At 40.7% G+C, this 60,948-nt stretch overlaps 1 protein-coding gene across 1 annotated transcript; it reads left to right on the top strand.

Moving 5' to 3' along the window:
- The first annotated feature begins 15,919 nt into the window (after positions 1-15,919).
- Positions 15,920-60,710, top strand: LOC132774345 (P-selectin-like). The gene is made up of 19 exons (XM_067467659.1): positions 15,920-16,057; positions 25,016-25,094; positions 27,321-27,710; positions 28,227-28,334; positions 31,599-31,787; positions 34,477-34,662; positions 36,531-36,716; positions 40,536-40,721; positions 43,175-43,360; positions 43,962-44,147; positions 47,515-47,700; positions 49,731-49,916; positions 50,279-50,464; positions 51,706-51,891; positions 53,063-53,248; positions 55,343-55,465; positions 57,918-57,948; positions 59,583-59,638; positions 60,464-60,710. Exons 1-18 carry the CDS (start codon positions 15,920-15,922, stop codon positions 59,635-59,637), a joined length of 2,973 nt encoding a protein of 990 aa, XP_067323760.1. The 3' UTR covers position 59,638; positions 60,464-60,710.
- The last annotated feature ends 238 nt before the right edge of the window (positions 60,711-60,948 follow it).

A 60,948-nucleotide genomic window follows, 5' to 3' on the forward strand; every position in this document is an offset into this window, starting at 1 on the left:
CTTATTCACCAGTAGAGAATATAAATTAGTTGCTTGTTGAAATGGCTTAGTTGTTATCTCTACATTGGAATGTGGACTGTTATTTCTGTTTAGGTTAAAAGCCTTTATAGTTCTGGGTATTTCATCTTTATCTTAGCTTTGGGATTGTTGAGAAGTGTTGTATAATTATTAAAACAAGTTTTAAAACTCCTCCAAAGCAAGACAATAAATAAAGAGCGGTCTATTTTTGGTAAATCAGAGGAGGTTGCTGATCGCTAAAAAGCTTATTCATAAATGTTATAGTTAAATTTATACATTTAGTTTGAGTAGTAAAATAAAACTGCCTTAAACCGAGGAGCTTCCCAATCTTCACTCTTCTTCACTTCCTTTGGGGAGATATGGCGGGTTAAAAATAAATATTATTATTATGACTAGCCGTCCCCTGCCATGCGTTGCTGTGGCCCAGTCTGTGCATATGTGTTTTGTGTATGTATGTATGTGTATATGTGTACATATGTGGGTTTGTGCATGCGTTGTAATGTATTATTTATTTGTCGAAGGCTTTCATGGCTGGAATCACTAGGTTCTTGTGGGTTTTTTAGGGCTATAGGGGCATCTTCTAGAGGCATTTCTCCTGATGTTTCGCCTGCATCTATGGCAAGCATCCTCATAGGTAGTGAGGTCTGTTGGAATTAGGACAATGGGTTTATATATCTGTGGAATGACCAGGGTGAGACAAAGGACTCTTCTCTGCTGGAGCTAGGTGTGAATGTTTCAACTTATTTGAGAACACAGAAATGCTGGACCACACCAACAACCACCATGTCAGACTACACAGAGAAGCCATTGAAATCCACAAGCATGTGGACAATTTCAACAGAAAGGAAGAGACCATGAAAATGAACAAAATCTGGCTACCAGTATTAAAAAAAGTCTAAAATTACAACAGCAAAACAGCAGAGAGGAAACAACCAGGCACATCTTAACACCTCTCAACAAAAGATTTTCCCAGGCTCAGCCAGGCCTTCAAATGCTAATGAAGGTGGTCAGTTGAAACATTCACACCTAGCTCCAGCAGAGAAGAGCTCTTTGCCCCACCCCAGCCATTCCACAGATATATAAACCCATTGTCCTAATTCCAACAGACCTCACTACCTCTGAGGATGCTTGCCATAGATGCAGGCGGAACGTCAGTAGAAATGCCTCTAGAACATGGCCCTATAGCCCGAAAAAACCCACAAGAACCTATTGTTTATTTATTTATTTAGGCTTTTAAAGTCTCTTCCACTGTGTCTTTCAGTGTTTTTATGAGTGATGGTCCCTTGTTGGCCTGATAGGTGTATTGTGTCCAAATATTGTGTCAATTGGTTCAGTGGTTTTTGAGTTACGTTAATCCCACAAATAACATTGCATTTTTATTTATATAGATTGGGGGGGAAAGATGTAGAAACTCGATTATATCTGTGAAATAATACTAATACTGTTGCTGCTGCTGCTGCTGCTGCTAATAATAATAATAATAATAATAATAATAATAATAATGCTTTATTTATATCCTGTCCCCTCTCCCCAAGAGGAGAAAGAAAATTCAGGAGCAATTCTTAGCTTTTCCCACAAGCCGTTTTCAAAGCATGTAAACACCCATAATCCATTATACATAGCTATATACGAGCAGTATTTTTTAAGTAAGGTCCGTTTTAGGTTCTTGTAGGTTTTTTCGGGCTATAGGGCCATGTTCTAGAGGCATTTCTCCTGACGTTTCGCCTGCATCTATGGCAAGCATCCTCAGAGGTAGTGAGGTCTGTTGGAAATAGGAAAATGGGTTTATATATCTGTGGAATGACTGGGGTGGGGCAAAGAGCTCTTCTCTGGTGAAGCTAGGTGTGAATGTTTCAGCTGACCACCTTCATTAGCATTTGAAGGCCTGGCTGAGCCTGGGAAAATGTTCTGTTGAGAAGTGTTAAGATGTGCCTGGTTGTCTTTGCCCCACAACCAGGCACATCTTAACACCTCTCAAAAGAACATTTTCCCAGGCTCAGCCAGGCCTTCAAATGCTAATGAAGGTGGTCAGCTGAAACATTCACACCTAGCTTCACCAGAGAGCTCTTTGCCCCACCTCAGTCATTCCACAGATATATAAACCCATTTTCCTATTTCCAACAGACCTCACTTCCTCTGAGGATGCTTGCCATAGATGCAGGCGAAACGTCAGGAGAAATGCCTCTAGAACATGGCTCTATAGCCCGAAAAAACCTACAAGAACCTACTGATTCCAGCCATGAAAGCCTTCGACAATACAAGGTCCGTTTTGTTGTAGACACTAGTAATTCGCACGCATACTGCAACGGGCACGTGCGTCATGTACCGGCATGCCTCGGGAACAACTGTGCTCAGTTTCTGCTCTGTAGCTAACCTGTACGGTTCTGTTCTGTGCTTTAAAAATGTTTAAGACTATCAACTCACCCTCCGCATGTGAGGTTCGCTCAGTGATACGGTTTTTGTCAGCAAGGAACCTGCCTGCTGCAGAAATTCATCAACAGATTTGTGAAGTGTACGGTGATACTGTTATGAGTGAAAACAAAGTGCGTAAGTGAGTACGACAATTCAAAGATGGCCGTGACAACATCCATGATGAGGACCGCTCCGGTCGCCCTTCTTTGATTACAGTGAACTCTTGGTTATCGGAGCAGGCGGCAAGTTTTTATGAAGAGGGTATTTTAAAATTGGTTCAGAGGTATGGTATGTGTTTGAACAAACTTGACGTTTCGCCTGCATCTATGGCAAGCATCCTCAGAGGGAGTGAGGTCTGTTGGAAGTAGGAAAAACGCAGCACACAGACACGCATCAAGGAACATGAAAGGCACTGCAAACTACTCCAACCAGAGAAATCAGCCATAGCAGAGCACCTAATGAACCAACCTGGACACAGCATATTATTTGAGAACACAGAAGTGCTGGACCACTCTCACAACCACCATGTCAGACTACACAGAGAAGCCATTGAAATCCACAAGCATGTGGACAATTTCAACAGAAAGGAGGAAACCATGAAGATGAACAAAATCTGGCTACCAGTATTAAAAAAACTCAAAAATTACAACAGCAAAACAACAGAGAGTAAACAATCAGGCACATCAATTCACTCTCAACAAGAGATTCCCCCCAGGCGCTTCCAGGCCATTGAATGCAAATCAAGGTGATCAGCTGAAACATTACCCTGGTCATTCCACAGATATATAAACCCATTTTTCCTACTTCCAACAGACCTCACTCCCTCTGAGGATGCTTGCCATAGATGCAGGCGAAACATCAGGAGAAAAATTGCCTCCAGAACATGGCCATATAGCCCAGAAAAACCTACAACAACCCATTTCCTCCTGGTTCCCTGTTATTCCCCCCACCCATGTTGTTTTCCTCTCACCTCTGCAGGAGTCCACCTTATACCATGCAGCTGTGGACAAGTCTACATAGGGACCACCAAAGGCAGCATTGCCCAAACACGAATCAAGGAACATGAGAGGCACTGCAGACTATTTCAACCAGAGAAATCAGCCATAGCAGAGCACCTGATGAACCAACCTGGACACAGCATATTATTTGAGAACACAGAAATGCTGGACCACTCTCACAGCCACCATGTCAGACTACACAGAGAAGCCACTGAAATCCACTAGCATGTGGACAATTTCAACAGACCTCACAACCTCTGAGGATGTTTGCCACAGATGCAGGCGAAATGTCAGGAGAGAATGCTTCTAGAACATGGCCATACAACCCGAAAAACTTACAACAACCCAATGATTCTGGCCATAAAGCCCTTCGACAATACTCCAGATCAATCCCAGGATTTATTTTTTTTTGTCGTGTCAGGAGCAACCTGCAAGTCGCTTCTGGTGTGAGAGAATTGGCCGTCTGCAAGGTCATTGCCCAGGGGACGCCCGGATGATTTGATGTTTTATCATCCTTGTGGGAGGCTTCTCTCATGTCCCCACATGAGGAGCTGGAGCTGATAGAGGGAGCTCATCCGCCTCTCCCCGGATTCAAACCTGCAACCTGTCGGTCTTCAGTCCTGCCAGCACAGGGGTTTAACCCACTGCGCCACTGGGGGCTCCAGTCCCAGGACAGCAGGTCAGCGAAGATCTACTCTTATTCCCTTGTTGTGACATTCAATAATCTATTAATAACTGGAGGAGTGATTTCAAGGAATACTTTCTTTCTTACTCATCTAGCCATTTGCTTCCACATAATCAGAGTTTATCAATTTATGACTTACGGAGAAGTGTGGTAAATTTGTTCCACTGACTAAAATAGAAAGAAATAATATGAGTCTAGGATGCAAGTCTATGTTGCAGGAAATATTATGGGTCTAGCTTACAGGAATACACTCAAGTTGATCATCTCTTGTCCCTGAATTGCAAACCTTGCATAATCACTGCCAGGATGACTTGCTTCCTTTGTGGGCTGTAATACCTTGGCACACCCTGTCCTGTTGTACAACGCAAAGAATGTTTCATATCCTCATTCTTCCAAAATGCCCCCATTGCCATCAATTTTTCTTTGATCACTGAAAAAAATCCAATCTGACAAGGTTTGCATTCAGTATTAAGAAGAAAAACTAAGCTCTTCGCTTCTGAAAAGTCTCTTCGACCAAAACAAATCTCTAATGTATCTATTTGCTTTATTATTGTTCTGTCATAAATGTATAGTTGTAAATGGATTTGGGGGAGCTGAATTTGCTTTTTAAAAAAACTATATATTTTATTGGTTTTCTTAAAGGTAAAGGTAAAGGTAGTCCCCTGACATTAAGTCCAGTCATGTCTGACTCTGGGGTGTGGTGCTCATCTCCATTTCTAAGCCGAAGAGCCAGCGTTGTCTATAGACACCTCCAAGATCATGTGGCTGGCATGACTGCATGGAGCGCCGTTACCTTCCCGCCGGAGCGGTACCTATTGATCTACTCACATTTGCATGTTTTCGAACTGCTAGGTTGGCAGAAGCTAGGGCTGACAGCAGAAGCTCACGCCGCTCCCCGGAATCGAACCTGCGACCTTTCGATCAACAAGCTCAGCAGTTCAGTGCTTTAACCCACTGCGCCACCGGGGGCTCCGAACACATCAATACATCAATATCTTCAATACTCTTATCTTCTGTACTCAATTCATTACATCAACTATAAGTGTATATATATCTTGTATACTTTTTTTTCACCTCTGTACCCCAAGCCCTTCCGAGCCACTTCAATTCACATTCTCTTTCCAAAATACCATTTCTTCTTGTGGAGGTAATTTCCCATCTACTTCTTTTAAGCTGTTCTCAATAAATTTACCCCAAACTTCATCAAAGTCGTTTTCCTTCCATACCCCTTTTGTTCTGTCGCATGCTGGGCCTGTAAAGAATTTCCTTTAGAACAGGACGTGCAACCGTTACCCAGCGGGAAGCCAGGAGGGCCCAAGGATAAGTTCTCAGAGGTTTTCCACCACAAATGACCTTTAGATGGCTTGTGAAGTATAACAAAGCCTTTTATTAATGAAGAATCAAACAGAAATTTCTCTTGGCTTCAGTAAAGCTAAACAAATGCTTCCAAGCTTTATGCAACTGGTGACTTTCTAATCTTGTCCACGAAGGACAGGCAACTGTCTTCAATAACTTCTTCTTTACTTTAAATAGAAAATCCCCTTTTTAACTTCTCCCAGACTGACTGTAAACTAACCCTTACTGATGTGGGCTCCGCTACCGGGTCTAACTGCTTCTTGAGCACAGAGTGGACCTACCAGTAAAGGCTTAGATATTCTCCAGCTGGAGATCTTTGGTCTTTAGGGCTGTTTTCCTGGAAATCTTTGGAGACTCTTAAGACTGTTTCCCCCCGGAAAGTCTTAAGCAGGGATCCTCAAACTATGGCCTGAGGGCCGAATGCGGCCCTCCAAGGTCATTTAACCGGCCCTCGCTCAGGGTCAACCTAAGTCTGAAAAGGCTTGAAAGCACACAACAAACTACACCATTATGGATCTCGGCGATGGAGGCCCATCAAAGGAGACTTTTAGGATGGAGAGTATGGCCAAGATATAAGGATATTTTGCTCAAAGGAAAAATGGAAATTAAATCTTTTGAACAACTTAAGAGTACTTTTGGAAATATAACATGGCTATACTATATACAAATTAAAGAATACTTTAAACAAGATAAGAAAATTGGTTCTGACTGGGAGGAAAACACATGGGATAATGTTTTAAAAAGGGAGAAGAAAATAGTAACAATACTTTATAACAAATTGTTACAATGGCTAACGGAAACAGAACAGGTGAAAACATGTATGATTAAGTGGGCAGAAAATTTAAGAAGGCCCATTCAATTCAGGGAATGGGAACAAATATGGAATAAAAAGTTGAGGTATACATATGCCATGGACTTAAAGGAAAATTGGTATAAAATGTTCTATATATGGTATCTGACCCCTAATAAATTAAGTCATATGTACAAAAATGTCTCAGACAAATGTTGGAAGTGCAGTGAACAAATCGGTACATTCTACCATATGTGGTGGACATGCAAAGAAACGTCTAAGTATTGGTCATTAATACACGAGGAGATACAAAAAATATTGAAAAGGAAGTTTAAAAAGAAGCTGGAGTATTATTTATTAGGTTTTACAGACTCAGACTTAAAATTGGAAGAGAACGAAGATATACTATTGACATATTTTACTACTGCAGCGAGGATTATTTTTGCCAAACATTGGAAAAATGAACAGATTCCTATTATTGACGAATGGATGGATAAGGTTAAAGAAATAAGGGATATGGATGAATTAACTTTTTTGATGAGAAAAAAATACCGGAAAATCGTTAAAGAGAACAGATTGGACCCTTTTTTATGACTATGAAAAGAAAAACACAGAAAAGCATTAAAGGATAAGAATATACAAGCTAGTTCGAGAAGTATCGAGAGAAGATCCTGAGGTTGGAGTGGAAGTCATTTTAGAATGGTGTGTGTTTTTGCTTTTTTGGACTTCTTTCTTTTTTTTCTTTTCTTTTTTTCATTAATTTTTTCCCTTCATTTTTGCTCTTTTTTTCGATTTTTTTTGGCCTTTTTTCTGGCCTCTCTTTGGGGGGCAAGTGGGTTTCCTACTTTTCTATTTTCTTTATCATTGTTCTCCCTCTTTCCTTGTGTTGTGTAAAATGTTTAATAAAAATTATTTTTTTAAAAAAAGCACACAACAACAACAAAAACAATCCTATCTCATCAGCCAAAAGCAGTCCCACACTTCCCATTGAAATACTAATAAGTTTATATTTCTTTAAATTGTTCTTCATTTTAATTATTGTATTATTTTTAAGTGGGTTTTTTTTGCACTACAAATAAGATATGTGCAGTGTGCATAGGAATTCATTCATGCTTTTTTCAAATTATAATCCGGCCCTCCAACAGTTTGAGGGACTGTGACCTGGCCCTCTTTTTAAAAAGTTTGAGGACCCCTGGTCTTAAGGCTGTAATACCTTGTACAGGGGAAGCTTGCACACATCCTGTACATTAGCTTTCCTTGCTGAGACTAACTAAAAATGGCTCCCTTCCCTTCCCAATTGCCCTGAGCAAGGGGCGGAACCAAAACTTAACAATGATAGACAGGTGACTTGCCCTATGAATGCAACCAAAGGAAGCCACCTATCTGCAGAGTCCTGATTGCAAGCAAATACTCAATACAAAGCAAATAAAATTGTAGCTCCTGGTACAGCCGTACCAGCACAGGCCCTGATTCATTTTCTTCAGCTGCTTTTAAAACTTTCATCCAAGTAATTAATAAAGATGTTGAATAGTATTGGGCCCAGGACAGATCCCTGCACTACTCCACTAGTCACTTCTTGCTGGACTAACCAATTGGAAATCCACCTAACAGTATTGTCTAGCCCAAATTTTACTAGTTTGCAAGAAGATCGTATGGGATTTTGTCAAAGGTCTTACTGAAATTTTTGCATTTCAGCTTAAACTTTTACCTCTTGAGTAAGACAAAATGTCCCATTCCTGTCCACTCGACATCTTGCAATATTTGTACATATTGATATGTTCTGAGTCTTGTTTTATACTGTCTAGTTTCCCCTGATTCATGCCTCTCATATTTCATGTTCCTACCTTATGTGTTGTGCAGCTTTTGACTTTCCTTTCACCTTTGAGCAAATCAACAGCCAGGGGCGGCTCATCCATTACTCAAAGTAAGCGGTCGCAGTACACTTTTTTTTGCCAGGGGCGCAGAGGCGCCTCTGTAAATGCCCCTCGACTGCCACTTGAGGAGCACCCCCTCGGCTCACAACAGCCCTAGCAGTCCAGGGGAAGCCTCGGGAACCCATTATGCAAAGTAAGCATTTGCAGTATAGTTGATTTTGCCCAGGGGCACTCTTGAGGTGCTCTTGGGGGGAAATAGACCTTGACATATGCGAGTTGTAGTTACTGGGATGTATAGTTCACCTACAATCAAAGAGCATTCTGAACTCCACCAATGATGGAATTGAACCAAATATGGCTCACAGAACTCCCAAAACGAAGAGAAAATATATATCAATGATTGGTTGGGGGTGGGGGGCAAAATACTGTTTGCTTACCGTTGAAAATTACCTAGGGCCGCCTCTGTCAACAGCTGGGCATGTTTTTGGCTTGAGACCATTTATGACATTAGGCACAGTGCTACTTGTCGTTGTCCAATAGTTCATTGGATGCCTTCCAACCCAAGAGTGTGAACTTCTAGCACTATTTTGGATTGTTTCATCATATGGTTTTCATGGTAAAAGATTTACCATGCCTTTTTCTGCAGAGTGCTTGACCCTACTAGGAGAACTACTACCATGAACGTAGCAGTGTCTTGCCTTGCATAAACATGCAACTCACCATTGCGGAAAGGTATGCCTTAGTGTCTTATGCAATCAAGTTTTTGCAATTTTCTTCAGCTAAAAGGGGTTTGAACTCTTACACTTCCTGACTGCCCATTACTGTGAGATGATTTCATTTTCCTGGTATTACTTCTTAAAAATAGCTATAAACACTTTTGTATGGGGGTCTAAAGTCTCTTGACATTTCTTTGTGAATTTCCAGTGAGATGGATGGTGTCTGGCCCTGATATTGGCCCATGTGACTGCACAACTTCACTTGAATCATTTCAGTGAAACATATTGTGACATTCCTACTAAAAGGGTGTTTATACAGGACTACATGAAGAAGGATCATTTATCACATCCTGAACATGGGCTAACGTTATCATTTCAGAGGATATGCCACCAAGTCAGGACAGCTAAATTTCGTAAACTTTGGGAAATTCCAAATTATATCATACAGAAGGCCCAGATTCACTTGCACATTGACACTTAACTTGACTGGCTCACTCAAATTCAAATGGTATGTCAACATTTATGTAAGTTCTACTGGTTTAATGACCCTACTCTATTTGGGACCAGAAACTGGATTGAGCCCATATCTTGATCAGAAGCCCATATAATTGAGGCTCATAAATTTAGAAAATGACTTTGACAGAGCAATAATATCTTAAATAATGATTGTAAATTTATGGTGACTTTGGGATTGCATAGCTGAATACTATTAATGTAATATTAAGTGAATACTAAAACTATTATACATTATGCTGAATACTATTGATCACATAGTAACCCCTAGTGGCACAGTGGGTTAAATTCTTCAATGAATGGATTCCAACCCTCAGCACTCACAGCATTCCCAGTATGCTCCCCATGAACTTTTATGAACTTTCCCCAACCTTTATGAACTTTTTGAAACTTTTTATCAAATTTTACCAACTTGACTGATTGGACAACCATTGGTCATTTTAATCTCATCATCTTCCCTCTACATTCATTGTTTCCCGCCTGACCTGCCTCCTCTCTTCTCATTGGCTGAGAAGCCAAAGCGGCGCTGGCTCTCTGATTGGGCAAGACGCAACTAATCCAGCAGCGCCTCCCAGCCAGCTGATGACTCCAACCAATCAGTGTGAATCCGGCTTGGGGGGGAGGGGAGTGGGAAATTTGAATTTGACAGCTCTGTATTTCCTATAAAAACTGTGTTGTTTTGGCTTGTGAGTTATGTCAGCTTTGGGCAAATGATTGCAGTTTGACATCTGCTCAAGCTGGAACGAAATAAACAACTCGGTGGCTTCTTCTTCAACTTGGTGAGATTTATTTGGGGGAAAATAGGGAAAAATTCTTTTTGGGTGCTCTTGTCTTGCCAGGTGTTCAGATCCTCTTTGGTGGGTCTGGCTGGTCTCTGCTCAGGCAGGACCCTCTTAAATTCTTGTTCGACATCAGTATAATGTTTTAATGTTTCCCTATGTGAATGGGTAAATGGGGTTCAGGAGGAGGGAAATAATTGTCAGTGAGAGCTTTGTGCAGGAAGGGGTGATGTTAGTTTTCCCCAATACATAAAATGTGGAACAATTACAGTTATGGGCAAATGTTGAAAATTGGCCATAGATGGCACTTTGTGTACATTTATGGTGTAGCAGAACACCACATGCTGATAACAGTACAGGACTCCACATTTCTGTTATAAATGCATTCTGCAATACCAGTCATGAAAGCCTCCTTGCCAACTTTCTGTACTGGTGTGTATGTTTGACAGGGAGGTAGAGGTCATGCGTTTCCTCATGTCCCTCCTTCAGCAGATCTGGTCTAGAAAAAAGAGCACCTCCTCTTTATGCCACAAGATCCCTCTTCTCAACATGGTTGGCATGCTAAAATACTCTTTTATGCCTGTACTACAATAAGGGTGCAAGTGCACAATAGTGAATCCTTGTTACTGCACAGTTATAAAACAACAGAAACCCAAAATGGAGACTTCTCACAGGACAGCCAAGTCCCATAATTGTGCAGCCATGGGGATTTTTTTAAAGTGGGGTAATGATAAAGAGAGGTAATTCATGGGTTGGGAGGAGAATGTTAAGACAGATGGTTATTACTATCTTAGAAACAGTTGTATGTAACGAACATGTGATGGAGAGAGTGACTATCCAGAACTCATTAAAAATGAGTTTACAACTGTAGAACCTACTTTTGACCCTATTATGACCATTTCCTTTGTCTCAGACTTTTACCCCACTGCTTCTTAAACTATGGGTCCCGTCCCCAAATGAGGTCGCCTTAGCTCAATGTTGGGGTCCAGAAAAAAATTGCAAACAGTAAAAGTTTTCTGAACATTATCTTGTGACTGTTTTAGACATTTACATGAACTGTTGTGTAGTATTTACATTGGACTCTGCAGAAGATGCTTCAGCTGTACTTCATAAAAAGGAAAATTAGCCTGTTTAACAAGGTTGCATATGCTGATTTACTATTGGCCAATGTTTATCTTATCAGCAAATGTTTTATTTTATATACCTATAGCTCAGGCCCGTAGCCAGGATTTCGTTTTGGGGGGTGGGGGGGTGGGGGGGGGCTGAGTTTCGGGGGGGGGGCTGAGTCTGAGTGAAAGAGGGTCTAGCCTAGCAAACCTTTTGTATCATTACCCCAATACCCCCATGCATATGGGATATATTGAGTATGGTAATCAGATCATGATATGAATAAACATAACAGTTTAAATAATGCACCAGTAAGGCCTTTTCGCGAACCACCATGAGAATTTGGGGGGGGGGGGCTGAAGCCCCCCGAGCCCCCTCCCTGGCTACATGCCGGCTATAGCTGAAAGGGGTTGTTGAGTGAAAAAGTTTAAGACATATACACATATATACACACATATACACAAATATATGCATACATATATACACACATATACAGCGCATGTGCAAAACCACATATAAACACACAAAACATATATACACAGACTGGGCCAAAGCAACGCATGGCAGGGGACAGCTAGGCAACAAAAAACATCATTCCATTCCTATGTCAGCTATACGAATATGAGTGTGGCTTTCCTCTGTAGCATCTTGTTTGGCTCTTTAAAACTGTTCCAAAATTCTTTGAAGTGTGTGTGTGTGTCTTTTTGCCTTGAATAGAAATGTGAAATGTCTTGTAATTGCACCACAAAGACAGTTGTGGACAGTGTTCTGTTTTACACACTCGTTCACTTGTCTGAACTCAAACTGGCAAACACTCTAGAGACACTTCTAGACTTCCAGACTAAAAAGCAGCTTCCTCCTTTTGTCAGCTATCAGATTTCTGAAGAACAGGATGTCTGAAATGCGGGCTTTTATCTGGAAATGGACAATATAAATTGGGGAAATTTTTGATGATGGAAAGATAATTTCCCACTCAGGAAAAACAATTCACGGGGGGGGGGGGGGGGGGAATGATTCAGGAAAGATTGGAAGTAGTTTTTATTGAGATTATATTATTATCATGTCAAAGCACAGAAAGCAAAGGAATGACTGTTCTCTGCAGAGAAAACTGATTGGATGCATTCTTAGGCTTTGATGAGTGTGAGTAAATTCAAACTTAACTTTGGAAAGGGGAACTTCTAGCCATCTCACTAGGAAGTTGCATGAATCTCTCTCTCTCTCTCTCCCAAATTTTTCCTCTTAGAAAGGAAACACCCAGCCAGTTTTAATCATGACTTTCAAACTCGTGTCCTGTGTTTTAATCCCTGTTCTGTGTATTGTAATATGTATCTATATCAATAAAAATGTAATGTTCGTTTGTGGGATTAACATAGCTCAAAAACCACTAGACGAATTGACACCAAATTTGGACAGAATACGCCTAACAACCCAAGGAGTGACTATCAATAAAAAAATTTAGTTTTGTCATTTGGGAGTTGTAGTTCACCTACAATCAAAGAGCATTCTGAACTTCAACCATGGAATTGAACCAAACTTGGCACCCAGGACTTCTAAGACCAACAGAAAACAGTAAAAGGGTTTGGTGGACATTGACCTTGAGTTTTGGAGTTATAGTTCACCTACATCCAGAGAGCACTGTGGACTCAAACAATGATGGATCTGGACCAAACTTGGCACAAAAACTCAATATGCCCAAATAGACCTTGACATTTGGGAGTTGTAGTTGCTGGGATTTATAGTTCACCTACTGTCTGTTTTGCCATCAAAGCATTCTGAACCCCACCAACAATAGAATTGAACCAAGCTTTCCACACAGAACCCCATGATGAACAGAAAATACTGTGTTTTCTGATGGTCTTTGGCGACCTCTCCAACACCCCTTTATGACCTGCACAGGGGTCCTGACCCCCAGGTTGGGAAATGGTGCCTTAAGGCCATCCAGTCTAATTCCCTTCACCATTGCAAGAGAACATAACCATAGCCAAAGCCCTCCTGACAAAGAGCCATCCAGCCATAGATATAGATAAATATGATTCACACACAGAGATATATAGTATCATAGATTTGAAAGGGACCCCTAAAGAAGGACTATGATATGTTGCATCTTCCAGAGTAGGCAAAAGAGACAGTCTCTACATCAACACTGACAACGAAACAGCAAGAAATACTGTTTACCCACAAGCATACATATATCAGAAACCAACACTTTCTCATAACTTTATTTTCCAGATCACCAGACTGGGCCACAGCAATGTGTGGCAGGGGATGGCTAGTTTTCGATAAATATGTTTTAATATGTATATTTTTAGAAATACATTTAATATGTTTATTTATAGAATTTTTACAATGTTTATGTAATGTGTCCGACAGCTGTAATGGACTGAATGAGGGCTAATAACTTGAAGCTTAATCCTGACAAGACAGAGGTCCTCCTGGTCAGTTGTGAAGCTAGTTGGAGTATATGGTGGCAACCTGTGCTCAGTGGGGTCACACTCCCCCTGAGGACACAGGTCCGCAGCCTGGGAGTCCTCCTGGACTCAATGCTGGCGCTTGAAGGTGTCGGGGTGGCCGGGAGGGCCTTCGCACAGTTAAAACTTGTGTGTCAGCTACAACTGTACCTTGAAAAGCCTGACTTGGCCACAGTGGTCCACACCTTACTTACATCTAGAATGGATTACTGCAATGCACTCTACATGGGGCTGCCTTTCAAGAAATTGCAATTGGTTCAAAGATCAGCAGCCAGGTTACTAACTGAGGCTAGCTAAAGCGAGCAAACCATGCCCTTATTGAAGCAGCTCCACTGGCTGCCGATCAGTTTCCGGTCCCAGTTCAAAATGCAGTTTATTATTTACAAAGCCCTACACGGTTCGGGTCCAGCCTATCTTCATGACCACATCTCCCCCTATGAACCAGCGTGCTCTGAGATCTGCCATGGAGGCCCTTCTCTTGGTCCCGCCTCCATCTCAAATGTGATTCATGGGGTACCTAAAGAAGTACAGGTATATATATTCACGCACACTAGTATTTCAACATATACCATATATACTCGAGTATAAGTTGACCCAAATATGAGCCAAGGCACCTGATTTTACCACAAAAAACTGGGAAAACGTATTGACTCGAATATAAGCCGAGGATGGGAAATGCAGCAGTTATGGGACAGTTTCAAAATAAAAATAGATCCCAATAAAATTACATTAATTGAAGCATCAATAGGTTGAATGTTTATTAATATTTACATAAAACTGTAAGATAAGACTGTCCAACTGACTAACCTTTTTCAATGTATATGTGTTTATGTATCTTTCCAATAATAATAGAGTAAAATAATAAATGTAATAATAATAATAATAATAATAATAATAATAAAGTTAACCTATAAAGTTAACCTATAAAGATCACTCTGACCAAAAGGTCATGAGTTCGAAGCCAGCCCGGGCTGGAGTGGGTGTCCAGCCATTGTGTGATGATTGGAACGGAATATGGAAAACGAGATTGGATTGTGATTCTATGATGAGACGTCGCGAATGATTTAGTGTAATTGTATTATTAATAGTGATGTTGCTATTGTTGTTTGTGTAATTGCCTTATTGTAAATTGTTTTTTATATGTTGTACACCGCCGTGAGTCGCCCTAGGGCTGAGAACGGCGGTCTACAAGTGCAGTAAATAATAAATAAATAAATAAATAAATAGCCCGTTGTCGACCTTTGCAACCCGAAAGACAGTTGCATCTGTCAAGTAGGAAAATAAGGTACCACCTTGTGTGGGAGGCTAAATTTAACTAATTTATGAGGCCATAAAGAAAGAAGACTCCGGGGAATGTGGAATGCGGAAGAACTTCATCGGTGTCGTTGATGGACGATGAAAAGCAGCAGCTCCCCTGGCGGCCAGAAAAAAAAAAGTTAAATAGCTTTTGTCTGTTAAATGTTGTTTGTCAAACTGGCATTGAATGTTTGCCATATATGTGTTTACTGTAATCCGCCCTGAGTCCCCTGCGGGATGAGAAGGGCGGAATATAAGAACTGTAAATAAATAATAATAAATAAATGTAATAAATGTAATAATAGTAGTAGTAGTAGTAAGAAGAAGAAGAAGAAGAAGAAGAAGAAGAAGAAGAGGAGGAGGAGGAGGAGGAGGAGGAGGAGGAAAATAATAAATAACCCTGACTCGAGTATAAGCCGCGGGGAGCTTTTTCAGCCTTAAAAAAGGGCTGAAAACTAGGCCTATACTGAAGTATATACAGTAATTTCACCCAAACTTTGGCTTTGACTGAATTTGGCTACAACTTTACTGTCAAGTACATATTGCTTATCAACAAACATTTTAGTGCCCTTCCAGACAGGCCCTATATCCCAGGATCTGATCCCAGGTTTTCTGCTTTAACCTGGATCATATGAGTCCCCACTACCAGATAATCTGGGATAAACAGAAAACCTGGGATCAGAGCCTGGGATATAGTGCCTATCTGGAACAACCCTTAATTGACAACATGCCACAGGACATGGATGTTCCCTTACTATTCCTGTTTCATGAGCATATGACACTAGAGCTGAGTTTATTCTAACATTAAAAAAGACACAGTTGCATGCATAAACTGTACCAATTGCCAAGGAGTTAATGGCATGAAGTTTTGAGAGGGCGGTACGATGAGGAAGGCAATAGGAAAAGGATGCAATCAGCTTTTCTACACTCCAGAGGAAGTGTTGGTACCACAAGTCTACACAGAGGAAGGAGGTGTAGTGTTTATGCCAACCCACACAAGGAGAAGCGTGCAAAAGAGCCATCAGAGGGATTTGCAATAAAAATGGTAAGTACAGTTTTATTTCTCTATATACAGAATTCCAAAGGATACAGATTTAGGAATGAAATAGCGTTGAATTTGCTATTTGCTGTAGCCTGGAACAGGTATAGCAAGGAAGCACATTAAAATTCAAAAGGACCAGAGGTAACCCCATGGCCTAAGAGGAATGGCTAGATGAGCATCTGCAGAAACGACTATAAACATGAAAGTCAGGGGAGGACTCAAAATACAATTTGGTCATAATAAAAATGATTGACATCGATTTTAAAACCTTCATTTTTACTAGATTGTGGCCTGGAGTATTGGATAGGTAAGAACAAATACAAAAATATATGACATACTAGCGGTCCCCTGCCACGCGTTGCTGTGGCCCAGTCTCGTTATCTGGAAAATAAAGTAATGAGAAAGTGTTGGTTTCTAATATATGTAATTTCTTTATGCTTGTGGGTAAACAGTATTTCTTGCTGTTTGTTAGTGTTGATATGGAGATTGTCTGGTTTGCCTTCTTTGGAACATGCAACATATTATTGTCCTTCTTTAGGAATCCCTTTCAAATCTGTGATACTGTATTTGTGTGTGTGTGAATCATATATATATCTATCTATATTTATGGCTGGATGGCTCTTTGTCAGGAGGGCCTTGATTACGTTTTCTTGCCCCGATGGAGGGAGTTGGACTGGATGGCCTTAAGAATGGGGGTTTTGTGTGGGAAGTTTGCCCCAATTTTGTCGTTGGTGGAGTTCAGCATGCTCTTTGTTTGTAGGTGAACTATAAATCTCAGTAACTACAACTCCCAAATGTCAAGGTCTATTTCCTACTCCATCTGTGTTCATATTTGGGCATATGGAATATTTGTGCCAAGTTTGGTCCAGAGTGCTGTTTAGATGTAGGTGAACTGCAACTCCCAAACTCAAGGTCAATGCTCACCAAGCCCTTTTAGTATTTTCTGTTGGTCATGGGAGTCCTGTGTACCACATTTGGTTCAATTCCATCATTTGTGGAGTTCAGAATGTTCTTTGATTGTAGGTGTACTATAAATCAAAGCAACTACAACTCCCAAATGATAAAATCATTTTTTTAGTGATGGTCACTCCTTGGATTAGTAGGTATTTTGTGGCAAAATTTGGTGGCAATTCGTCCAGTGGTTTTTGAGTTATGTTAACCCCACAAACGAACAGTACATTTTTATTAATATACAGTTACATATATAAAAGGATGGGAAGGCTCCAACCAAATTGGGAAGTATAATTCCGGATTCAACCCTGATTTAAGTTGAACTTTATGCCATGCCGGCTTTTAAAAATATTCAGATTGAGTTATCCAAATGCATAAGACCAGAAGTGTTTTTATTTTGGATCCCCCCCCCCCCTCCCCCAGATTTTAGAATACCTGTAATTACATATATGTTCATAATGGGAGATAGGATTAAAATCTAACATGAAATTATTTATGTTTTGGTTACACTTTATTCACATAGCCTGAAGGTAATTCTATTCCCAATATTTTTAATATTTTGGATACAAAATACCAAACTCTCAATAATGTCAATATCTCAGTCACTCATGTGGACAATTTCGAAGAGTTTAGGATTTCGGAATTATGGATAAAAAATATGCTCAGCTTGTATGTTGCTGCAGCTCTAGACAGTATTTTAAAATTAGTATCAACAACAATTTGGAGAGATACACAAATGGGAAGGGCTCCTCCACTACCGTTAGTAAATGTCTTTAGATTGTGGCCCTTGCGTGCCCATCAACCTGTCCATGTTACACTTGATATTAAAGCAAAACAATGCTTGGTCTTGCAAAAAAGGTAACTGAAATAAATATTATCAATGATCTGGAGAACAAGCCCTATGAGGAGCGGCTTAGGGAACTGGGCATGTTTAGCCTGAAGAAGAGAAGGCTGAGAGGAGATATGATAGCCATGTATAAATATGTGAGAGGAAGCCACAGGGAGGAGGGAACAAGCTTGTTTTCTGCTTCCCTGGAGACTAGGACGCGGAACAATGGCTTCAAACTACAAGAGAGGAGATTCCATCTGAACATTAGGAAGAACTTCCTGACTGTGAGAGCCGTTCAGCAGTGGAACTCTCTGCCCCGGAGTGTGGTGGAGGCTCCTTCTTTGGAAGCTTTTAAGCAGAGGCTGGATGGCCATTTGTCAGGGGTGATTTGAATGCAGTATTCCTGCTTCTTGGCAGGGGGTTGGACTGGATGGCCCAGGAGGTCTCTTCCAACTCTATGATTCTATGATTCTATCTGTGCATTTAAGGGTGTGGGTTGTAAGGAAATTTTACCGTACTAGAATTAAAGATATATTTTCACATTGTTTGAAATTCTGTTTGAGACAGATATTGCTTTGGGTTGCTGTAGGTTTTTCGGGCTATATGGCCATGTTCTAGGATTTTTGTAGGTTGTTGTAGATTTTTAAAGCTATATGGCCATGTTATAGCTCGAAAAACCTACAATAACCCAGTGATTCCAGCCATGAAAGCCTTCGACAATAGATATTGCTTTGTTGTATGTCACCTTGATTCCTCTTCTGGGAAATAAATAAAATATGTTGTGACACTAATTCAACACAACCCCCTTATTTAATTTGGCTTCAACTTGTTATCCCCTTTCTCGTTTCCCTTTGCATCTGGAGAAAAGAAGGGAGGCAATCAATTTCTGTCATCAGTCCATTCTTCTGAGAGGCAAGGCCACACAATGGTCACTAGTAAAAACTGTCTTTCACATCACAACCCTCTTTATATGCCTCTAAGTGAGCACGAATACTAGTGCGGATGTTTGCATTACAAACATGTAACTGCAATAATGTCCCACACAATTCTAGGAACTGTCACAGAACTATAATCCTTAGCAAAGGTAAACAGTATTTCTTGCTGTTTCTTTGTTAGTGTTGAAGTGGAGAGTGTCTGGTTTGCCCACTCTGGAACATGCAAGATATTATTGTCCTTTTTTAAGGGTCCCTTTGAATTCTATGATACTGTGTGTGTATGGATTATATCTATCTATCTATATCTATGGCTGGATGGCTCTTTGTCAAGAGGCCTTTGATTACGTTTTCTTGCCCTGATGAAGGGAGTTGAATTAGATGGCCTTAAGTATTTTCTGTTGGTCATGGGGGTTCAGTGTGGGAAGTGTGCCCCGATTTATCATTCGTGGGGTTTAGAACGCTCTTTGATTGTAGGTGAACTGTGAATCCCAGTGACTGCAACTCCCAAATGTCAAGGTCTATTTTCCCCAAACTCCATCTGTGTTCATATTTGGGCGTATTGAGTGCGTGTGCCAAATTTCGTCCAGATCCATCATTGTTTGAGTCCACAGAGCTCTCTGGATGTAGGTGAACTACAACTCCCAAACTCGAGGTCAATGCCCACCAAACCCTTCCAGTATTTTCTGTTAGTCATGGGAGTTCTGTGTGTCAAGTTTGGTTCAGTTCCATCATTGGTGGAGTTCAGAATGCTCTTTGATTGTAGGTGAACTATAAACCCCAAATTTCAAAATCAATCCCCCCCCCAACCCCACCAGTAGCAACAAAAATTATTTTATGGTGTGGGGGGGGGGTCACTACAGCATGAGGAACTGAATTAAGGGGTCACAGCATTAGGAAGGTTGAGAACCACTGATCTACATTGTAGAATTAAACAACGTATCACAGACAGAGAGCGACAACTAGATCTGGCCTCGGTTCCAACCTTCCTTATCAATGAAGATAGCAGATATCTTGCCTCCCCTATGGCATATTTAACAAACTTAGAGGTTCCTCTTCATCGAAGGGCTTTCACCCTGGCTCGATGCCACGCTCTCCCATCCGCTGTACTCGAAGGCCGCTACTGGAAGATCCCTTTCCCAGAGAGACTCAGCCCCTGTGACTTGGGTCATGTAGAAACAATAGAACATGTGCTCCTTCCGTGCCCGTTCTACAGGGATATCCGTGCCAGGCTTATCTTACTTCTCATATACAAGCACCCAGGCCATTCAGGACAATTTTATGCCTCCATGCTACTTGCAGATATTAATTCAGCTACAACCTACAATGTTGCAAAGTTCTGTGCAGCAGCATACAAAATCCGTCAGGGAATGACTGGTCCCAAAAGTTAACTGTGTGTCCAGTAATCTTCTTCTCTGAATCTACAATTTGGTGATGGATCTGGGCATTGTATGTTTTTACCCTGTTTCCCCTTCCCTTCCGCTCCCTCACCCATATTGTGCTTCAGTCGTTATATTTATATTTTTAATGTACCAAACAATCCAAGTTTGTATGAAAATGTGACTATTTTCTGTGCTGGTCAATGACCGAAATAAATGATTTGATTTGATTTGAACTCCCAAACTCAAGGTCAATGCCCACCAAACCTTTCCAGCATTTTCTGTTGGTCATGGGAGTTCTCTATGCCAAGTTAGGTTCAATTCCATCATTGATGGAGTTCAGAATGCTCTTTGATTGTAGGTGAACTATAAATCCCAGCAACTACAACTCCCAAATGACAAAATCATATTTTTTGAGTGATAATCACTCCTTGTGTTGTGAGACGTTTTGTTGCCAAATTTGGTGTGATTTCGTCCATTGGTTCTTTTGTTTTTAAGGTACTCATTATGCCCAGAGCATTTTTATAGATATAGATATAGATATAGATGGGTTTACGCATGCGTTGTAATGTAATTTTTGTTTTTTGGCTTTTTAAGTCCCTTCTGTTGTGTTTTTCAGTGTTTTTATGAGTGATGTTCACTCGTTGGCCTGATTGGTGTATTGTGTCTAAATTTGGTGTCAATTCATCCAGTGGTTTTTGAGTTATGTTAATCCCACAAATGAACATTACATTTTTATTTGTATAGATATACCTGGAGTCAAATAACAATTTCTCAAGCCAAAAGGGGTCCCAGAAAAGTTTAAGAAGCCTTGTTTTAGAGTACATTCTTTCAATGTAGCTGGGAATATACTTGTTGAACACAATGGTGTTTATTGCCAGGAAGATACACAAAGGATGGTACTGTTAGCATCCTTCTCATTGTTTCTAAGGGAAGTGTTAAAACTCTTGAATAAGGAACATTCCACAGATATATAAATCCCAATTGCCTAGTTTCAACAGACTTCACAACCTCTGAGGATGCCTGCCATAGATGCAGGCAAAACGCCAGGAAAGAATGCTTCTGGAACATGGCCATACAGCCCGGAAAACACACCAATCTAGTGATTCCGGCTATGAAAGCCTTCAACAACATGTTGAATAAGTCTCTTCTCTTGCCCTTAGGCATTGAACTTTGAATCTTCCTCTTATTTTAATATTTAATTGTGTGCTAATTTATTGTTATGATAGTTTTCCCTATTCCTGGCAGCACAAGGACGCTACTTCCTGTCTCATTGTATAACGCTTAAGGCATTAAGGTGAAAAATAATAGGAACATCAATCATATAGAATCAAAAATGTGATCTTTATGACCATAATGATCGCATTTGTATCACATGCTTCCTCTAAGTACCTTAAGTAAGCATGCATGTTGAGCATATAACAATATATGTTGTTTATCCTCAACTAAAGCCTCTAAGTGAAATATGAAATGAGAAATAGTAAAATGATGTTGATAGATTACATGACATGCCCATATAATGCTAGATTTTTCTCATCTGATAGAATAAATATGTACAATGTTACAATTTTGAATATTTAATTAAATAATAAAATGTATAATAATTATAGGAAATTGTTAACTGCTTGAGGCAAAATTGAACCTAGTTTCAGGCCACTGAAACCACACACTAAATATTTTCAATTGAAATCTATTGCTTTTAAAAGAAGTGCGTAGTGTTGGCTGGATGATGATAATCCAGATGTTGAAGTTCCTTGGAGTGAGGACGTTTTTCCATTTATCCATGCTAAACATTACAAAAATTATTTCAGATTTTAGAAACGAACAGGTTGAATATAATTATGGAGAAATGGGAAAACATAGAAACAAAACTCAAAATAAATGAACAACGTAAAATTCAAGTAAATTGCATGATCTATATTTCAATTCAATATCAGCAGGCCTAAACATATTGTTTGTATGTCCATTATCCATGAGTGAATACTGAAAATGAATTCGTCAAATGTTCCCTTGGTTCAAATGATGTGGTTTCAGATTTTGCATATATAAATAAATGGATGCCAAACTGAAGCAATCTTCAATCTTGAGGTTGAGTATAGACTATGGACCATGTATTATGATCATCCAGCCAACACTACGCACTTTTAAAACCAAAAGATTTCAATTGAAAATTTCTGATAGCTATTCAGGCATCCCACCCACTCCCCTGGTTGTCCAGAAAATAAGCTGATTTTGGATTGTGGCCAAAAAGGTTTAGCCTATTTTAATTTGGTCCAAGTTGTATAGGACTCCTTTAAAGCATCATCTACTGTTAAAGGGTAACAATGTGCAAGAAATTTTACTATCCCTTTGCTTTTTAATGAGGTTCCAGCACAAAGCTGTACTGGAAAATGCATACATTTCAAGGCTACGACAATGATTGCTCTGACGTCTTTCAACACTGTATATCATTTCCTATCTTTAGTTACCCATTAGTTTCAACTTTGAAACAGTTGAACTCCAACTTACTAATGCCTTGAAAGAGCTCTCCAGCTACTGAAAAGATAACCACCTGAAGCCTAACCCTGCCAAAACACAAATATGTGCTTTCCATCTTCACAGCCATGAAGCCAACAGGAAATTGAAAGTCACCTGGAAAGGTCAAGAGTTTGAACATTGTTTCCATCCTAAATATCTCAGTGTCATCTTAGATCGAACACTATCATATAGGAAACACTACTTGAACACCAAGCACAAAGTAACTGCATGCAATAACATCCTGTAGAAACTTACTGGCAGCACACGGGGTGCAGACCCAAAATTAGTAAGAACATCAGCCCTGGCCTTGTCTTACTCAACTGCCGAGTATGCCTGCCCTGTTTGGCAGGCATACACCATGCAAAGCAGGTGAACATAGCATTGAATGAAACATGCAGAATAATCACAGGATATCTTAAACCTACACCTGTTGATAAACTCTACAAGCTAGCTGGCATTGCGCCCCCCCCCCCCCCCGATGTGTAACGGGAAGTTGCTGCTAAATGTGAGAGAAAGAAGGTTGAACACTGTGAAAACCTCCCACTACATGGCTACCAGCCTCCTCCCAGTAGACTCAAATCAAGGAAAAACTTTATGAGAACTACCACTCTTCTTGGCGTCCCTCCAGCAACAGCAAGGGTATCCCTCTGGGCAGCTAAACCAGGAAATCCCAACTGGATGCCCCCCCCCCCCCTGTGAGGGTCTTCCTCCAGGGGCAAACCAAGAATGGGCAACCTGGAAGTCCCTGAACAGACTCAGAAGCGGAGTGGGCAGATCAAAAGACAACCTGGCAAAATGGCACTACCTAAAAGAATCCCATACCTTGTGTGACTGTGGAGCAGAACAGACATCTCTGCATCTGTATGCTTGTCCATTGTGCCCTGCCTCATGTACAGAGGAGGAATTGTTAGAGGCTACAGACAATGCCATTGCTGTTGCCCGTTTTTGGTCAAAAGATATTTAGCTGCCTGCACACCTTCTATTTTTATCAGTTTTATACTAATTTATACAATGCTTTGGATACGAAATAAATAAGTTACCCATTTATATTATAGGAAACAAACTGAAGAGAACACATCACAAATTCGTTGCTGATATTCTTCATTAAAAAACTGTTAATTTAAAGCTACTTCATCACAATAAGCTCAGTCTTACAAAACAATCGAAAGTAAAACTTTAACATTAGAACACATAGTTTCATTAAAGGTAGGGAAACATTTCCCCAATGCCTGATCCTAAATAACTAGCATCCGAATTAGGGAGTAAAGTGAAACAACTAATTATTTTGTATCCAACACTTTCCACCTTTGATGGCATTAGAGAAGTAAATAAAGCAGTCCAGCAAAAGTAGATTAGTGGAATACGTCTAGCAGCAATACCAGGACATTTTGATGATTGTATTACACACCATGACATTATCAGCCGGCCCACTCACCTTTCTATGATCTCTTTGCTCTTCGCTACAGAAATCACAGTGACTAGAGAGAAAATACAATTATTCAACTATTCTTCTTATATTGCAAGATAATGTAGAGTGGTTAGAGTTTATGAAAGACCCACTGTTGGTAAGGAAGAAAGCTGGTAGGACAAATTTCTTGTTAGATATTAAAGCAGTTGTGTTCATATTTTTTATTCTTTTGAGGATATGGCTATAAAGACTATTATGATGAAGACTGGAACTTCAGCATTTGCCATTATGTTAGTGGTCTTTTCATTACAGTAATAAGGCACTAAAGATGTGTTTAAATAATTAATTAGACTCAGCCCCCTTCTACAATGCTATATAATCCAGATTATCTGCTTTGAACTGAATTATGTGAGTCTACACTGCCATATAATCCAGTTCAAATCAGATAATCTGGATTTTATATGGCGGTGTATGTAGAAGAGGCCTTATTGAGACTAAGGTCTAAGCCAGGGGTCCTCAAACTTTTTAAACAGAGGGCCAGGTCACAGTTTCTCAAACTGTTGGAGGGCCGGATTATAATTTGAAAAAAGCATGAATGAATTCCTATGCACACTGCACATATCTTATTTGTAGTGCAGAAAACACTTTAAAACAATAAAATAATTAAAATGAAGAACAGTTTTAACAAATATAAATTTATTAGTATTTCAATGAGGAGTGTGGGCCTGGTTTTGGCTGATGAGATAGGATTGTTGTTGTTGTTGTTGTTGTTGTTGTTGTTGTTGTGTGCTTTCAAGTCGTTTCAGACTTAGGTTGACCCTGAGTGAGGGCCGGGCAAATGACCTTGGAGGGCCGCATCCGGCCCTTGGGCCTTAGTTTGAGGACCCCTGATCTAAGCAGACAATTCAGGGACATGATTCTTCAATTGCAATTTTTATTTTCCAGCCAACAGGAGAGGCCAGTGGAAGATTCCAGGATAAACAGGCAGATGAACACATAGTGCTGTTAGCTGTCATCGCGTGGGGTAAGCATTTGTTACATTTAACCAGAACAATTGTCATACTGATTTCAAATTCATCTTGACATTGAATAATATGACACAACATTGGAAAGGTAAAAGAAAAAAATATAGCCAGAAACATCTTTGGGACTCCTTTGATTCTGCTACTGACATCAGATAGAGATGTTGTTTTGCTGTTGTAATTTTAGAGTAAATAAAGAACAACACTCAAAAACAGGGGAATTCCCGACAAGAAAAAATTAGGGACAGCTAATCACCTCTCAAAAGATTACCCCAGGCACTAACAAAAAAACTACCAGCCCATCAAATGCTAATCAAGGTGGTTAGTTGAAACATTCACATCTCGCTCCACCCTGGTCATTCCACCCAATTTTCCTCGTTCCAATAGACCTCACTATCTCTGAGGATGCTTGCCATGGATGCAGGCAAAACGTCAGCAGAGAATGCCTCTAAAACATGGCCATAAAGCCCGAAAAAACCAATTAGGAAATGGCATTTATAACCCAGAAACAAAAATTGTTAACAACTTAACAATTTTTGTTTCTGGGTTATAAATTCCATTTCCTAATTGGTTCTATCATAAAACATGAGAAAAGTTTATTAAACTGCAAAAATTTTGTTTTGGTGGGACATCCTGCAGCACATTTTGCTATAGTTTTTCAAATAATATCTTGTAGAATCCCAACCAGTTCAACATAGGGTTGTTGTAGATTTTTCGGGGTGTATGGCCATATTCTAGTAGCATTCTCTCCTGATGTTTTGCCTGCGTCTATGGCAGGCATCCTCAGAGGCAAAATGTCAGGAGAGAATGCTTCTAGAACACGGCCATACATTCCGAAAAATCTACAACAACCCAATGATTCTAGCCATGAAAGCCTTTGACAATATACAGTTGAACATAGTTTGTGGCAGCCACAAAAACAACGTTTCTGGAGTATAACAACTATTTTCAAAGTAAATACTGCACAATGAAAAAGGAAATAACATGTTCAAACCAGGAACAGATTTTTTTTTCAGATTTTGCTACATAGTGTAATTTCTTGCCACTCGGGGAAGCACAAGGCACAAAATAAGCCCTCTGCAAGTCAAGTTTCAATGCAGTAGGATGGAAGGCACAGCAAGGCATGTGCTTTTGACAACTGCTGTAAAATAAAATGACTCAATGAAAAGATGTGTCAACTCAAAAAGCTTAATAAGCAATGTGTCCTGCAAAAGATCTGGAGAAAACAAGCATGACAAGACAGAGATACACATTGTGAATACCTTAGCTGGAATTCCCAAATTCCAAAAAAAAAAACTCCCAAATCCAAAATTGTCCATAAAGGTGGCTAAAAAGTGACACCTTTGCTTTATGGTGGTTCAGTGTGCACAAACTTTATTTCATCCCCAAATTATCAAAAAATTGTATTGCATGAAACAGCTTTCAGGCTATGTGTATGAGTTGCATATGAGACATACATGAATGTCATATTTGGACTTTGGTCACATCTCCAATGCAGGCATCCCAAAATCTGGAAAGAAAAAACCCAAATCCGAAACTTGTCTGGTTCTAAAGCGTTTTGCAAAAGGGATATTCTATCTGTATTAGGCAACCTCTGAGATGGTGATATTGCTTTAAAGCAGTGGTTCCCAACCTGTGGGTCCCCAGGTGTTTTGGTCTACAACTCTCAGAAATCCCAGCCAGCTTACCAGCTGTTAGGGAGTTGAAGGACAAAACATCTGGGGACCCACAGGTTGAGAACCATTACTTTAAAGGGATCTGCTATTTAAAGATGGACAAACTGATAGTAGCTCCTGTCCGTTTGGTGGAAGCTCCTTCCTTGGAGGCTTTTAAACAGAAGCTAGATGGCCAACTATTGGGGGTGTTTTGATTGTGCTTTTCCTGCATGGCAGAGGGTTGGAGTAAATGGCCCATGTCGTCTCTTCCAACTATTATTCTATGATTCAATGATTCTGTGAATGTCTTAATGTACAAAAAGGGACTCTGTGCTTTTCAGTAGAAACACTGGTGGAAAAGCTTCTCCGAATTACTTAATTCCTGCCTGTCACGAATCTTTTAGAATCAGAAAGCTTTAACTGTTATTAAAGCGAGGTTACAATATTCTGTTGCACACGATTGAGGGGTAAATTGTAATTAAATGATGGCTGAAATAACAGCGATACAGTTGTATCAATATCTGTTGGTAAGTTGAGATAATATTGGTCTTATTTTGCTTGTTGTTCTGGCAGGGCTCTTGTTTCCCGTGGGTGTGGATGCCTGGACTTACCATTACGGGGATAAATCAGATCTGACTTGGAGAGAGGCAAGGGTTTTTTGCCAGACCTGGTTTACTGACTTGGTAGCAATCCAAAACCAAGAAGAAATTGCCTATCTAAATGCTGTCGTCCCTTTCTACAAAAAATACTACTGGATTGGGATCCGGAAGATTAACAACACTTGGACCTGGGTGGGAACTAACAAGAAGCTGACAAAAGAGGCAGAAAACTGGGCTTATCGAGAGCCTAACAACAGAAGAGACAACCAGGATTGTGTTGAGATTTACATCAAGAGAGACCGGGAGGCTGGAAAGTGGAATGATGAACCTTGTACTAAGAAAAAGCGAGCATTATGCTATCAAGGTAATTAAATTTTCCATATTTTGGCGGGTTTTTTGTCTTAGAGCTGCCTGAAATTTACATTCAGAAGAAAATCTAGGTGAATTTAATTGACCTAACTCCTTTGAAACATGTGTACAGTGGTCCCCCGCTACTTTGCGGTTCACTTATTGCAGCCTTGCTGCTTCACGGTTGTTGTTTTTTTAAAGAATGTAAGTAGCAAGTGAACACTGAGTGTGTGTGAGAGAGAGGGGGGCACCTTGTTGCTGCCTGGGCCTCTTGCCAAAGCTTTTTCTTCCCTCCGTGGAGGGGATCTTCTTCCCCGCTCGCCCTCTTTACCTTCCTATTCCTCCTCCTCGTTGCCGCTTGGGCCCCACGATTGAGGAGGCAACAGATGTTTCTTCCAACTCTGTGATTCTGTGAAAAACTCACTAATGTGACTTGCCAGGGGTTGATCGGGATCAAAAATAATTTTAAGCAGATTCAGGAGAGGGTCAGAAGTTTTTGTAATGGACGGTTCTGTCTTTTTTCCCCTTATAGCCTCTTGTCACCCTTCTTCCTGCAATGAACGGAGTGAGTGTGTGGAGACCATTGGAAACCATACCTGTAAATGTTATCCTGGCTACTTTGGGCCTGAGTGCAAATATGGTGAGTTTGGAACACATCAGAATTTTGCTCTCGTTGGGAATTATAGGAATGCTGTAAGGAGCCCAGTGAAGGAAAGGAAATAAAGTTCTCTTCCCTCCAAGTCGCATCATTAGTCTAAGGCAGTGGTTCTCAACCTGGGGTTCCCAGATGTTTTTGGCCTACAACTCCCAGAAATCCCAGCCAGTTTGCCAGCTGTTAGGATTTCTGGGAGTTGAAGGCCAAAAACATTTGGGGAGCCCAGGTTGAGAACCACTGGTCTAAGGGCTTCTCATTTGGGTTGCTTCTTTTCATTAAAAAGTAACATGGTATACAAGGGCGAATTATGCACCAAACATTACATATAGTTTGTGTCTCAGTTTCTCAAGTAGTAGGTAGGCAAGCTATGCATCTATTTCTGGTTAAACAACTGCTCCATTATTTTTGCCATGAATAATTTTCTACAAAGTAACATAAGTTGTTTTCCATCTCTTCGTGGCTTATGAGTACTCAGCCTAGACTTCAGCTCTTATTAGTGCATGAGAATCAGCATTAGCTCATGTCATAAGGTTAATTAACAACTTCATCATCTGGAATAACATGAAAAGCAAAACGTACAATAAGTTGCAGCTATATTTACAATGGCTTACTTGAAACAACTTGCTACTCTGTTATCAATATAAATAAATGATAATACTTACTTACGTGATCCTACTCGTTGTCCGAGTAAGGATGGTCCTCCAGGGTCAGTGTGCGGAGGATCCGTAGGTGACTGTGGAGCCCTATTCTTGATCTGCGTCTTCTCCCGCAGTGAGGGCATTGGTTTCCAGGTGGAAGGCGGTCCTGGTCAGGGTTGGCTTGACACGCTTTCCTCTTGGCATGTTTATCTCTTTTGTCCTCCATTCGTGCTTCTTCAAATTCTACAACACTGCTGGTCACAGCTGACCTCCAGCTGGAGCCCTCCAGGGCTTTGGGAGACGGTGGCTGGTCCAGCGGAGTTGATGGCGGAGAACCATCACTTCAATGCTGGTAGTCTTTGCTTCTTCCAGCACGCTGACATTTGTCCGCTTGTCTTTCGAAGAGATTTGCAGGATTTTCCTGAGGCAGCGCTGATGGAATTGTTCCAGGAGTTGCATGTGACGTCTGTAGACAATCCACGTTTTGCAGGCGTATAGCAGGGTTGGAAGGATAACAGCTTTATAAAATAAGTGATAATAGGATAAATGTGATAATAAAATATTGTGTCTAATGAAAGGTACTAGAGTCCATGAAAACGTATGCCCTAAATTTCTTTTTCTTAGGCCCCATTCAGGCAATATAACTGATTTTGAAGTGGATTAAGATTGAGAGTGTTCCAATAATGCCCCCCCCCCCCAACTCACATCTCCCTGAAACTGAGATTTTAAAAAACTCACCAAACTCCCTGATTTCAGCAGGAAGATCCGCTGCATTTGAACAAGACACAGGAAGTAGCAAAGGAAAAGCATAGGAAGGATAAGTCTGCTGCACAGCCCAGGAGAGGAAGGATTCAGCATTGACATGGGAATGCTGAAGATCTTGCCCGGTTTTCAAGGGCTTCTTAAACAATCCTTGGTGCTGGTTGCCAGGAGGCAAAGGAAAAAACAAAATAAACTCCTGTGTTTTGAGGGAGGCAGAATGTAGTTTCAGTCATATGGTGGGTGTTTGGACTGTCTTTCATCTTTCACTTGTTTTGTGTGGTGCTTGTGTAGGCAATCCAGAGTGAACCAAGCCTTCTATTCTGGATGAAGTGGCTGTGTGGAAGGGTCCATTAGGATTTCATCAGAAGGTCAGGGGGAAAGCAGAATAAAGTGGATAGAGACATATTACCCTGTTCCCTCCTGTCTTTCCCCACCTTCTGGGATGGCCATCCATCCCACATCCTTTCAGCTTCTTCCGCCATCTTTCCTCCACTTTACCCCATCTTTCCCTATCAGGTCTCAATTCCCAAAGACCATGGGATGAAGTCCTTAGTCTCAAAGGTTTTGTAATAAACATCGAAAATTTAACTTTTGTGGTTTTTCTCAAAGAGAGAATATAGTCTAGCTTTTGCCTCAAACTTTGCTGTCCATTTCTTTTCCATGCACCCTTCTCCAAGGCAGTTTTTTCCTCATTAGACTGTATGGAAAGGCAGACTAGAAAAGGAGAGTAGTGAGGAGGAATAGCGGGAAGCGTACAACTGCATTCAAACAATGGTTCCTCTTCCCTGCTTCCCTTTGTTAACAGCCTGGGGCAAATTGGTGCATGCTAAATCATGTATAATTTCAATGTAATGTACAAGGGCCATGGTGGTGCAACGGGTTAAACCGCTAACTTGTAGAATTTGCTGACTAGAAGGTCAGCAGTTTGAATCTGCGGGACGGGGTGAGCTCCCATTGTTAGCCTCAACTTCTGCCAACCTAGCAGTTTGAAAACATGCAAATAGGAGTAGATCAATAGGTACCACTCTGGTGGAAAGGTAATGACTCTCCATGCAGTCATGCCAGCCACATGACTTAGGAGGCGTCTACGGACAATGCCGGCTCCTCAGCTTAGAAGTGGAGATGAGTACCACTCCCAGAGTCAGACGTGACTAGACTGAATGTCACAGGGAAATCTTTACCTTTAATGTACAGAGTAATTAAACTCAATCATCTTGTAAGGAAATTCTGCTGAATTTAATGGGATTTATTTATTTATTCAGATGTTTACTAAATGTAATGGTCTACTTTTCTTCCAGTATGGGTGCTAAAGCAGCTTGTACCATAGGGTAGAATACAATAGCTAAAACTATCTGCTGCACACGTGAAAAAAAAATAAACCGTGAATATGTTGTTTTAAAAGTTTCAGATACATATTATGGGATTGTACTTTAAATGGGTCTTCGAAGTAAACATGCGCAAGTTAGAATGTGATCATGGCCTGTATAGAGGTCATTTTTTTTGCAGTTTATCGCAATACAAACTGCAGTGTGGGTAATTCTAAATGGCACATTTAATAAAGTAATCTTTGCCGTCATTTTGACTGGGCTGTTGCGGTTTTGAGTAGATTAGGTCATATTTTGAAAAACATGAAATATAAAGTGCTTATCATGATGCTTCCAAACAAACGCAGGACCAGAAATGGTTGGCATTTTAAGTCCACAAGAATTCAGATCACAAGCACTTGAATTCCACCAAAATCCTGTGAAGAAAATAACTTGAGCATCTTTTTGGAGAGGGGTGGGTGAGGCTCGAAAAAAGGGTGGTTTTTTTTGCAAAATGATGGCATAACTTTTATATTTCCATTTAGTTGTTAAATGCAGGGACCTTAGTGCTATTCACAAGCCACTGCGCATGAACTGCAACCATCCTCTGGGCGATTTCAGTTATAGATCCAGCTGTGCTTTCAGTTGTGAAGAAGGACTTGAATTGAGTGGACCGGCCACCTTGCAATGCTTGCCCTCTGGCAACTGGACTGCTGAGATACCACAATGCATAGGTATGTGCTCTCATGACAGGTGTTGGCAGAGCAGGGCATTATCCAATGCCCAGGAACTAGGAAACGACACTCTGAGCCAAGGGCTATCACTTTCCTCTGGAATCCGGGCTCTGTTTTGAATTGAGGAGTCCCTCTATTCCAGGTAAACAGGATTTAGCATTTGAGGAGACATGGTTTCAATAGATATAGATTAAAGGGGGTGAAATTTGTTCCATTTTCACACCAATGTGTAAACAGTTTCTCTAATCTGAAAATGTTTCCAAAATGCATGTACATGGGGATAAAATACACATAGTGAAAAATGTATATAAAATACACATGTGCACACAACAGTGCATATAATTTGTCTATGGATCTTAAACTAGAATTTGCCAAACATGGCAAAAAAAGGACAAAACTTAGCATTGGAAAAAAGAAATCCACATTGAAACCACATTTTAAGGGGGAATGTTTATTTCTTGTTTATCAATAGCACTATGTAAAAAAAAATCGGAAAAAAATGTTTCTGGTTTGAAAGTATTATTTCCTGTTTAATTATGCATTTTATGCAGTACTTTGAAAGTAGCTTTTATACTCCAGAAACTTCAGCTTTGTGGCTGCCACAAACGGCATTGAATTAGTTGAGACTCTATAACAGGCGTCCTCAAACTAAGGCCTGGGGGCCCGATACGGCCCTCCAAGGTCATTTACCCGGTCCTCACTCAGGGTCAACTAAATCTGAAATGAAAGCACACAACAACAGCAACAACAATCCTATCTCATCAGGCAAAAGCAGGTCCACACTTTCAATTGAAATACTGATAAGTTTATATTTGTTAAAATTGTTCTTCATTTTAAAGTGTTTTTGTACTACAAATAAGATATGTGCAGTGTGTATAGGAATTCATTCATGCTTTTTTCAAATTATAATCCAGTCCTCCAACAGTTTGAGCAGGGGTCCTCAAACTAAGGCCCGGGGGCCGGATGCGGCCCTCCAAGGTCATTTACCCGGCCCTTGCTCAGGGTCAACCTAAGTCTGTAACGACTTGAAAGCACACAACAACAACAACAACAACAATCATATCTCATCAGCCAAAAGCAGGTTGATGAGATACTAATACATTTATATTTGTTAAAATTGTTCTTCATTTTTATTATTGTATTGTTTTAAAGTGGTTTTTGCACTACAAATAAGATATGTGCATTGTGCATAGGAATTCATTCATGTTTTTTTCAAATTATAATCCGGCCCTCCAACAGTTTGAGGGACTGTGACCTGGCCCTCTGTTTAAAACGTTTGAGGACCCCTGAGTTTGAGGGTCTATGACCTGGCCCTCTGTTTAAAAAATTTAAAGACCTCTGCTCTATGAGAAACTATAGCAATATGTACTGCAGAATGTTCCACAAATACAAAGTTTTTGAAGTTTAATACACTTTTCCATGTTTTTAATGATAGACTCAATTAGGAAATGACATATATAACCCAGGATCAATACATTCATTTAAGGATACATTAACGTGTTAGTAAAACAAAACCAAGCCGGGAGAATCCAATGTCCCAAAAATTCCAAAATTCCTTTCCCTATTGCTGCTATCCTCTAGTCCAGTGGTTCTCAACCTGGGGTCCCGAGATGTTTTTGGCCTACAACTCCCAGAAATCCCAGCCAGTTTACCAGCTGTTAGGATTTCTGGGAACTGAAGGCCAAAAACATCTGGGAACCCCAGGTTGAGAATCACTGCTCTAGTTGAACGCCTGGCCCCAGAGTGAGGTCTTCAGTTGTCTTCTGAAGGACAGGAGGGAGGTGGCCAACCTGATGTCCTTAGGGAGAGAGTCCCACAGACGGGGGGGGGGGGGGGGGACTGCCGAGAAGGCCCTGTCTCTCGTCCCCACCAACCACGTTTGCGAGAGTGGTGGGATCAAGAGCAGGGCCTCTCCTGACGATCTTAAGCTTCGTGATGGTTCATAGCAGGAGATACGCTCAGACAGGTAATCTGGGCCAGAACTGTTTAGGGCAGGGGTCCTCAAACTTTTTAAACAGAGGGCCAGGTCACACTCCCTCAAACTGTTAGAGGGCCGGATTAGAATTTGAAAAAATCAACAACATGAATTCCTATGCACACTGCACATATTGTATTTGTAGTGCAAAAAAACACTTAAAAAACAATAGAATAATTAAAATGAAGAACAATTTTAACAAATATAAATGTATTAGTATTTCAGTGGGAAGTGTGGGCCTGCTTTTGGCTGTTGAGATAGGATTGTTGTTATTGTGTGTTTTCAAGTTGTTTCAGATTTAGGTTGACGCTGAGCGAGGGCCAGGTAAATGACCTTGGAAGGCCGTATCCGACCCCCTGGTCTTAGTTTGAGGACCTCTTTAAAGGTTAAAACCAGCACTTCCGGGTCAAAGCAGATAATCTGCAATGATAATCTGGATTATATGGCATTTAAATTTAATTAATGCAGTTTGAAGCCATCTTCTAATTGCGGTGGCCAGACAGCACCCACAAAAGTGTGTGAAAGAAAGTCCTTGATGTGCATCAGCACTCTGTGATTTGGTGTCATCACCATCCGGATCTCAAACTCGTATCAGGATTTCCTGTGCAATCAGCTGTACAGCATAACCACTTTCTTCAGAACTAGCTTTGAAGTGCATTAAGTGGTCATTGTAGGTGGCCTGCGAAATCCACAACTTCCTTTTCTCTTTCTCAGCTGTTCAATGCAAGCCGCTAAAAATTCCTGATCATGGCAACTTCAACTGCTCCCATGTGTATGGGGAGTTTCAGTATCAGTCTACCTGCAACTTTAAATGTGCTGAGGGATTTGCAATCAGCGGAGCAGAGAGCATTATGTGTGAAAAATCTGGAGAATGGAGTTCCCCCGCGCCAACGTGCCAAGGTTCAAAGTTTCCTTCTTCCTAAATTCCATTTCAACATTCACCTCTCAGGCATCAGTAGCATTTAGGAGGTCTAGTGAAAAAGGCAGAGGTTTCCGCCCATTGTTTGCAGACAAAGGTTAATAACAGAAGTATTTAAAAATTGCTGTTAACCTATGCACTTAAATGCATGTGATTGAAGTTAACATTGTTTCTTGCTGGATGTAATTCTTGTCTTGGAAAATCTCAAAACACTGGGTTGTTGTAGGTTTTTCGGGCAATATGGCCATGTTCCAGAAGCATTCTCTTCTGACGTTTCCCCTGCATCTATAGCAGGCATCCTCAGATGCAGGCGAAATGTCAGGAGAGAATGCTTCTAGAACATGGTCATATAGCCCAAAAAAAACCTACAACAACTCAGTGATTCCTGCCATAAAGCCTTCGACAATACATCTCAAAGAACCCCTTTAAAGCATATTGAATTGGTTATTTTGATTAGATGCCTTGTTCCATTCCCTTCACTAGAAATGAAGATTTTTTTAAAGTGATAAAGTGAGGCAGAAACTTTTAGGCCCCATCTATACTGACATATAAAATCCAGATTTTCTGTTTTGAACTAAATTATATGGCAGTGTAGACTCATATAATCTAGTTCAAAGCAGATAATCTGGATTTTATATAGCAGTGTACACCCTCATCTTTATCTGAAAACCTTATCCTAGGGTACCTTACCTTCTTCATATCCAGCATTTTAAATTTTAATTATTACATTTGGCCCAGCCATAGGTGTATGTTATTATTGTTATTGTTTATTGCTTATTGTGTATTTTTTTGTTTTTGAGTTTTATTTATTTTATTTTAACTGTTTGTATTGATTATTTGTTATTGCCTTTGTTTATTGATGTGCTGTGGGCTTGGCCTCATGTAAGCTGCACCGAGTCCATTGGGGAGATGGTAGCGGGGTACAAATAAAGTATTATTATTACTATTATTATTATTATTATTATTATTAGATGGGACCTCAGTTGTTTTAATTGCTGTGTATTAGGAACTGGAGAGTGAAAGGATATCAACAATTGGAAGTTAAGGTATACAGTATATGTTTCAGAGAGAAAGTGAATATTGGTGCCCATTTAATAATAATAATAATAATAATAATAATAATAATAATACTTTATTTATATACCGCTCCATCTCCCCGAGGGGACTCAGAGTGGTTCTCAGGTAACATCACAAAACATACAAAGTAAAAAACAACATAACCATAAGATTAACAAAGCAAAATTTAAGCATAAAAATTGTCGCCATAACACACATATATTAAAAGTAATCCTGCCTGTTCAAGGTAATTTAAAAATTTAAATTTAACTGTGCAATTCTCTTTGTGCATTTAGAAGGAAGACCTCATAAGTTCAGAGAGCAATATTCCCATTTAAGTCTGCATTGAATTCCAGCATAAATATAATCATTTAATCTGGAAGATATCCCTTTGTAACTACTGAAACAATTTCCTAAATTTGCTAAGTTGGCATTGGGAAGTGACTAGCTGTTGGGGAGAATCATGGAATCATAAAGTTGGAAGAAACCACAAGGGACATCTAGTCAAACCCTCTGCCATACAGGAAAAACACTCCTGATAGATGGCCATCCAGCCTTTACTCAAAAACCTTAAGAGAAGGTGACTCCTCCATACTCTGAGACAGTATATTCCACAGAAACAGCCCTTACTGTCAGGAGGTTTTTTTCTAATTTATGGGGGGAAATAGAAATTGTGGGAGAGTAATCCTTGAAGTTAGGTATAAAATAACCAACTTCTGCTCTGTGGAAATTTTGGGGGGTTTGCTCACATCCTTTCTAACTTTTACACTACTCTTTCTTATTATACTTTCAGTTAAGCAATGTCAGGAAATTGAGTCACCCAGAAGAGGAACCATGGATTGTGTAAACCCAATTGGTGACTTTGCTTACAACTCAACGTGTGATTTTTCTTGTGAAGATGGCTTTCAGCTCGATGGCTCTAAGACTTTGCATTGCAATGCAGCTGGCCAGTGGAGCTCCCATGTACCCTTCTGTCAAGGTACAATATAAACATGGAATTGTGTGTGCCTTATGGGAAATTGGACACCTGAATTGGCTGTTTGATGCATTCATTTATATATTACTCTTTCACAAATACGTTTTGTCAGCACTAGATTTATGCCAGATTTGAAATGAATCTACTTCCTTTTTAAAAAAAAATCATTTAGAATATCAGATATAATGGTAGCATGCAATAAAATAAAATGACGTAAAACAACTTGAATATCATATTAAGTATAAACAATAAGCATTTTTATATTATTACTAGCTGTCCCCTGCCACGCGTTGCTGTGGCCCAGTCTGGTGATCTGGAAAACTTTCTCATTACTTTAAAGTGTTGGTTTCTTATATATGTAATTCCTTGATGCTTGTGGGTAAACAATATTTCTTGCTGTTTCTTTGTCAGTGTTGATGTGGAGAGTATCTGGTTTGCCCACCCTGGAACATGCAACATATCATTGCCCTTCTTTAAAGGTCCCTTTCAAATCTATGATACTATATCTCTCTCTGTGTGTGAATCATATCTATCTATCTATCTATCTATCTATCTATCTCTATATCTATGGCTGGATGGCTCTTTGTCAGGAGGGCTTTGATTACGTTTTCTTGCCCTGATGAAGGGAGTTGGATTGGATGGCCTTAAGTATTTTCTGTTGGTCATGGGGGTTCTGTGTGGGAAGTTTGCCCCAATTCTGTCATTGGTGGGGTTCAGAATGCCCTTTGATTGTAGGTGAACTGTGAATCCCAGTGACTACAACTCCAAAATGTCAAGGTCTATTTACCCCAAACTCCATCTGTGTTCACATTTGGGCACATGGAATATTTGTGCCAAGTTTGGTCCAGATCCATCATTGTTTGAGTCCACAGTGCTCTCTGGATGTAGGTGAATTACAACTCCCAAACTCAAGGTCAATGCCCACCAAGGCCTTCCAGTATTTTCTGTTGGTCATGGGAGTTCTGTGTACCAAGTTTGGTTCAATTCCATCGTTGATGGAGTTCAGAATGCTCTTTGATTGTAGGTGAACTATAAATCCCAGCAACTACAACTCCCAAATGACAAAATCAATTTTTGTTGAGTGAAGGGTTGTTAGGTGTCTTGTGTCCAAATTTGGTGTTAATTTGTCCAGTGGTTTTTGAGTTCTGTCAATACCACAAACGAACATTACATTTTTATTTATATAGATATTAGCAATTTGAGAACATGGAAATGTGAATAGATCAATAGGCTCCGCTTTGGTGGGAAGGTAGCAGTGCTCCATGCAGTCTTGCTGGCCACATGACCTTGGAGGTGCCTACGGACAACGCCGGCTCTTCGGCTTAGAAATGGAGATGAGCACCAACCCCCAGAATCGGACACGACTGTTCTTAATGTCGAGGAGAAACCTTTACTTTTACTTATAACGAAAATATACTATAGCAAGTTATGATAGTTTTTTTAACGCCTAAGTTAGTAAATCCAATAGTCCCCAAATGTTTAATAAAAAGCCATATTGAATATGAAATCAAAATGAAGGCAACAACAGCAGATCTCTGTGGGGCAGGCATTCGATAAACAATAGAAGTCCTACTCCCCCAACCTCATACCCAGTGGTGGGATTCAAAGAAGGATATCTGAAGCATTTTTCAGTCCTGTAACTAGTACCAAAAATGCCAGCAAAACATGGTCTCTTGTTCACCAAACTCCAAGGACTGCGTCTGCAGCTATATAGAGAGCTAGTGGCTGCTGATCAGCAATTAAGTTGCGTCCAGGCCCGTAGCTTGGGGGGGGGGGGGGTTGAGGGGCATGAGCCCCCCCCCCAAATTCTCAGGGTGGTCCGCAAGAAAGCCTTACTGGTACATTATTTACTGTAATGTTTAATCATATCATGATCTGATCACCATGCTCAATATATCCCATATGCATGGGAGTATTGGGATAATGATACAAAAGGTTTGCTAGGGTAGATCCTCAGCCCCCTAACTCGAATCTAACTCAGCCCCCTCTCCCCCGAATCAAAATCCTGGCTACGGGCATGGTTGAGTCAATTTGTACTAGGTACAATTTTGGATTCATTTTAGAACATCTCAGGAGAAAGGCAGAATAGAAATCAATCAGTTCAAACAATAAATCAATGTCTGATCAGGAAGTTCCAAGTGCATGAACTACTGGGGTAAATGATAGTTGTCCACAAAAAGCTGATCTCTGGTCATACTATGTAACAAAATTTGAAAAAAAAGTTCTGTTCCTGGTTTGAAAGTGTTATTTCCTGCTTAATTGCACAATACTTATTTTGAAAGTAACTTTGTTTTTGTGATTGCCACAAACTCAATTGAAGTGGTTGGGATTCTACAAGATATTCTTTGAAAAACTAGAGCAAAATGTGTTGCGGGATGTCCCACAAAAACAAAGTTTTTGCAGTTTAATACACTTTCCATGTTTAATACACTTTTCTATGTTTAACAAACATTTCTCCCTGTTTTTATGATAGAGCTACAGTAGAGTTTTGCTTATCCAATATAAATGGGCCGGCAGACCATTGGATAAGCGAAAATGTTGGATAATAAGGAGGGATTAAGGAAAAGCCTATTATTTATTCTATTTATTTATTCCATATATTTACATCCTGCCCTTCTCCCCACAAGGGGGACTCAGCACGGCCTCACATGAGCATCAGAGGATGCTAACAGCATAAATACCATAAAAATTACAATTCACAATAAAATCATTTTAAAACATTGTACATCATCAGTAAAATTTAAGAATAAATTAATAGATTAATGTGTCAGTAAAAATCAAGCTGAGCCGGGAGAATCCATGTTGCAAAATCCAAATTTCCTTTTCCTATTGCCGCTGGCCTCTAATCGAATGCCTGGCCCCAGAGCCAGGTCTTCAGTTGTCTTCTAAAGGACAAGAGGGAGGTGGCCAACCTGATGTCCTTAGGGAGAGAGTTCCACAGATGGGGGGCCACTGCTGAGAAGGCCCTGTCTCTCATCCCCACCAACCGTGTTTGCGAGAGTGGTGGGATCGAGAGCAGGGCCTCTCCTGATGATCTTAAGCTTCGCAATGGTTCATAGCAGGAGATACGTTCGGACAGGTAATCTGGGCCAGAACCGTTCAGGACTTTAAAGGTTAAAACCAGCACCTTGAATTGTGCCCGGAAGCTAATCGGCAGCCAGTGGAGCTGGCGCAACAGAGGAGTGGTACGCAGCTCCAGTTAACAACCTGGCCGCCGACCGCTGGACTAATTGGAGCTTCCGAGAAGTCTTCAAAGGCAGCCCCACGTAGACAGCATTGTAGTAATCTATTTGGCATGTAACCAGAGCGTGGGCCACCGTGGCCCAGTCAGAATTCCCAATGTCAAAAAATTCCCAATGTTAAATGTCAAAAAGCCTATTAAATGTCAAATTACATTATGATTTCATAAATTAAGTACCAATTAAGTATGTTTTACAACAAATGAACAGAAAAAGCAGTTCAATACACGGTAACGTCATGTAGTAATTACAATATTTACGAATTTAGCATCGAAAAATTGCAAAGTATTGAAACAGTATTGGATCCAGGCAGGAGGGAGACTGTGTTGGATAATACAGAACATTGGAAGAGCAAAGGTTGGATAAGTTAGCCTCTACTGTAATTAGAAATTGACATTTATAACCCAGGAATAAAAATTGTGTTACATAGTGTACTCCAAGCCACACATCCACATGGGTTTCCAGTGGTCAAGATGGATCTACTGCACATAGCCAGTCAGTACATACTACGGGAAGTTAAACATCTATCTCAAAACATTTCCACTATTAACTGCTGTCTGTCTCCACCCTGCTTTCTCTCTAGGTGTTCAATGCCAGCCCCTGCAGGCTCTTGCTCACGGAAATAGCAGCTGCTTCCATATTCATGGGGAATTTCAGTACCAGTCCAACTGCACTTTCAACTGTGATGAGGGATTTTCTTTACTTGGAGAAGGGATGATTTTGTGCACAGCACGTGGAGAATGGACAAATGCAACCCCGGTTTGCCAAGGTTTTGTACTTTTCTTACTCCTCCCTCTTGTTAGACACATACCTTCACAAGAATTAGTGATATAAAACATTGAAGATGGATGTCTTTACTGCTGGAGGTTTTGCACTGAGTTTTGAGGTAGATAAAAAGAGAAGAAAGGAACCTCTGTGTGTGCTGCTTACAAATGGTTATACCCTGTTTTCCTGAAAATAAGACCTAACTGGAAATTAAGCCCTAGCATGATTTTTCAGGATGCTCATATCATAAGTCCTACCAAAAAAAAAAAAATAAGCCCCAGTTAATGCTAGAAGGGTTTGGTGGGCATTGACCTTGAGTTTGAGAGTTGTAGTTCCCCTACATCCAGAGGGCTCTGATGGATCTGGACCAAACTTGACACAAATACCCAATATGTCCAAATATGAACACAGATGGAGTTTGGAGGAAATAGACCTTGACATTTGGGAGTTGTAGTTATTGAGATTTATAGCTCACCTACAATCAAAGAGCATTCTGAACCCCACAAACGATAGAATTGGGGCAAACTTCCCACACAGAACCCCAGGGCAAGAAAATGTCATCAGAGCCCTCCTGACAAAGAGCCATCCAGCCATGGATATAGATAGATATATATGATTCACACACAGAGATATAATATCATAGTTTTGAAAGGGATCCCTAAAGAAGGACAATTATATGTTGCATGTAGCAGGTCTTGAAAAAAAATTGGAGAATATTAGAAAGAAATATAGTTGAATTAGGGCATATCCACAGACTCTAATCCATTGAACAGATGCTATTCTTTTCAGCATGATAGATATAGTAAACCACTATTGTTCATCACAGCTCCTTACACAATAGGATCCTCCATAAACATGCTTTGTAAGGACATTTTATTGGTCTGGAACTAGATAATGTTTTTGCATTGTGTTGCAAGGCAGCTTAATTGTCAGAGTGTCTTACTTCACATGGCATGTGAATACTTTTGCAGCAGTTGCATGAAATAGCGAAGACAAACAAAAAACAATTAACAAGGGATTTCTTAATTATATCCAAATATTTCTTCATCTTGGTCCAGTAAATTGTTGTACTTTGTGTTAATTGTCCCCTGATTGTCATCTTTTCGTAAAACTACCACGCTGGGAAAAAAGAAGTAGATAATTGTCATTGTGGTTTCGTGTGCTTGTGCAATTCTTTAACCAGCTAGTTATTTATCAAGGAATTGTACCACTTTTCAACTGTCAAGTCTGAGTGTGAGTTGCCTCGCTCTTCCTCTCTCTCTCTCTTATGATTTCAGTTTTTGCTTCAAATGGTCCAACGCTCGGCAGCCAGGATGCTAACAGGAGCAGCACTCAGGGAGCATACAACTCCTCTGTTGCGCCAGCTCCACTGGCTGCCAATTTGCTACCGGGCACAATTCAAAGTGCTGGCTTTAGCCTATAAAGCCCTAAACGGTTCTGGCCCGACTTACCTGTCTGAACGCATCTCCTCCTAGGAACCAGCTAGGACATTAAGATCATCCAGCGAGGCCCTGCTCCCGGTCCTGCCAGCATCACGGGCACACCTGGCGGGGATGAGAGACAGGGCCTTCTCAGTGGTGGCCCCTTGACTGTGGAATGCCCTCCCTACAGATATCAGATCAGTCCCCTCCTTATTGGCATTCCGGAGGAAAGTGAAGACCTGGTTGTTCAAACAGGCATTCGATTAGGCAGTGTAATTGATTACAAGGAACACGGAATAACGGATGATGAGATTGGATTCTGATTCTATTGATGAGACGCGAATGATTTGTTATATCGATGTTTAATTGTTGTTATGCTATTGTTTTTAAATGCTTCAATTGTTTTGTAATGTGTGCATTGAAATTGCTGTTGTTAACTGCTTTGAGCCGCCTAAGGGCTGAGAAAAGCGGTATATAAATGAAGTAAATAAATAAATACTTGTGTGCTTAAATTCCATTTTTGCTCTTTGGGTTTTATGACGTCTGTTCTCCAATCTTTTCATTTTTTTTACTTTTTCCCCAAGTCAAACTCATAATGTTTGTGTCTGTGTGTTATAAAGACAGCATTATTTTGTCCCAATTTTCTTTCATTCATTATATTATTTGCTCTTATCTGTTTAGCTTTTCCTCCAGATTGTTAGTTCTGAAGAAAGAATAGGGCACAATATCTATGGGCCCCTCTGTCTCTCCTGTGAATACCATCAGGCATTATCATGAGAGTGAGGCCTGAAGGAGCTTTGAAATGTATGTTGGAGGCCCCTTCTACACTGTCATATAATTCAGATTATCAAAGTAGATAATCCATGTTATCTACTTTGAACTGGATTATATGAGACTACACTGGCATATAATGCAGTTCAAATCAGATAATCTGGATGTTCTATGGCATACAATGAGTAGATACAACTGAGGAGGTGGAAAAATTTGGGTAGAGTAGTGCTTTCTTTCATCAGTCTTTTTGTCTTTCTCATTCTAGCTATTGAATGTCCCAAACTAGAGGCTCCTAAGAATGGACAGTTAAACTGCTCTCATCCTCATGGATACTTTGCGTACAATTCCAGCTGTGCCTTTTCCTGTGATGTGGGATTTGTTCGAGTTGGATCGGAGATGCTTAACTGTATGGCTCAGGGAGAATGGACAGGATCAGAACCGGTCTGTGAAGGTCAGAACAATAATTACTTTGACAGCCAATACTGGTGGATACATTTGGCTTGATTCCATTATATTATATATTTACCAAAAAATCTTAGTGGAAGGTGTGAGTGCTTTTCCCCCACTCATTCCATCCTTAAATGCCCATCGCACACTCACTTAGCTGCCAAGTTTAATTTCCTTCTGCTAACAGATATGATAAGTGATGACTAATATATATATACATATATATATATATATATATATATATATATATATATATATATACATATATATATTTCTAAATACACTTTTCCAAGCCTTACCGGATTAAAAGATGTAGAAACATAGTACAAAACATAGTCGAAGTAGTAGTAGTAGAAACATAGTAGTAGTAGAAACATAGGACAAAATGAATATTTCTTAATGAAATATTGAACTCCGCATTATAGACATAATTGTCTTGTTTATATGTGGTAATAATACATTTGTCTGTCATTCACGTTTTAATAAACCATGTATCCAAGTACTAGAGTCCTGTGTTTAGAATCTTCAGAATATATATTTTTATTCCAGTTGGTAAAACCAGTTTGATACTTCCTCAATTTTGTTCCCCTGCCTCTTCCCCACAGTCCAAAGGTGTCCCAAGCCGAGGCATATAGAGAATATGAGGATGAATTGCTCCCACCCCTTGGGCTCCTTCGGCTATAGATCAGCATGTCACTTCCGCTGTGGCAAGGGCTACATTCTCAATGGAATAAGTACAATGATGTGCCAACCTGATGCCCGATGGTCTGCTGAGATACCTTTTTGTCAAGGTAAATACCTATAATCCTTACTTTGGATGGCATTATATTTAAAAAAGAAGAATCGCATAGGCTCTTGACCCACTAGATTGGCTTCCTCTGAGCTTTGTAAAAATCTGGAGAGCATCTACTAACTAACAAACTAGAAGCTCCTAAGAATGGAAAATTGGAATGTTCTCACCTATATGGAGATTTCATGTATGGCTCCACTTGTGCTTTCAGTGCACAGCCCTAGAAATGTGGACGAAGAAACTGTGAGAAACAGCAACCTTCTACAAGCCTCCTACACTAGTAATTTATTATGTATATAATTCAGATTGCTTACTGTATTGTATATGTGTGTACTGGTATGCATTTTTCCTTAACTCTATGTCGTGGAAGGGACTGCAGACCATACGATCTGGGACTATTCAGGACTCAGACTCCATTTTAGAAACAGTATGCTTTTAGAAGTCAGCAGAAGCAGAATGGTTTAGAGAACAGAGACTCTATTACACTATCAGAACAGAGAGATGCTTTAAACCAGTGGTTCTCAACCTGGGGTCCACAGATGTTTTTGACCTACAACTCCCAGAAATCCCAGCCAGTTTACCAGCTGTTATGATTTCTGGGAGTTGAAGGCCAAAAACATCTGGGGACCTCAGGTTGAGAACCACTGCTTTAGACCAATGGTTCCCAACCTTTGGTCCTCCAGGTGTTTTGGACTTCAGCTTCCACAATTCGTAATAGCTGGTAAGTTGAGTGGGATTTCTGGGACTTGATGTCCAAAACAACTGGATGATCAAAGGTTGGAAACCACTGCTTTAGACTACGGACTGTTGATTATAAGAAAGATGTCCTGTGTTACCTACACAAAGAAACTACTTCTAATCTGGGTTGTTGTAGGTTTTTTTGGGCTATATGGCCATGTTCTAGAAGCATTCTCTTCTGACGTTTCACCTCCATCTATGGCAAGCATCCTCAGACCTCACAACCTCTGAGGATGCTTGCCATAGATGCAGGTGAAATGTCAGGAGAAAATGCTTCTAGAACATGGCCATATAGCCCAAAAAACCTACAACAAGCCAGTGATTCCAGCCATGAAAGCCTTCAACAATACTTCAAATCTATCTGTAACTGGATTGATATGCAAAGTACCTGTATGCTGAATACATTAAGTTTGTTAGTAAACCAACTATGCAAATTTTCCCAAGTCTACTTATTTTTGGTTTCTTGAGAGCATGATTTAAACCAGTGTTTCTCAACCTTCCTAATACCACGACCCCTTAATACAGCGCCTCATGTTGTGGTGACCCCCAACCATAATTATTGTTGCTACTTCCTAATGGTAATTGTGTTACTGTTATGAATCATAATGAAAATATCTGAAATGCAGGATGTATTTTCATTCACTGGACCAAATTTGGATCAAATACCCAATAACGGAGCTCCATGCAGTCATGTCGGCCTTGGAGGTGTCTATGGACAACACCAGCTCTTCGGCCTAGAAATTGAGCACCAACCCCCAGACTTGGATACGACTGGACTTAATGTCAGGGGAAAACTTTTACCTTACCCAATATGCCAAATTTCAATACTGGTGGGGTTGGAGGGAGAATTGATTTTGTCATTTGGGAGTTGTAGTTACTGGGATTTATAGTTCGCCTACAATCAAAGAGCATTCTGAACCCCACCAATGATGGAATTGAACGAAACTTGGCACACAAAACTCCCATGACCGAGAGAAAATACTGGAAGTGTTTGATGGGCGTTGACCTTGAGTTTTGGAGTTGTAGTTCATCTGCATCCAGATAGCACTGTGGATTCAAACAATGATTGATCTAGATCAAACTTGGCACGGATACTCAATACGCCCAAATGTGAACACTGGTGGAGTTTGGGGAAAATAGACCTTGACATTTGGGAATTGGTAGTTGCTGGGATTTATAGTCCACTTACAATGAAAGAGCATTCTGAATCCCGTCAACAATAGAATTCGGTCAAACTTCCCACATAGAACCCCATGACCAACAGAAAATATTGTGTTTTTTGATGGTCTTTGGTGACCCCTTTAACACCCCTTGCGACCCCCTCAGGGGTCCCGACCCCCAGGTTGAGAGACACTGATTTAAACCAAGATGTTTTAAAGGAGAGTAGATGTTTTTTGGGCAACTGAAAGAACACTTCTGAAACTCTGCTGTTTTGTGCATTGGCATATCTTTGTTCCTGACAGTTCAAAGAGATATCTAGGGATTTCCGTCTAACAGCTGAGAAACCTAAGTTGCCTTGCATGAATACTAGTGGATATTTACCACTAAGGAGAAGGTTGACACAAGCGAGTTTTTAACTCTTTTCAGGAAGATTTCTGGTTTTCCCAAAAGGTTATGAAAGCCATTTTTCAAAAGGTTATGGAAATGTCCATTTCCCAAAAGAAACCACCCTTATGTGAAAGTCAATGTTGTTCTGGAACAGCTGATCCAGGAGCTCCAATTTTGTGCTTTGCACTGAGTGTTTGTTTATAGTTCTAAGTTTCAGGGACTCTGCAGATAGGTGGCTTCTTTTGGCTGCATTCATAGGGCAAGCCACCTGTCAATTATCATTGGGTTCCCTGGTTCCGCCCCCTTTCCAGGCTTTGGAGGGAAGGGAGCCTTTTCCAGTCAGTCACAGCAAGGTTAGCCAATGTATAGGATGTGTTTACTTCCCCTGTACAAAGGCTTCAGCCTTTAAGAGCTCCAGGGAAAGAACGCCAAGGAAGCATTCCCACAGCTTTAAGAGTCTCCTAAGAACTCCAGGGATTCCTTCCTACAGCCTTGGGAGTTTCCAGGAAGACAGCATTAAACTCTAAAGAGCATCCATTGCCTGTCTGGTAGGTCCTCTCAGTGTCTCGAGAAGCAGTTCGGCCTGGCAGAGGAGTCCACACCAGTGAGGGTTGGATTTTAGTTAGCCTTGGGAGAAGTTAAAAAGGGGAATTTTCCTTTGAAGAAAGTTATTGAAGATAGTGCCTGTTCCCTGTGGACAAGTTTGAGAAAACTGATACTTTACCAAGAAAGCTTTACAATTCCTGTTTGATTCATTAATAAAAGACTTCATTGTACCTTTTAAGCCATTTGAAGATTCCTTTTGTAAAGGAAGCCTCTGAGAACTTTTCCTAGGGCCCCTGGCTTCCCGCTGGGTAAAGGTTACACATCCTATATCTAAAGTCAACTAGCTATAGGCCCAGCGGCGACAGAACAAATGTTGACAATAGAAATAGCACCAGGATAGTTATCAATAAATGAAGACCATTATTAGCTCATATGCAGAAGAGATAATTGAAACTATTTCTAGGCAAAAAAAATACGATGACGTGTCACCAAATCTGGAAATTCTTTGTTAATAAAATATAACTTTTCACCTTCAGCTGTACAGTGCCACAGTCTGCAGAGGCCCGAGAAAGGGAGCATGACTTGCTCTCATCCAGTTGACGTGTTTGCTTTCCAGTCTTCTTGTGAGTTTTCCTGTGAGCCTGGTTTTAATTTGACTGGAATACAGGCAAGCCATTGCTTAGCAACTGGGAACTGGAGTGCTCCAGTACCTTCATGTCAAGGTATGGTAAGTTCTGTTGCGCTAAGCGTATTTCAGGAGCCCCCGGTAGCACAGTTAGTTAAAGCACTGAGCTGCTGAGCTTGTTGATCGAAAGGTCGCAGGTTCGATTCTGGGGAGCGGCGTGAGCTTCCACTGTCAGCCCTAGCTTCTGCCAACCTAGCAGTTCGAAAACATGCAAATGTGAGTAGATCAATAGGTACTGCTCTGGTGGGAAGGTAACGGTGCTCCATGCAGTCATGCCGGCCACATGACCTTGGAGGTGTCTACGGACAACGCTGGCTCTTCGGCTTAGAAATGGAGATGAGCACCACACCCCAGAGTCAGACATGACTGGACTTAATGTCAGGGGACTACCTTTACCTTTACCTTAAGCATATTTCAGTCAAGTCCAGTGCAGAAGACACAATAACATTGCACCCAGGCAAGAGGAAAAAGAATAGAAAAACTTTACTCTTATCAGCAGAGTTAAAATATAAACTTGCAATGTTACAAACAGTGCGACAAACTTACATAGTCTTTGTAAGCAATACAGAATAAGGCTTCTTCATCTTCATCCAAATGAGAGCAGTAGAAATGGTTGATCAAAATGCTTGAGCAAAGGCTCCTCAGAGAAGAAGCTGAACTGTATTCTAAAAATCATACTGTTATATCTCACCAGGTGTGGTCCAAACTTACTAGTTGACCTACATTAGCAGCTGCACATAATAATTAACAGCATAAGGTTTTCTTTAACACACACACACACTTGATCCTTTTACGACTTACTGTAACAAGTTCCTTCCTGTGTCTATATTTGTGGTGAATGTAAGCTGAGTCAGGGTCTTAGAAATGATATTTTCAGTATAGCTTATTTATTTGTCATGTCAGAGCAACCAGTCCATTATATTACATTTCTAACAGAACAAAGCAAACAAACAGACAAATACAAAACTTGTGAGTTTGGTAGTTGGTTAAATGTCCTTTGACCAGTGCTTCCAGTGTTGCTGCAAGAAGGTCCTCCATTGTGCATGTAGCAGGGCTCTTCTCCACACTCGCATGTCGAGGATTCCACTTTGTAGCCCCATTTCTCAAGGTTGGCTCTGTATCTCGTGGTGCCAGAGCGCAGTCTGTTCAGTGCCTTCCAAGTCGCCCAGTTTTCTGTGTGCCCAGGAGGGAGTCTCTCATTTGGTATCAGCCATTGGTTGGGGTGCTGGGTTCAAGCCTGCCACTTTTGGACTCTCGCTTGCTGAGGTGTTCCAGCGAGTGTCTCTGTAGATCTTAGAAAACTATTTCTAGATTTAAGTCGTTGACGTGCTGGCTAATACCCAAACAGGGGATGAGCTGGAGATGTCTCTGCCTTGGTCCTTTCACTATTGGCTGCTACTTCCCGGCGGATGTCAGGTGGTGCGATACCGGCTAGACAGTGTAATTTCTCCAGTGGTGTAGGGCGCAGACACCCCGTGATAATGCGGCATGTCTCATTCAGAGCCACATCCACTGTTTTACTGTGGTGAGATGTGTTCCACACTGGGCATGCATACTCAGCAGCAGAGTAGCACAGCGCAAGGGCAGATGTCTTCACTATCTGGTTGTGATCCCCAGGTTGTGCCAGTCAGCTTTCGTATGATATTGTTTCTGGCACCCACTTTTTGCTTGATGTTCAGGCAGTGCTTCTTGTAGGTCAGAGCACGGTCCAGAGTGACTCCCAGGTATTTGGGTGCGCTGCAATGCTCCAGTGGGATTCCTTCCCAGGTGATCTTCAGAGCTCAGGATGCTTGTCTGTTCTTAAGATGAAAGGCACATGTCTGTGTTTTAGACGGGTTAGGGATCAGCTGGTTTTCCCTGTAGTAGGCAGTAAGAGCACCTAGAGCTTCGGAGAGCTTCTGTTCTACCATCAGTATGGCTGCCATATAGTAACAATAGCTGGCTCCATTTCCCCCCTGCAATGCACAATATATCATGTCATACCTGAACTCACCCTCTCCAGTGGATGAGAGAACTCAAGTTGCTGCAAATAGTTCCTTTTCCCAACCATATTTTCTTTTGTTCTAGCTATTGAATGCAAAAAACTAGATGCCCCTGAGAATGGACAACTTAACTGCTTTCATCCATATGGAGACTTTATGTATAGATCCAGCTGTGTCTTCTATTGCAATAGCGGGTTTACACAAATTGGAGCAGAGCAGCTTCAGTGTTCAGATGTAGGAACATGGACTGAGGAGCCGCCTTTCTGCGAAGGTCAGTGCTGGAAACTCTCTTTTGAATCATCTGAGGCCCCTTCCACACTGCCCTATATCCCAGGATCTGATCCCAGATTATCTTCTTATCCCAGGTTATCTGGCAGTGGAGACTTATATAATCCAGTTTAAAGCAGATAAACTCAAATCCGATTCTGGGATATAGGGCAGTGTAGAAGGGGCTAGAGGAAATCATACCCTGTAGTTGGACAATGTTTTAAGGCTTGTACGCTTTTATATTTCTATATTGTATGTTGATGTTTTTAATGGTATTTTATGTTTGCTATATTTTTAATTGTTATGACTGTTAAGGCATCGAATTGTTGCCATTTGTAATTGTGCACTTTATTTTTTGTATTTCAGCAACCAAATGCCCAGCTCTACAGAAGCCAGACAATGGCCATCTCAGCTGTCTTCACCCTCATGCAAACTTTGCATATGGCTCCAGCTGCAACTTTTCATGCAGTGTGGGATTTCAGCTTGTTGGATTAGGAGTGCTGGATTGCTTGGCTAGAGGAAACTGGACTGAACAAGTGCCTCACTGTAAAGGTCAGTGCATCCCAGAAATGGTGATATAAAGTACTGTATATGCTCATGTATAAGTCAACCTCATATTTAATTTGAGGGCAGTTTTGGGGGCAAAATGTAATAATAATACCTGCCACCATCTCCCAAAAGGGACTCAGGGTGGCTTACAAGGCACTATAAGTATAGTATATAACATAAATGGTACAAGAGTATAAAACAATATCACGCAAAAGTTATATGGATTTTGATGGGGGGAAGAATAGTAGAGGCCAAGATGAAGTACTTTGGCCACATCATGAGAAGAAAGGAAAGCTTAGAGAAGACAATGATGCTGGAGAAAATGGAAAGAAAAAGGAAGAGGGGCCGACCAAGGGCAAGATGGATGGATGGTATCCTTGAAGTGACTGGATTGACCTTGAAGGAGCTGGGGGTGGTAACGACCGACAGGGAGCTCTGGCGTGGGCTGCTCCATAAAGTCACGAAGAGTCGGAAACGACTGAACGAATGAACAACAGCAACAACAACACATTTCCATATAATCCAGTTCAAAGCAGATATTCTGGATTTTATTTGGCTGTGTGGAAGGGGCCTAGAAAGTCCCAGCATTTAAGATGTAGAATCTTGCTCATTTGGGCATCAAAAGGAGTGGAGGAAGCAATTCCTCAAATTAGTGTCGTTCTCACAAGTATCCTCCAGCTGTCCAATTTGGTATGGACAGTCCCGATTAATTAATCCTCTGTTCTCTCACTTTTATGGTGCCTTTTCAGTGCCTTTTGCCTCTTTCTTTCTTTGCACTCAGTTTACATCAGTTGCTACAAACTGAGTTAAAACTAGAAAAGGACGAAAGACTAGGAGGGATGGGATCTTATTCTTTTCATTAGGCTCAGGCAAGGTCAACCACTGGAGTTTCTCCTAGCTTGCTTGATCTACCTCATGAATGTTTTTCGTTGTCTTGACCACACTCTGATGTTGTTTGGCCAACTGTGGCGTATCTACACTCTAGAATGAACGGAGTTTTACAGCTCAGTGCTATGAAATCATGGGAATTGTCATTTTTCCAAGATGTTTAGCCTTCTCTGTCAAAGGGTGTGTGTATCTCACCAAGCTGCAATCTCCAGAATACCAAAGCACTGAGCCATGGCAGTTAAAGTGGTTTCATCACATGGTCCCTTAGTATTCATGAATATATTCCCCTTCACTTATACTCTTTTGCCTGTAAAGAAAATCTGGACCTTTCCCCTAAAGTTTATCTTCTCCTCCAGCTTCCATGTGTCCAGTGCTGCATGCTCCTAAGAATGGACAGTTGAACTGCTCTCATCCTCATGGATACTTTGCATACAATTCCAGCTGTGCCTTTTCCTGTGATGTGGGATTTGTTCGAGTTGGATCGGAGATGCTTAACTGTATGGCTCAGGGAGAATGGACAGGATCAGAACCAGTCTGTGAAGGTCAGAACAATAATTACTTTGACAGCCAATACTGGTGGATACATTTGGCTTGATTGCATTATTTTATATTTACCAAAAAATCTTAGTGGAATGTGTGAGAGCTTTTTCCCCACTAATTCCATCCTTAAATGCCCATCTCACAATATATATATATTAGGCCTGGGTAACAACGCAAAAATTTGTTTCTAAAATCGATTTGTAATTGGGTTTTTTTTTTGTTTCGATATTTAAAATAATTACAAAACTTTCCCAAAAAAAAGTTTCGGTATTTACGAAATTTCGTAAATATTTACAAAACATTTTATAAAGATGGCGCCCTTTTTTTTTCAATATTTTTTAAATATTTTTTAAATTTAATTATTAATTTAGTAGAATAGGGATTAATTATTATTAATTATTATTAAGGAGGGAAGGCAGGCACTCACTCTGGCGGGCCCTCTCGCTCCAGCAGACAAGAGTTCTTCCTCCCACCCTGAACATTATTCCACAGATATATCAACCCCACTTGCCTAGTTTCCAACAGACCTCACAACCTCTGAGGATGCCTGCCATAGATGTGGGTGAAATGTCAGGAGAGAGTGCTTCCGCCCCTCTCGCTCGCCGCTCGCTCGCCCCTCTCGCTCGCCGCTTGCTCGTCCCTCTCGCTCGCCCCTCTCAGCAAGCATTGGCAGGCGGCCATCTTACGTATTTCCGAAATGGACGGAAATACAAAATTTTTTGGCGCCTGCCGTTTCGATATTTAAAAACACTTCCAGGTTAAAAAAAATGTTTTGTAATCGTTTCGTAATTCAAAAATTAACGAATTTTTTAACGAATTACGAATTAACGAAACGAATTGACCAGCCCTAATATATATATATATATATATATAGAGAGAGAGAGAGAGAGAGAGAGAGAGAGCTAGCATTCGTAAATACACTTTTCCAAGCCCTATTGAGTAGAAACATAGGACATAACAAGCATTTTTCAATACATTTCATATATTAGACATAATTGTCTTGTTTGTACATACAATGTGATGATACAGTTGTCTGTCATTCAAGTTTTAATAAACCATGTATCCAAGTACTAGAGTGCTGTGTTTAGAATCTTCCGAATATATTTTTTTAATCCAGTGGGTAAAACCGATGTGATGCTTCCTCATTTTTGTTCCCCTGCCTCTTTCCCATAGTCCAAAGGTGTCCCAAGCCAAGGGATATAAAGAATATGAGGATGAATTGCTCCCACCCCTTGGGCTTCTTCGGCTATAGATCAACATGTCACTTCCGCTGTGCCGAGGGCTACATTCTCAATGGAACAAGTACAATGAAGTGCCAACCTGATGCCCGATGGTCTGCTGAGATGCCTTTTTGTCAAGGTAAATACATTCCTTAGTTTGGATGCTATTGTATGTTAAAAAAGAAGAATCACATGGGTTCTTGATCCACCAAATGTGATTGGCTTCCTCCAAGCTTTGCAATTTATGTGAGATGTGAAAAAATGTGGAGAGTATCTACTAACAAACAACATACAATGAAGCAAGTGTATTTCAAGATGCAGAAATGGGATATTTGTTATGTGTGTATGTGTGTAAGTCAATTTCACTTTATGACGGTCAACGACCAGCTCATGAGAAGAGGAACACAGTCTCACCATGAACAAAGATTGAAACTTGCACCATGAGATATACTATCACTCTACTGTCAATTTGCCTGAGAAAACTGTGCTCTTTCAAATCAAATACTGTGTCAGATAACATTGTTTGTGACATTTAACATTTTATGTTATACTAGCCACCCCCTGCTACGCATTGCTGTGGCCCAGTCGAGTGGTTTCTGAGTTATGTTAATCCCACAAATGAACATTACATATTTATTTGTGTTTTGGTTGTGTGTAGATTTGTGTATGTGTATATATTTATTTATTTATTTATTTGGGGTTCTTTTACCCCGCCCTTCTCACCCCGAAGGGGACTCAGGGCGGCTTACAAAAGCAAGGCACAATTTGATGCCTGCATCACAAAAACAATCAACACAAAATTACATCAATACACAGTTAACACCAAATATACATTATAACCATAAAATCAATAAAATCAATAAAACCAAATACAAACCCAGATTCTCCTCTTACATGGTCAGCGTTCACTACTCATAGATCTCGTTTTACATTCCACTTCATCAATCCTGCTGGTCTTACTCGCCTGGTTGTCTGATTTAATTGTCGGAGTGCCCAAAGGCCTGGTCCCATAGCCAAGTCTTCACCCTTCTCCTAAAGGCGAGGAGGGATGATGATGCCCTGATTTCCCCCGGGAGTGAGTTCCACAGGTGAGGGGCCACCACTGAGAAAGCCCTGCTCCTCGTCCCCACCAGCCTCACTTGTGACAGTGGTGGAGTCAATAGCAGGGCTTCCCCAGATGATCTCAGACTCCGAGGTGGGACGTAGAGGGAGAGACGTTCGGACAGATACACTGGACCGGAACCATACAGGGTTTTGTAGGTCAAAACCAGCACCTTGAATTGTTGCCGGAACTGAATCGGCAGCCAGTGGAGCTGGCATAGCAGGGGGGTGGTATGCTCCCTGTATGTCGCTCCAGTGAGCAATCTGGCTGCCGCTCGCTGGACTAGTTGAAGTTTCCGAACTATATGTGTGTTTGCATATATATGTGGTTTTGTGCATGGATTTTTATTTTATTTTTTGGCTTTTAAGTCTCTTCCACTGTGTTTTTCAGCGTTTTTAAAAGTGATGGTCACTAGTTGGTCCTTCTGATGTTTTGGTCTTCAGCTCCCACAATTCCTAACAGCTGATAAGCTGGCTGGGATCTCTGGGAGCTGCAGCCCAAAACATCTGGAGGAGCACAGTTTGAGAAAAACTGGGTTAGATAATTTAGATTAAGTACAATGTATTAAAGTTGTCTTTATGTTTGTTCAAAACATTGTTACAGGATGCAAGGTTCGGTAGTTAGCCATGTAAAGAGAAAAAAACTGTAATGAGAATTCCAACTGATGTAAGCCTTAAAATTGCATTAAAAGTTATTTTGATAGTGATGTTTTAAATATGAGGATGCATGAAACTGTCAAATGAGCCAAAATGCTGAGGGTGCATCTGCATTGTAGAATTTATGGAGTGTAATCCTGGGAGTTGTAGTTTGTTGAAGCACCAGCACTCTTTGACAGAGAAGGCTAAAAACCTTATATAACAACAACTCCAATGATTCCATACCATTAGGAGCTAAAGTGGTGTCAAACTGCATGGATTCTAGAATGTAGATGCACCCTAGCCAGAAGCATATCTGTCTTATGTTGCGGCATCAAATTGTTGCAGGTTGTGAGCCGGCAAGGACAGTTGTGAGCCAGCAAGGAGAAAGACGGGATAGAAATGTTGGAAGTAAATAAATAAATACTGGACTAGAAGATCTGACCATTAATTCACTTGCTTTGTCTCTAATGAATGCTTTTACTATTAATTTCAGAAACGAAAGCCCCCTTTCTCAAGCAAGTTCTGCTCTATACTGGTAGTGTTGCAGCATCTCTTGTTGCCCTCACACTGTCTGGGGGTCTGATAGGTTTGGTGATCAAGCGTCTTAACAGAAGAGGTAAAGAAACCCACTCTTTTCCACACACACTTTATTTCTCCTCTATTTTAGAAATCTTGTTAACTTGCAGCTTAGGCTATGTGACCTCCCTTATATAACAAGCAGAAGAAGGTGGAAAAATCCTGGCCATCACCGTTTCAGAATCTGAGTGATAATTTGGAAAGTTTAGCATTTAATTAACAAAGCATGGTGCTTTCTAAATCCTTATTTTGGAGATAAAGGTTTAGTATAGACTAGGCATGTGCAATCCATGGTTCTAAATCAGTGGTTCCCAACCTGGGGGTTGGGACCCCTTGAGGGGTTGCGAGGGGGTGTCAGAGGGGTCACCAAAGACCACCAGAAAACATGGGGGTTCTGTGTGGGCAATTTGGCTCAAATCTATTGTTTGTGGGATTCAGAATGACCTTTGATTGTAGGTGAACTATGAATCCCAGCAACTACAACTCCCAAATGTCAAGGTCTATTTTCCCTAAAGGCCACCAGTGTTCATGTTTGGACATATTGAGTATTGTGCCAAATTTGGTCCAGATCCATCATTGTTTGAGTCCAGTCTTCTCTGGATATAGGTGAACTACAATTCCAAAACTCAATGTCAATGCCCATTTAACCCTTCTAGTATTTTATGTTAGTCATGGGAGTTCTGTGTGCCAAGATTGGTTCAATTCCATCGTTGGTGGAGTATAAAATGCTCTTTGATTGTAGGTTTACTATAAATCTCAGCAACTACAACTCCCAAATGACAAAAACCAACCCCCTCCCCAAGCCCACCAGTATTCAAATTGGGGTGTATCAGGTATTTGTGTCAAATTTGGTCCAGTAAATGAGAATACATCTTGCATATTAGATATTTACATTATGATTCACAACAGTAGCAAAATTACAGTTAGGAAATAGCAATGAAAATAATGTTATGGTTGGGGGTCCCAACAACATAAGGAACTGTATCAAGGGGTCGTGACATTAGGTTGAGAACCACATACAAAACTAAAGTTCTGGTGGTGAAAACTAGGGGGCGCTGGTGCTTTGCTTCTACAGTGTTGCTAAAGTTCTGATGGTGAAAATTTCAGAACTCTAACAAAACTTTCAAAATTTCATTATTATTTCATTATTGGTGATATTTATGACAGAACCTATTAGGAACTGCCATTTATAATGAAATTTTGAAAGTTGTGTTAGAGTTCTGAAAGTTTCACCACCAGAACTTTAGCAACACTGTAGAAGCAAAGCACCAGCGCCCCCTAGTTTTCATCACCAGAACTTTAGATTTGTAAGGACTTTAGAGCCATGGATTGCACATGCCTAGTGTAGATCTCATTGGATGTGTTTATTAAAAGTAGTGTGTCTTGAGAGTGTTGCTGGAAAATATGACGTTCCTCTTCACTTGCAATTTGGAGTAGTACAGTTAAGCTTTCTACTATCACGTCATTTTATGTGATGCACAAACTGACTCTAGTAAGTCCCTACAAAACAGAAATAGCGGATAGCTATTTCATAAGTTAGATTGTCCTCAAAATGGTTGGGTAGAATATTATGGCCTGACACTCTAAGGGCCCTTCCAGATAGACCCTATATCCCAAGATCTGATCCCATATTTTTTATTTAACCTGGATTATATTAGTCCGCACTACCAGATAATCTGGGATAAATAGAACACTTGGGATCAGATCCTGGGATATAGGGCTTGTCTAGAAGGGCCCTAAGAGATGGTGACCAACATGGTAAGAGGTCTGGAAACCAAGCCCTATAAGAATTCATAGAATCATAGAATCAAAGAGTTGGAAGAGACCACATGAGCCATCCAGTCCAACCCCCTGCCAAGAAGCAGGAATATTGCATTCAAATCACCCCTGGCAGATGGTCATCCAGCCTCTGTTTAAAAGCTTCCAAAGAAGGAGCCTCCACCACACTCCGGGGTAGAGAGTTCCACTGCTGAACGGCTCTCACAGTCAGGAAGTTCTTCCTCGTGTTCAGATGGAATCACATATAGCCTAAGCTAGAGTCTATCAAGGATTTGGATTGTCTTTGAGAAATCCTGGAGAACAGCCATTCTCTGGGCACGTTCCAGCTTGTTAATATCCTTCTTGAATTGTGGTGCCCAGAGCAGGATACAGTATTCCAGATGAGGTTGTGTCTATGCTGGCCAAGGCTGGTAGGAGTTGTACACCAGAAATATTTGGAGAGCTGTAGTTGCCCATTTTTGCAGCAAGCTATCTTGTAAGATCGTTGTGAGATGAAAGGTCTGCATTTAGTTCTTTCAGAATGTGGTGAATGAGATAGAAACATAACTTAGTTTTCTATCGTAGCATTGTCCTTTTTGTCAAAATTCTCAGCGATATTTTTATCTGTTCTAACCATTCAAATCTGATTTCTCTCTCTCTCTCACTTTCTCTCTCTCTCTTGTTTACACACTCTTTCTTATTCTTCATCCAATGGAAAATCTGACTCTGATCAGGTGAAAGAAAAACACTCCTGAGCCATACCAGGTATCTAATCTTTATATGTTCTTGAATGGGAAGTCAGAGGCTGAATCTACACTGCTCTATATCCCAGGATCTGATTCCAGATTATCTGCTTTATTTATTATTATTTATTTATTTATTTATTTATTTATTTATTTCATATATTTATACCCCGCTCTTCTCACCCCCGAGGGGGGACTCAGGGCTTCCTCACAACAAGAACCGTAAGATGCCATCACCATAATAAACAATAAACAAATACATTACAACAGTTCATTAAAACAATTAATTAAACTCATTAATTTAAAAACCACATCCAAGTCTGGGTTAGTTCATTCTCACGAGTTGCCTAAGTCTTCTTTCCACTTGCCGCTCTTCACCAGTCGAACGCCTGGTCCCATAGCCAAGTCTTCAGTTTTCTTCTAAAAGACAGGAGGGAGGTGGCCAGTTTGATGTCTCTGGGAAGAGAGTTCCACAGACAGGGGGCCACTGCCGAGAAGGCCTTGTCTCTCGTCCCCACCAATAGCATTTGCGATGGCAATGGGATCGAGATCAGGGCCTCTCCTGATGATCTTAAACTTCATGATGGTTCGTAAGAGGAGATACGTTCGGACAGGTAGTCTGGGCCAGAACCGTTTAGGGTTTGAACTGGATTATATGAGTCTACACTGCCAGATAATCTGGGATAAGAAGATAATCTGGGATGAGATACTGGGCTGTAGGACAGTGCAGATCCATCCAGAGATGCTATCCATGAGTCAAACTCTGCTTAACCAGATGGACACTATTTTCCTAAGGATCCTCACTTAGAAGTTGGCCCTCCATATTTGTGGATTTAACTTTTGCAGATTTGATTAATATATTCTCTCCAGCAATCTGTTCCAGAGCCTGACTCTATAGTCAACATCTCCTTGAATCAGATTTCTAGAATGGTTTTCTCTCTATGGTGCTCCCTTATTCCTGACATCAGCAAATGTGAAGGGCTGGCTGTATGTTTGACTCAGGCCCCATCTACACTGCCATATAAAATCCAGATTATCTGCTTTGAACTGGATTATATGGCAGTCTAGATTCATATAATCCAGTTCAAAGAAGATGATGTGGATAATCTGCTCTGATGATCTGGATTATATGGCAGTGTAGAAGGTAGCTCAGTCATTTAACAGCTTCCCCCTCCCCTGCACCTCAACCATTGAAGGTTGGTATACAATAGTAGTAGATAACCAAATTTCGTATTGAAAGCAAATGTCAAATCGTGCAAAAGAAATCTACCAAGATCAGAAGCCAGTGGTCTCTCAGATACCTCCTGCTTCTTTTGCTAGAGTGCAGTTACTTTTTCTTATAGCCGAAATGCCTGTTTTCACCAATTCATCTCTTTAAAGGCTCCTGCTCGATCCTATGTCAGTTTCCAAAATAAAGATTCACTACTGCGGAAATAGACAAATTACAAACGGATCCCCTTTCCCCACATTTTTAAATGCTTCTTAGCAGCCAATGGGGGTGTGGAGTGTGTGTTAGAATTGTGTTTTGTATATTAAGACACATTTGAAACTATCAAGATGCTAACAGAAGGAAAATGCCTCGCAGGAGATGGTTCTTATGACTTCGTTGCAACCCCAGCTTTAGAATAACCACTATATGTATCTGTTGTCTTTCAGTGATTTGGGAGTACCTGGTGTGTTTTCTAATTCAGCATTTGATTCTGGTTCCTAAGGTAAGCCAGTTGTGTTGCTTTTATGTTCATTCCAGAGGGCGGTTCCTGTAGTTCTCTCCTTGTCTGAAATTCTTTTTCTTGTTGTACTGTAAGCCACCCCGAGTCCCCTTGGGGAGATAATAATCATAATTATTATTACTGCATTAATAATTAATCATTATTACTGTATAATTTACTTACTTAGGCAATCCCTCGTTGTCCGAGTAGAATAGTCTTCCAAGATCAGTGTACTGGAGGGTCCGTAGGTGACTGTGGAGCCCTATTCTTGATCTGCATCTTCTCCTGCAGTGAGGGCATTGGTTTCCAGGTGGAAAGCGTTCTCGGTCTCGGTTGGCTTGATGTGCCTTCCTCTTGGCTCGTTTCTCTCTTTCGCCCTCCATTCGTGCCTCTTCAAATTCTACAGTACTGCTGGTCACAGCTGACCTCCAGTTGGAGCGCTCAAGGGCCAGGGCTTCCCAGTTCTCAGTGTCTATGCAAAGTTTTTAAGGTTGGCTTTGAGCCCATCTTTAAATCTCTTTTCCTGCCCTCCAACATTCCGTTTTCCATTTTTGAGTTCGGAAACGTATAATTTAACCAATAATTAGTACACCCAGTAGCTTTGTGGCCTCTTCGAAAAGGACAGGAGAGGGAGGAAAAAAGGAATGTGGTCGCACCTTTACAACTAACTGGTTTGTGTATTAGCTTGAGCTTTCATGGATATCAACCAACATTTTTAGATGCAATAGAAAAGTTCATGCTAAAATAGACATCCCTTTATCTTAAAGAAATATAACAGTTTCTAACCTATTGTTCATAAACTCTGTTCATGTTTCTGTCCCATTCTAGGAGAATATTCCTGTCCAAAAGGCTTTTATCTACTAGGTACCTGAAGATCTGATTTCGCACTGTTTACATGTTGGATACATTGAAACCATGTCTGTAAAAAGTTTTCTTGGCCATTTCCTTGATTGCCCGACTGCTAATATTTCTGCCAGAACAATTTGTCATATCCCCCCCCCTTCAAATCATTCTCTGATATCACTGCAACAAATATTGAAATGATGTCATTTGTAAATAAAAATATGAAAACCCATTACAGATCTGGAGTCGTTTTGTTAAAATGGGGGTTGTTCTGAATGGTTGAGATCCAAATCCTACAAGTAACACACATTTTACCACATAAGGTAAAGGTTTCCCCTGCCATTAAGTCCAGTCATGTCTGACTCTGGGGGTTGGTGCCCATCTCCATTTCTAAGCCGAAGAGCCGGCGTTGTCAGTAGACACCTCCAAGGTCATGTGGCCAGCATGACTGCATGGAGCACCATTACCTT

The sequence above is a fragment of the Anolis sagrei genome, chromosome 4 (assembly GCF_037176765.1).
Source record: "Anolis sagrei isolate rAnoSag1 chromosome 4, rAnoSag1.mat, whole genome shotgun sequence".
Taxonomy (NCBI): domain Eukaryota; kingdom Metazoa; phylum Chordata; class Lepidosauria; order Squamata; family Dactyloidae; genus Anolis; species Anolis sagrei.

Bases quoted from the DNA above. Each gene is read 5' to 3' on its own strand.
- LOC132774345 (XM_067467659.1), top strand. From the start codon at position 15,920: ATGCAATCAGCTTTTCTACACTCCAGAGGAAGTGTTGGTACCACAAGT. The intron at 16,058-25,015 runs GTAAGTACAGTT...TTTATTTTCCAG, and splicing joins AGGGATTTGCAATAAAAATG to CCAACAGGAGAGGCCAGTGG. The intron at 49,917-50,278 runs GTCAGTGCTGGA...TTTGTATTTCAG, and splicing joins GGAGCCGCCTTTCTGCGAAG to CAACCAAATGCCCAGCTCTA.